Source organism: Rhinolophus ferrumequinum, chromosome X (assembly GCF_004115265.2).
Source record: "Rhinolophus ferrumequinum isolate MPI-CBG mRhiFer1 chromosome X, mRhiFer1_v1.p, whole genome shotgun sequence".
Classification (NCBI taxonomy): Eukaryota; Metazoa; Chordata; class Mammalia; order Chiroptera; family Rhinolophidae; genus Rhinolophus; species Rhinolophus ferrumequinum.
In genome coordinates, this window is record NC_046284.1 from 74,613,146 (window position 1) to 74,685,234 (window position 72,089).

General features: G+C 37.5%; 1 protein-coding gene across 1 annotated transcript; it reads right to left on the bottom strand.

Annotated features, from left to right (window-relative positions):
* Positions 1-1,774: 1,774 nt before the first annotated feature.
* LOC117014344 (putative P2Y purinoceptor 10) lies at positions 1,775-30,067 on the bottom strand. Its single transcript, XM_033092117.1, is given in 4 exon segments — positions 1,775-1,807; positions 1,809-2,101; positions 2,104-2,729; positions 29,886-30,067. Coding segments are annotated over 4 exon segments (1,134 nt in total).
* Positions 30,068-72,089: the final 42,022 nt, after the last annotated feature.

Below are 72,089 nucleotides of genomic sequence, written 5' to 3' on the forward strand. Positions count from 1 at the left end.
ATACTTCCACCTAAAATGGTGTTTTAAATATTTAGGTACTTAAAGAGCTACTCAATCATTTCTATAGTATACAATTGTCTAAAATACAGATCCCTAGAAGACTTCAGAGAACTTAGGTTTTACTGTGTTTTTTTAACCCCCTGTGGTAAATGTTATACATTTTTCTTTTGTTGGCAATCACTATTTATAAAAATAAATTAACTCGAATAAATCATTTTGTGAATTTTCAATCATACAAAGATAAGGAAATAAATATTTATGCCATCATGCACTCTTAATAATGGGGATGTGTTTTGAGAAATGCATCATTAAGCAATTTCATAGTTGTACAAACATCATAGAGTGCACTTACACAAACCTAGATGATATAGCCCATTACACACTTAAGCTATATGGCATAGTGTATTGCTCCTAGGCTATAAGTCTATACAGCATGTTACAACACAACTACAACACAGAACAACACAAGATTAAATAAAGCACAAAAGAAAATGATGCAATCAAGAGACGCAGTAAACATGAGATGTATAAGCCTGCTGCTGGTGTTAGACAGCAAACTGTTTTACAATAAACTTTTTTTTAATAAATATAAAGATTACATTCTAAAAAATAATAAAGATATAGTATAGTAAATACATAAACCAGTAACATAGTCACTTATTATCATTATCAAACATTATGTACTGTACAGAATTGTATGCACTATACTTTTATATGACTGACAGCATAGTAGGTTTGTTTACACCAGCATCACCACAAAAATGTGAGTAATGCGTTTCACTATGATGTTATAATGGCTATGACATCACGAGGAGATAAGAATATTTTGACTTTCTTATCTTATGGGACCACCATCATATATGTGGTTTAGCACTGACTGAAACATTATTCGGTGCATATTGTATTTTTATAAAACTAACCAGTGCTTTTTAAAATACAGTTTTAATAAAATCTAATATATGAAAATTTAAGCTTCAAATTTTCCAACGTGTATGATTTGTATTACAAAATTATTTAAACACTGAAAATTATAAAATAGCAATTTTTCATTTTACATTTATGATACATTCAATCCACCAATGTTCTCCTTACATACATCTTTACCTGTGAGAAATGAGATCCACCTGAAAAACTATATGCATGTGTATGAGTCTTCATTAACTCATTGTTTAAATCTATCAAGCAAAATTTTGACTGAGGTTGTATATAGACAAATTAATATAGTCAGACCATGGCATGCTTGATTTTAATAAACAAGTATAGCAAAATATTTTCTGAATGAGTGCCAATATATAAAAGCATGCATCATATGCTTTTCTCATAACTCCTATTAATATTAATAAACTTTTCCTCTTTAGTCTACTTTCTTCAAGTAGTGTATATTTTCTAAATAAAACTAGGATAATATTGCTCTACTGTACATTTTGAAATTTTGGAAAATTCACCTATGTCCACCTGTTTCCAATTTACTTTTTTTTTTTTTTTTTTTTTTTTTGCAAAAGAGGGTGAAAAGACTGGAACCATTGCTGAGGAACAGGTGCGCAATTCATTCCGTTGGTAATCACTTTCTGTAAAGAAAAACTTTTCCTTGTGTTCCCCATAGAACAATATGTTTCCATTTGGACAGAAAATATAGGCATGTATAGTTCCTTCAGAAGGATCATTTTGTGAATGAGGGAAGGGGGCCATATTTTATTAAGGCACTCAACAACACCATTTTTTAAGAAAAGCCTTCAAGGCAACATAGCTAAACTGATAGAGCATATAGATTGTTCTAGCTAATTGTTTGATTACATTGTCTTGGAATCATTCAAAAATTCAAGAGAAATAGTTTGAAGATCCTCCTTCCTGCAATGAATTTCCAAAACACTATCCTCACATCTCACACATGAGTGAACATGTTGCTTCACCATCATAAATAGTGGGAAGTTGAGGTGGTAGAGGGTAAAACACACAATGAACACCACTGCACATATCAGGACCATCCATAAAGCCTTTTTTCTCTCTTTGGTATTCTGAGGGGGAACTTGAAGTTCCCGTAAAGACTTTCTCGTTTTCCATGTGCAATAAGTAATAATTATAACAGGTAATACAAACCCCCAAGTTCAGCTACAGTTATCATGCCAGAGGAGGAAGCCATGCTGATGTGTGGAACACCTAAATCGGCAAAGCAGGATTCAGTGTTGTTGGCTAAGCCAGCACTTCTCAGAATTGGAAGTGGCAAACAAGCAGTGCCCACAATGACCCAGATGGCAGCACTGATGTCCACATCATACCTATGCTTCCAGTCTCTGGCCCTGAAGGGTTTGAGGAGAAAGAAGCATCTCTGAAGGCTGATGAATGTCAGGAAGCAAATGCTGGCATACATGTTGAGATACTTCAGGTAGAAGCACAGCAGGTAAAGGGTCCTCTGGAAAGGCCAATGGTGGCTGATGTAATAGTAAATCCGGAGGGGTAAAGACAGCACATGGGCAAGGTCAGCCATGGAGAGGTTGATCATAAAAATGATGGCTTTATTTTTCTTGTTAATGAAGCGGCACAGAACCCACAAGGTTGCACTGTTGGCCAGAAGACTAGGGACGAATATAAGGATGTAGGTGGTTGCATAGAGAGAGTACTGAAATGGCATTTGAAGATCAGTGCACTTTGTTCTTATACTGTTTGTGCTGTTACTTCCCTTCTTGAAGACATAGGTTCCTTCCTTAAGGAAAGTATGAGAGTGATGATTTCTGCAGAAAATAGAGTAAAAATAGCATCAAGGGCATGTCAATCCATATTTGGGTAAATAAATATATTTACTTCCTACCAAAAAGTATTCAAGTGTGAACTTTCATAAATTCAAAAGTTCTTTTCTGTGTAAATTGAAAATATCATGCCAATCTACCAATGGATAACAGTATTCTGGAAGATATTTTCAGGAATCAAAAAGATCACTATTTTAGCAATAAACACAGTCAGGTATTTCCTTTAGTAGTCAGAGAGAGTAATCAAACTTGCAGAGATAACCAACAAGCAAGAACTCACTAGAAAATAGCCCCCAAACATACATTCCAACACTCTTGAGAGTTTCCACATTTCTGCTTTTCAGTTGTCTCCATATGTATTTTAAGTTTGGAATCTAGCCGATTTTCCTATTCTCAACCCTGGGAGAGGGAAATTTTTAATCCCTTTTCAATTACAACCTTATAAGGGTTTATCTGAGGTGAGGCTATGAACATTTGGGAATGAAACATTGAATAAGAGCCTCGGGAAGGGCTAGCAGGTCACCAGGTCTTGGAAGCATAGGGGCTTGGAAAAGATGGTGCAACTTAGATAACATTTGTCGCCTTCAGAATTTTGCTAAGGGCAAAATTAGTCCTATTTATATGTCGTGGCACTTTCCAGAAATTTCTATAACTTTAAGAATCTGTGTTTAAAGTGTTGGAGAGGCTGTGGAGAAAAAGGAACCCTCATACACTGTTGGTGGGAATGCAGATTGGTGCAGCCACTATAGAAGACAGTGTAGAGGTTCCTCAAAAAATTAAGAATAGAATTACCATATGACCCAGCAATCCCTCTCCTGGGTATCTACCCAAAAATCTGAAAACACTTATCCGTAAAGATATGTTCATTGCAGCTTTATTTTTGATGGCCAAGACGTGGAAACAACCAAAGTGTCCTTCCATAGATGATTGGATAAAGAAGTTGTGGAATATATGTACACAATGGAATACTATTCTACTATCAGAAAAGGTGAACTAGTGTCATTTGTGACAGCGTGGATGGATCTTGAGATTATTATGCTGAGTGAAGTAAGTCAGGCAGAAAAAGTTGAGAACCATATGATTTCACTGATATGTGGTATATAAAACTGAAAACAACAGAAGAACATGACAAACAAATGAAGAAACAAAAACTCGTCGACACAGACAATAGATTAGTGGTTACCAGAGGGTAAGGGGAAAGGAGGGTGATAGTTGAGGGTAAAGGGGATCCAATATGTGGTGATAGAAAACTGACTCTGGGTGGTGAATACACAATGTGATATATAGATAATGTATTACAGAATTGTACACCTGAAATCTATGTAACTTCATTAACAATCGTCACCCCAATGGACTAATTTTAAAAATCTGTGTTTATTTAGAGAATTATAATAGTTTCAGACATTCACATTTATTGAGACTATTCTTGAAACTATTTCAAGAAACTACTAGAGTATGTGAAGAACTAGAGGGTATCTGGTGGTAGATACAGCAAAAGGGGTTATCTCTACTTCAGTTCTCAGGGCAAGCTCAGTGAAAAGTTATTAATGGGAATGATCACATTTTAAAAATATTTTTAAAAGTATAGTTGGCATACAATATTGCATTAGTTTCAGGTGTACAACATAGTGATTAGTCATTTATGCACCTTTAGAAGTGATCACCCTGGTAAGTTTAGTACACATCAGATATCATATATGGTTATTACAATATTATTGACTGTATTCCCTATGCTGTATTTTACATCTCTGTGACTATTTTTATAACTGGCAATTTGTATTTCTTAATCCTTTTCATCTTTTTTGCCCACCCCCCTCCAATCTCTCTCCCACCTGGTGATCATCAGTTTGTTTTCTGTATCTATGAGTTTCTGTTTTCTTTGTTGATTAGTTTGTTTTTTAGATTCCATATATAAGTAAAATCATATGGTATTTTTCTTTCTCTGTCTGACTTATTTCACCTAACATAACAGCCTCTAGGTCCATCTATGTTGTAAATGGTAAGATTTCATTCATTTTTTATGGCTGAGTAATATTCCATTTTATATAAATACCACATGTTCTTTATCCACTCATATATCTGTGGACACCTAGGCTGCTTCCATACCTTGGCTATTGTAAATAATGTTAAAATGAACATAAAGGTGAATATATCCTTTTTTAATTAGTGCATTTGTTTTCTTTGAATAAATACCCAGAAATAGAATTGCTGGGTCATATGGTAGTTCTATTTTTAATATTTTGAGGCATCTCCTTACTGTTTCCAATATTGGCTGCACCAACATACAATCCCACAAAAAGTGCATGAAGCTTCCCTCATCTCCATATTCTTACCAACATTTGCTATTTGTTGACTTTTTGGTTCATACCCATTTTGACAGCTGTGAGGTGATATCTCCTTGTGGTTTTGATTTACATTTCCATGATGATTAGTAATGTTGAGCATCTTTGCATATGTCTGTTGGCCATCTGTATGTTTTTTTTTGGGGGGGAAAATATCTATTTTTAATAATCATAATAGAAAGTTCTTACCTCTAGTGACTGGAAATTTGTATCCCTGTTGACTTCCGGTCAAGATGGCAAAGTGGGTAAACACTGTGCTTGCCCCCTCCCATGACTACATTAAAATTACAACTAAATTATTGAACAACTACCCTTGAGAACCACATGAAGACTAGCTGAACAGAACTGTTATAACTAAGGACGTAAAGAAGAAGCCACACAGAGACTTGTAGGAGGGGCAGAGATGCAAAATGAGTTGGTCTCACACTTGTGTATGATGGTTAAAAATTAGGAAGGATATCTTGGCTGCAGAGGTCCCACCTGAGGAGCAAGAGTTTCTAGCCCCACACTAGGACCCCCAGCCTGGAGAACCAGTGCTGAGAACAGGAGTCTCCATGACATCTGGCTGTAAAATCAGTGGGCATTCTGTCCAGATGAGATGGAGGGTTGTTGTAGACCCAAGCATCCTCATAAATGGCCTGAGCACAGGCACACTGGCTCACAAACACTCAACCTAAGCTCCAGCAAATGGACATAGCTCAAAAAGTGCCAGGGACATATAAGGAGAAAGTGAATTGTCTGATTCAGGGCAAAGGCTAGAGGGACAGCTCTCTCTCAAGACATAAAGTGCAAGCAGGTGCCATTGTTCCTTTGTAGAGCCCTCCCACTACACAGCCTATAGGCACAGGCAGGTGCCAAGTCTGAGTCTGCGTTAAACTGGCTAACATTGTTCTCACCCTACCTTGGTGATTCTCTGAGACCCCACTCTTCCCAATTTACATGCAGTGCCTGAACCTCTTTCAGAGGCAAATCCACAAAAACAGCTGGCCTGGGCCTGAACTGTGGAATTTCCTAAAATCTCTCAAAGTGCTGCAAACCCCAAACAAGCAGCAGCTGGCCTTGGTATGCCCTGTGACTTCTGCTAAACCACCCCAAGAACAGCACTAGTGAAAGTAGGCCTCAGTTTACAGCATAACCACTCCCTGGTGCCTCCATGTCCAGTGCAGGCAGCTACCAATTTCAGATCACTTTGTAGCTCTTACCAGGTTGCCCCAGGACAAACACAAGCAGCTGCTGACCTTGGCCTGCAATGGAGCCCTTTCCAAGAGCCCCAGAATCAACAGACCTGGCTAAATTCAGGCCACAACAGACCACCACACAATTAGCACCACAAGCAACACATCCAAATGGTGGACTTAGCAGGCACCAGGACCCCACTCAAGTGAATCCCGTTCCATGGGGTCACACCCCGCACAATAGTGTGTCCACTGTAGTCAAGACCAATCCTCACTGCCAGTCAGCCTGAAGGTCAATACTACCCACTGACTTGCCAACAGCAATCAATGCTCAACTACAGCAGGAGAGCACAAACATCCCACACAAGACATACTCCTGGAGCACCTGGCCCAGGTGAACATGAAGACTGTGCCACTGGCCCTCACAGGATACCTACTATGTAAGGCCACTATGCCAAGACTGGAAGACATAGCAGATTTACTGAATATATGGAAACAATCACAGGGAGGCAGCCAAAATAGGACCATGAAATATATCCCAAATGAAAGAACAGGAGAAATCTCTAGAAAAAGAACTAAACGAAAGGAAATAAAGCAGTCTACCAGATGCAGAGTTCAAAACACTGGTTATAAGGATGCTCAATTAACTTAGGCGCAGAATAGATGATCTCAGTGAGAATTTGAACAAAAAGGTAGTAAATATAAAAAGATAGATAGGCAGCATAAAAAATAACTAGTCAGAAATGAAGAGTACAATAACTTAAATGAGTAATACATTAGAGGGAATGAACAGCAGATTAGATGAAGCAGAGTATTGAATCAGCAATTTGGAAAACAACATAGCAGAAAATACCCGATTGGAATAGCAAAATATAAAAAATAAGCAAAGATATTAATAATTTAAGGGACATCTGGGACAACATGAAACATAACCACATTAGCATTATACAAGTACCAGAATGAGAAGAGAGAGAGCAAGGAATTGAAAAGTTATTTGAAGACATAATGAGTAAAAACTTCTCTACCTTGGTGAAGGAAATAGGCATACAAGTCCAGGAAGTTCAGAGAGTCCCAAACAAGGTAAACTCAAAGAGGTCCACATGAAGACATGTTATAATTAAAATGCCAAAGGTTAAAAGAGAGAGAGAGAGAGAGAGAGAGAGAGAGAGAGAGAGAGAGAGAGAGAGAGAGAGAGAGAGAGACTTAAAAGCAGCATGAGAAAAGCTGTTGGTTACCTACAAGGGAGCTCCCAGAAAATGGTCATCTGATTTCTGAACGGAAACTTTGCAGGCCAGAAGGGACTGGCATGAAATATTCAAAGTGATGAAAAGCAAGGATCTACAACCAAGATTGCTCTACCCAAAAAAGCTATCATTTAGAATCTAAAGAGACATAAAGAACTTCCCAGATAATAAAAAGCTGAAGGAGTTTATCACTACTAAACCACTATTACAAGATACGTTACAGAGACTTCTTTAAGAAGAAAAAATAATAAAAAATATGAATAAGAAAATATCGCAAAGTAGAATTCTACCTCACAAAGGCAAACACATAATAAAAGCAGTGAATCAACCAACACTAAAGCTAGTACAAAGGTTAAAAAGCAAAAGTAGGAAGATTATGTATAATTACAACAGTAAATTAATGGATACACACAAACACACATACAAAAGAATTAAAAAATAATGACAAAATATGTGGAGTGGGTGAGTAAAAATGGTAGTGACTTTAAAATATGTTCCAATTTAAGTGACCATCAATTTAAAATACAGTGCTATGAAACATATTTTGGTATATATGAAGCACATGGAAACCACAAACCAAAAATTTACAAAATATATACAAGAAATAAAGAGAAAATAATCCAAATTCAACACTACAGAAAGTCATCATCATACAAGAGAAAAAGCAAGAAAATAAAAAAGGAACAGAAAAACTACAAGAATAATCAGAAAACAAAATGGAAATAACTACATACGAGATGTGATCAAAATATATGGTGAATGCTGCTGCTGAGTGCCATGCAACAGAAAGGCACGGATCTTCAATATGAGAAGAGGCATGTCGAATCTTAGTAAAGTATGTGACAAGTTTCAGCTTGTTCAGTGCAGTCAGTCAGGTGTGAGCTATGGTTGAGAGAAAGTGTGTTTTAAAGTGTGCCAAATATCATGGATCATGAATAATGCCTTAACATGAAATTTTGTTTCAAACTGCAAAAGAGTGTGAAAGGAACACATGAAATGTTAAAAACTAGTTTATGGTGATTCTGCAGTCACCATGAAGATGGTTTACAAGTGGTTCCAGTGATTTCGTAATGGTTGTGAATCAATTGTAAATGAGGAGAGATCGGGATGTCCTTCAACATCAAAAACCTAAGAGAATGTTGAAAAAGTAAGTGAAATGATTCAATCAAACAGGCGATTGACTATTAGAGAACTTTCTGAGGATCTGAACGTCTCTTATGGTTCCCTTCAAAGCATTTTAACAACAGATTTGAATATGACGGAGTAAGTGCAAAATTTGTTCCATGCATTTTCACTGTCAAACAAAAGCAACAGCATTTTCGTTGGAGTTGCACAATTGTGCCGCTTCAGATTCCGGCTTTTTAAGACATGTCATCTTGGGAGATAAAACTTGGGTCTATGGTTATGATCCTGAGACCAAGGTTCAGAGTTCTCAATGGAAATCACCCAGTTCTCCTTGTGTGGGGAAAAAAAAAAAAAAAAAAAAAGCGCATCAATCAAGATTGTAACATCAAGGTGATGTTAATTGTGGTTTTTGACCTTGATGCAATTGTGTGAGCTGAGTTTTTACCCAAGAACCCTACAGTGAACTGTTAATATTATAAGTGCTTATTAGAGCATTTAAGAAATGATGTGCATAAAAAACGGCCTGAGAAATGGGCAAACGGTTTTATCCTCCATCATGACAATACTCCGCATCACACATTGCTTCTGGTATGGCAATATCTGTCAAAAACATTATGGTGTGTCCTCATCCCCCTTATTCACTGGATCTGACACTGTGTGACTTGTGGCTCTTCCCCAAAGTCAAAATGACCGTGAAAGATAAACATTTTAAATTGATTCAGAACATTGAGGCAGCCACAACAGTGCAACTGAAAACACTCACGAAAGAGGACTTCCAGAATTGCTTCAGAAAGTGGCAAGAATGATGGGATAAATGTGTTTGAAGCAAGGGGGAGTATTCTGAGGGGGATTAATGGCAATGTGTCTTTTACTGTAATTTTTTTTAATTTAAATATTCACTGTATTGTTTGATCACACCTTGTATATACAATGGAATATTACTTGGCCTTAAAAAAGAATGAAACCTCACCATTTGTGACAACATGGATAGGCCTAGAGGGTATTATGCTAGGTGAAATAAACCAGACAGAGAAAGACGAATATCATATACTCTCACTTATATGTGGAATCTAAAAAACAAAATAAATGAACAACAACAAAAAACCCTAAAATCACACTCATTAATAAACTGATGCTTGCCAGATGAAAGAGAGTTTGGGGGGCTGGTTAAAAAGGTAAAGGGATTAAGAAGTACAACTTGGCAGTTCCAAATAATCATGCAGTTATAAAGTACAGTTTAGGGAACATAGTCAATAATAATGTAATAACTATGTATGGTGTCAGATGGGTGCAAGACTTATTGGGCAGGACACTTTGTAAGTTATATAAATATCTAATCACTATGCTGTACACCTGAAACTAATATAATATTGAATGTCAACTGTAATTGAAAAAAAAGAATATTTGTATTCCTGTCATTTCAAATTAGTTCTACCTACCAAAGCCAAATAAAATCTACTGCCTGTTACAAATGAAACTCTTCAAATATCTGAAGACAGCAATCCTGTCCTCTCTCAAATCTTCCCTTATCCATGTTAGACATTCATTTCTAATATGACATGGTCTTTGTACTTGGTTTTCTTTTGAATCAGAACATTATTGCTTTTGGCAAAAAGCACTCACACTTTAGCTTATTTTAACCTTGAAAATGATAGTTTTACTACCCAAATGCTTGAAATTTTTAAGAAATTTAAGCATATGTCTGATTGTAAAAACAAATGGACAAATGGGATTTAATGTTTCCTTGTACTTTTAGTTGCTTGCAAAGGCAGTTGTTTCATATTTTATGGAATTAAAGAGAAAGGGAGACAGACTTAACATTAACTATTGAAAGCAACATATGGTCTAAGACAGTGCCTACTCAACTTGAAACATAACCAATTAAATTTTAAAACTTCAATCAACCCACACACAGTTCATACAATGCCAAACAGCCTGTTTTATGTTTTTGCACTGACTACATGGGACTTTCAAGTAGACTGTATTTACTGACAGTTCATTACAGTCAATCAATCAGCTCATTAAGTAAACAGCTACTTCAAATGTGTTTTGTTTTCACTGAGTTGACTATTTTGCTGAGTTAATCAATTCATCCAGCAAACTGTAAATAGAGCCAACAGTATCTTTTTTTGTGGTTTGTTTATTTATCCACTGAACTAACTAAAGTAATTGATCTTATGTTCTGTACAGTCAGTCTAAATAAAAAAAACATATACTTGAACCTGAATTATTTTATTTTATTTTTATTTATTTTTATTTTTTTGGGGGGGGAAGGGGAACAGGACTTTATTGGGGAACACTGTGTACTTCCAGGCCTTTTTTCCAAGTCAAGTTGTTGTCCTCTCAATCTTAGTTGTGGAGAGTGCCATTCAGCTTCAAGTTGTTGTCCTTTGAGTCTTAGTTGTGGAGGGCGCAGCTCAGCTCCAGGTACAGTTGCTGTTGCTAGTTGCAGGGGGCGCAGCCCACCATCCCTTGCGGGAGTCGAACCGGCAACCTTGTGGTTGAGAAGACACGCTCCAACCAACTGAGCCATCCAGGAGTTCAGCAGCAGCTCAGCTCAAGGTGCCGTGTTCAATCTTAGTTGCAGGGGGTGGAGCCCACCATACCTTGTGGGACTCGAGGAGTTCAACCGGCAACCTTGTGGTTGAGAGCCCACTGGCCCATGTGGGAATCAAACTGGCAGCCTTCGGAGTCAGGAGCATGGAGCTCTAACTGCCTGAGCCACCGGGCCGGCCCCTGAATTATTTTTTAAATAAAGATTAGGGAACAGTTAATATACATGAAGTCTTCTCTGATCATTTTTGGTTTAGTTATAATAATAAACAATCACTGAATGACTATTTTGGGTAAGGTGCTATACTAAATACTTCATACACACTCTCTCCAGCAATCCTCCACAACAATCCTATGCAATAATAAAATATTACCACTATTTTACAGATACACAGATCACTCCTATGGCCTCATAGCATCTATCCATAGTTCTGATCATTTTCTTTAGGGAGAGTGCACTTAACACACCTTTCATGCTGCGGTTACTTTTTTCCCATGGAGTCTATTTTGTTGTTCTAAATAGGTTGCAATCTCATACACATAAAAATCTCATTCTTACGTATTCTTTTCCTCCACAGTAGTGTCTTAAACATAATTGCTATCCACTAAGTGTTTGTTGAGTGAATAAGTGAATGCATGATGAATGGATGAATCAGGGAAGAAAAGCACCACTGAGAGGAAACTAATGAGTGTCTGGGGAATTAGAATTTAGCTGTGATGTTTGATTTGACCACCAGGTGTCATAAGTATACCAATGTTCAACTATCTTTTGATATTTAGTAACACATAATTTGTTTTTAAATTCAATTAAGGGAGAAATACTAAGGGAGAGAAGCATCAACAACCTCCTGTGTAACACCAGAAGAAGAATCCTTTAAAGGACATTTTAGAGAGCTTTTTTTCAGCCTCCATACTTCCTCATATAGTTCTCTGAAAATAGTTTGGTTTCTAAATTTATTATTGATTTCTAGAATATCTAGAATTTCTAGAACTATTAAAGGTCATCAAGACCTTCTGATCTTGCCATTTTTTATAGATGAGGAAACCAAAGCCAAAAATATGGAGATTAAATTTTCCAAATTCACACAGAACTTTAGTAGCAAGGCTGAATCAGAATCTCTTGCCTCCTACTACGAAGCAATTTTTATTTTTCCAAGAACTTCTAATATAAAACCCATATTTTTGTAATTACATAATAGCAATACGAACTTTCAGAAATAAACCTATGCCAGATTTTAGAACACTAACGTTGACAGTGAACTGTTACAGCAAGAAGGATTAGTTGTTTTCAAATATTCCAGGACAAATACAGTGTTTTCAAAAACAGAAAGGGTATTTCTAGCCTCTAATTATAAGATTTTTGTAAATAGTCTGCTTAAAAGTCTTAAATTAAGTTTGTTTTAAGCTTTCACTATTTCTTCACACAAGAATGAAGTTTTACATTAGAAAACAGAGATAAGCAAACACAAATCTAAATATATACATATCTATCACTAATATTTCTATTGCTAATCTTTTGGTGTATAACTTTCTACTTTTTTAATATGACTACAGACTTATAAATGAATACATGTATAGATATTTTATCTAAACTTGACTTATATACACATACATTTTTATAATCTTAATTTGTATTCAATTATAATTGTTATGAATATAGTGTCTTGTCAATGAATAGGTAGCTAATCATTTTAATGTATACTTAGAATTCCACCAGAATCATGTACCATAATTTAAATAACTAGTAGACATGGAGTTGGTTCTCATTTTTTCACTATTAGAAGCAATGCTTTGATAAACATTCTTGTACACCCAACTTAGTACATTTGAGCAACTATTTCTATTGAATAAATTTCAAAAAGCAGAATTGCTAGGAGTTAGCTGTGTAATGCCAGATTATCCTCCAGGAAGGCATCCTTTATGAAAGTCAAAGGTGATACTCTTTCCCATAACATCACATTGTCAGACCTATTGGTTTTCCAAATATATCAAATTATTTTTAACTAGAAGAAGAAGTATGGTGTACAAAATTCTGACTCACTCTTTAAGGCCTAGCTAAAAGTATCTTCCTCTACCTAGTCACAAATCAATTAAGACAGAATTTATTATTTATAACTTAACACAGTGGTTCTCAAACTTGAGCATGTTTTAGAAACATCTGGGGGGCTGCCCACCCACAGAGTTTCTGATTAAGTAGGTCGGGGTTAAGACCCAATAATTTGCATTCCTAATAAATTCCCATGTGATCCAGAGACCACATGTTGAAGAACACTTCCATAAAGCACGGTTTATACCAGAAAGGATTGTTTGTTATCTGAGAAACCATGTATTATCTCCTCAAAAATATTGTGAATCATTTAATTAATGTTATAGACTGGATGTTAGAATATTTATGTGCACCACAAATTCATATGTTGAAACCTAATCCCTAGTGTGACGGTATTTAGACATATGGCCTTTGGGAGGTGATTAGGTCATTAGGGGATTAGTGTCCTTATAAAAATGAGACCCCAGAGAGCTCCACCAGTGAGCAGACCACTGTCTATGGACTTCTCAGCCTCCAGAACTGTGAGAAATAAATGTTGTTTATGCAATCCAGTCAATGGTATTTTTTTTGTTATAAGAGCCCAAACAGACTAAAAAAAATTAATCATATGTTCTTTTCCATCCTGGATGAGGAAGCTCACACAGAAGTTTGTGACCTAACTTTCATAGCTGTGTAGCATAATCTGACCTATTTAACTGCACTATTCATTCTGTATTGACCACGTGGAAGAAAAGTGATAATAAAACAAAAGAAAAATGAGGACAAAAATATTGCACTGAGTTTAGGTTTTAGAAAACAGTAAGGATTTCTGTGTTTTTTTTTTTTTTTAAATCTGCAGTTGTCTTAATGCTATAACAAAAGATTAAGCTTGTAATACTGTCTTTGCCACAATGAATCTTTGAGAAAAGCCTAATAAACTTATTCCTGAGGCATTCATATCCAACTGATTCAATTTAAAAATCTCTGGAAAGCCACGTGCAAAAGAAACTAGATAGCTACCTGTCACCATATATCAAGATCAACTCAAAATGAATCAAAGACCTAAACATAAGACCTGAAACAATAATTGCACAGAAGGAAGCATAGGTGTTAAACTAATGGACCTTGGGTTCAGAGAGGATTTCATGACTTTGACCTCAAAGGCAAGGGAAGTAAAAGCAAAAATAAATGAATGGGATTACTTAAACTAAAAGGCATCTGCACAGCAAAAAGATCTTAAATAAAACAAAGAGGAAACCAACCAAATGGGAGAAGATATTTGCAAATAACACCTCTGATAAGGGGCTAATATATCTAACAGGTATCAAATAAAATAAAAAAACTCATACAATTCAACAACAAAAAAGCAAACAATGCAATTAAAAAATGGAGAAAGGATGTAAACAGACACTTCTCCCAAGAAAACAACAACTGGCCAGCAGATATAAGAAAAAAATACTCAACTTTACTAGCTATTAGGGAAATGCAAATCAAAACCACTATGAGATACCATCTAACACTTGTTGGAATGGCTATTATCAATGAGACAAGTAATAACGAGTGTTGGAGTGGCTGTGGAGAAAAAGGAATCCTCATACACTGCTGATGGGAATGTAAATTGGTACAGGCACAATGGAAAACAGTACAGATGTTTCTCAGAAAATTAAGAATAGAATTACATACAGCCCACAATCTCTCCTGTGGATATATACCCCCGAAATATGAAAGTATTTATGGATAAAGATATACATACCCCTATGTTCACTGAAGCACTATTCATGGTGGCCAAGATATGGAAACAGCCCAAGTGTCCTTCGATAGATGATTGGATAAAGAAGATGTGGTATATATACACAATGGAATATTACTCAGACATAAGAAAAGATGAAATATTGTCATTTGCAACAACATGGATGGATCTTGGGATTATCATGCTAAGGAAAATAAGTCAGACAAAAAATGTCAAGAACCATATGATTTCACTCATGAGATATAAAACTGAAAGCAACAAACAAACAAACAAAAAATCATAGACACAGACAACAGTTTACTGGTTACCAGAGTGTAAGGGTGGATAAGAGGTGGTAGAAGAGGGTAGAGGGGGTTAAATATTTGATGATGGAAGGAGAACTGACTCTGGATGGTGAACACACAATGCAACATATACATGATGTATTACACGAATGTACACTTGAAACATAATTTTACTAACCACCAATGAATTTAATAAAAATGTAGGAATAAAAAATAAAACTATTATAATTGAATTTAAAAATCATTAACAATTTTCAGAATAACCACTGTTTTATGGCTTATATAAACAATGTTTCTAAAATCAAAAACTCCTAAACAATAAAACACGTATTATAGAAAACTATGTCATTTCAGAATTCCTATCTTTGTCTCTTTCAGTGTCAGAAACTTGAAAACCATAAGTTCAATCAAAGCAAACATTCATTTGTCTTAAGAATTTTCATTAGTTTATAAATTCTAGCCAGTAAGAACTTTGTTAGGACTGATTTCACTTTTAAAGAGAAAAATATATTTCTGATGTTGTTTTTCACGAAATTGGAGAGGTTTATAAACTTTCTCCCACACCTACTTATTTAAAATTCTTTTTCATCTGATTCCAATAGGTTTTTAATTCAGATTTCTGGATTTTTTTTCCCCCTTAACAGTCAGTACAGTGTAGTGATTCAAACTACAGATTTTGGAGTCAGACAGACCTGAGTTTGAATCCAAGTTCCTCTGCTTATCAGTTGCATTTCCTAATTTATCTGATCCACAGTTTCCTCCACTGTAAAATGTATACCATTTTTGTGTACATTCAAAGAAATAAGATAATATGTGCAATGCATGTGTTTGGTACATAGTAATATTAAAACACATGTTATTATTTTATTAATTTTGTGTGTTTCTTCTGAGTTGTGAAATATAAATACATTTCAAAGCTCTGCTCAACTTCCACGTACCCCAGGAAGCTACCCCTGACTTCTCTAGTCCTTATTTTTTAATTAAATTTATTGGGGCAACATTGGTTAGTAAAATTATGTAGGATTCAAGGGCACATTTCTATAATACTTCATCTACATATTGCATTGTGTGTTTGCTACCCAGAGTCAGTTCTCCTTCCATCACCCGTGTATTTGACCCCATTTACCCTCTTCTAGAACCCCCCTCCCCCCTTACCCTCTGGTAACCACTAAACTGTTGTCTGTGTCTATAGGTTTTTGTTTCTTTGTCTTGTTACTTTGTTGCTTTCAGGTTTATATCCCACATATGAGTAAAGTCATACGGTTCTTGACTTTCTTTGTCTGGCTTATTTCACTTAAAATAATAATCTCAGGATCCATCCTTGTTGCTACAAATGACAGTATTTCATCTTTTCTTATGGCTGAGTAGTGTAGCATTTTGTACAGTTACCATGTCTTTACCCAATCATCTATTGAAGGACACTTCACTTGTTTCCATGTCTTGGCCACTATGAATAATGCTGCAATGAACATCGGAGTCTATACATCATTATGCATAAATGTTTTTACATTTTGGGGGTAGACACCCAAAACAGGGATTGCTGGGTCATTGACTTCCACTTTCTTTGCATTTCTGAAGTGTCTAGCAACTTATACCACATCTATATTTAATAAAATTAAATTTTCTGAGCATTTACTACATGTCCAGTACTTTACATACATTCTATCATTTAATCCTCATGAGAATCCTACAAGAAATGTAAATACTTTCTTTTTATTAAGTACTTTGTAAAATTAGTTTCTCGTGTGCAAAGCAACATAATAGTTAGACATTTACAACCCTCACAAAATGAGAACATCCCTCCCCCAAGCTACTACCAGTCTGACATCTTATATAACCGTTACAATACCATTGACTATCTTCCTTATGCTATACTCCACTTCCTGTGGGGGAGGAAATGCATATATATATATATATATATATATTTGACATACAATGTTATTCTACTTCAGCTTCAGGTGTATGGAGCATTGGAAAGGCATCTACACAGTCTATGAAGTGACCCTTGGATAACTCCAGTACCCATCTGGAACCTTACATAATCTTTACAACATTGTGTATATATTTTCATTATGCCCATTTGACCACTAAGAAATGGTAAAACTTGGACGTCATCAAAATGGCGGCATGAGGTTAGCCTCTGTAAAGCTCCCTGGAATTTACAACTAATCGAACAATAATGACTCCACAAAGGACTCCGTGCACAGCAGACAGGCAAGATGAAGAGGCCCACTACTAAATTCACCTAAAGGTGGGCGAATCGCACGAGCGGGGGAGGAGGGAAGGGAGAAACGCCGAGACAGAGCTGCGCGGGCGTAGGACGCAGACCTAGCTCAGTGCTCCGAGCTCACTGCATCCCGGAACTACCGCAGCTGTGGGAGAGGGAAGAACTCGGATAGCTACGCCTCTGCTTATGGCCCACAGGGATGAGGGGGCAGCATATAACACGGCTGAACCCAACGCTCACGGCTGAGACCTCGGAGAAAAGACTGAGGGAAGAAGCCTGAACACGGTGGTTTAAGCCTTCACTGCCAAGCAGAGAACAGAAGCCTTAGGCACTGAGACTACCTGCCCCCTACCTACCATCCCAGAGCTCACCCCGCACCCCCTGCTCAGTGCTAGAAGTAGAAAAGTAGAACTGTCAGATCAAAAGGACAGAATATTTGCTGTTCTGAGAACTGTGGACCGCAGACAAAGATTCACAGCCCAACTAGTTACGGTAAAGGGGAGGGAGCTGTGGAAGCAGGACTGGCTGTGGTGGTGGTCGCCGCCATTGCTCTGGGCCACCTCTCACAACACACCCTGCCCCAGGCCCCACCTATCTGGGCGGATCCCTGCAGGAGTAAATAGAACTGATGAAACATACAGGCTCTGAATCTGGTGCAGGAAGAGCTTTGGAACTTCAAAAGCTCTCCGCATACCCACACAGACACTGCGCCCTGTGACCCAGGCAAGCTATTAACAGGGGAGAAACCCGTCTCCCATGGAATCCCCCCATGGTGTGAGAAGCTGGAATAGTGCAGAGAAAATATAGCACTAACGTGTAAGAGAGAAACAAAAGGCTGCAGTTGGAGAGAAAATAAACCATTCTACCAACAAGTACTGGAAAACAAAAGAAAGACCTCTTCCTATCAACCTGTTGCAGAAGCCACTCCTGTAGTTCTCTAGGAAGAGAAATAATAAATCAGTAATTGCCATGAATAACCAAGGCAACAAGGCAGCTCAGAAAGAAAGTGAAAAGTCTCCAGAAAGGAACTTAAAGATATGGAAATATGTGACTTAAAGGACAGAGAATTCAAGATTGCAGTTCTGAAAAAACTCAACGAGATGCAAGAAAACACAGAAAGGCAGTTTAATGAACACAGAAACAATCAAAACAAAACATCAGCATTTCACTAAAGAGATTGAAATTTTAAAAAACAACCAAATAGAATTTATGGAGATTAAGTACTCAGTAGAAGAAATTAAGAATGAAATAACCAGCTTAGGTAGTAGAGTTGACAAGATGGAGGAAAGAATCAGTGATATCGAAGACAGAAACCTGGAAATTACACGTATGGAAGAAGAAAGAGACTTGAGACTTAAAAGAAATGAAAGAACACTACAAGAACATTTTCACTCCATCAGAAAGAGCAATATAAGAATAATGGGCATACCAGCAGGAGAAGAAAGAGAGAAGGGAATAGAGAATATATTCAAACAAATTGTCGATGAGAACTTCCCAAACTTGTGGACATAACTGGATCCTTGAATCCAAGAAGCAAATAGAACACCTAATTACCTCAATCCCAACAGGCCTTCTCCAAGGCACACTGTATTGAAGCTGTCTAAAATCAATGACAAAGAAAGAATCCTCAAAGCAGCCAGGGCAAAGACAATGGTAACCTACAAAAGAAAGTCCATTAGATTATCAGCAGATTTTTCAGCAGAAACTCTACAAGCCAGGAGGGAGTGGAACCAAATATTCAAACTATCGAAAGAGAGAAATTATGAGCCAAGAATAATATATCCAGCAAAGGTATACTTTAGATATGAAGGAGGAATGAAGGCCTTTCCAGACACGGAGAAGCTTAGGGAATTTTCTAATATATGACCTGCACTACAAGAAATACTAAAGGAGGCTATTCGACAACCATCAACAGGGACAATTTGTGGCAACCAAAACATAAAAAGGGGGAGAGTAAATGCCTGAACTGGAATATGGGGATGGAGAAAGTAAGCGTGCTGAAGAAAACGGAATACTCTAAATATCAAACTTTCTTTTACATAAACTTAAGGATAACCACTCAAAAAAAAAATCCAGAACTGAAATATATACGGTAATAAAAGAAGACACAGAGGGAAACATCATAGAATACCACCACACAGAAATAATAGACAACAACAAAAAGGCAAAGAAACAATGGAGACACAGACTTACCAGAAAACTAAAGATAGAATGACAGGAAACCCTCATATACCAATAATCACCCTAAATGTAAATGGACTGAACTCACCAATAAAAAGGCACAGAGTAGCAGATTGGATCAAAAAACTAAACCCAACCATATGCTGTCTCCAAGAGACACATATCAGCTACAAGGACAAGTATAGACTCAAAGTGAAAGGGTGGAAATTGACACTCCAAGCAAATGGGACCCAGAGAAAATCAGGTGTAGCCATACTGATATCAGATGAAACAGAGTTCAGGGTGAAAAGGATAACAAGAGACAAAGATGGACATTTCATAATGGTAAAGGGGTCTATACAACACGAAGACACAACAGTCATCAATATTTAGGGAGCACAGAAATACACCAAGCAACTACTAACAGAACTAAAGGGAGAAATTGACCAAAACACAATTATACTAGGGGACTTAAATATATCATTGATAGCTATGGATAGATCATCCAAACAGAAAATAAATAACGAAATAGCAGCCCTAAATGACACATTAGATGAAATGGACATAATTGACATATACAGAGCACTACATCCTCAAACAGCAGACTATACATTCTTTTCTAATGTACATGGAACATTCTCAGGGATAGACCATATATTGGGACATAAAATCAGCCTCAGCAAATTTAAGAAGATTGAAATCATACCAAGCATTTTCTCTGATCACAAGGCTTTGAAATTGGATATCAACTGCAAAGAGAAAGCAGGAAAATCTACAAATACATGGAGATTAAACAACATACTTTTAAAGAACTACTGGGTCAAAGAAGAAATTAGAGGAGAGATCAAAAGACACACAGAAACAACTGACAATGAAAATACATCCTACCAAAATTTTGGGGATGCAGCAAAAGCAGTTTTAAGAGGGAAATTTATATCATTACAGGCCTATCTCAAGAAACAAGAAATATCCCAAATAAATAACCTCATGTTACACCTTAAAGAACTAGAAAAAGAAGAATAAGTGAAACCCAAGGTCAGCAGAAAAAAGGAAAGAACAACAGTCAGAGCAGAACCTAATGAAATAGAGAACAAAAAGACAATAGAAATAATTAATGTGACAAAGAGCTGGTTTTTTTAAAAGATTAACAAAATTGACAAACACTTAGCTAGGCTCACTAACATAAAAAGAGAGAAGACACTAATTAACAAAATCAGAAATGAAAAAGGGGAAGTTATCAGGTACACCACAGAAATACAAAGGATCATCCAAGAATAGTATGAAGGACTATATGCCACCAAATTCAATAACCTAGAAGAAATGGACAAGTTCTTAGAAACATATAGCTTTCCTAGGCTGAAACACGAAGAACTGGAAAATCTAAACAGACTGATCACCAGTAACAAAATTGAATCAGTCATCCAAAACCTACCCAACAGCAAAAGTCCGGGACCAGATGGCTTCACTAGTGAATTGTATCAAACCTTCGAAGAGGATCTAATATCAATCCTGCTCAAAATCTTCCAAAAAATTGAAGAAGAGACAGTACTCCCTACCTCATTTGATGAGGCCAACATTACCCTGATACCAACACCTGGTAAGGACAACACAAAAAAAGAAAACTACAGACCAATATCTCTGATGAATACAGATGCAAAAATCCTAAACAAAATTCTAGCAAATCGAATAAAACAATGCATTAAAAAGATTATTCATCACGACCAAGTGGGATTCATCCCCGGAAAACTAGGATGGTTCAACATCCGCAAACCGTCAATGTGATACATCACATAAACAAAATAAAGGACAAAAATCATATGATTATATCAATTGATGCAGAAAAAGCATTTGACAAGATGCAACATCCATTTATGTTTAAAACACTTAATAAAATAAGTATAGAAGAAAAATAACTTAACATAATAAAGGCCATATATGACAAGCCCTCAGCTAATCTCATAATTAATGGTGAAAAACTGAAGCCCTTTGCCCTATATTAAGGAACACAACAGGGCTGTCCTCTATCATCTCTGCTTTTCAACAATAGTGTTGGAAATCCTTGCCAGAGCAATCAGGCAAGAGAAAGAAATAAATAGCATCCACATTGGGAATGAAGAAGTTAAATTATCACTCTTTGCAGATGACATGATGCTATATATAGAAAACCCTAAAGACTCCACCAAAAAGTTTTTAGAAACAATCAATGAATACAGTAAAGTTGCTGGCTACACAATCAAAGTACAGAAGTCCATTGCATTGCTATATACTAACAATGAAATCTCAGAAAAAGAAATACAAAGAACATTTCCTTTTGCAATTGCAGCAAAAAGAATAAAATACCTAGGAATAAACTTAACCAAATGTGAAGGACCTATATGCTGAAAACTATAAGACGTTTTTGAAAGAAATTGAAGAAGACACAAAGAAATGGAAAGACATTCCGTGCTCATGGATTGGAAGAATCAACATAGTTAAAATGGCCATATTTCCCAAAGCAATATACAGATTTAATGCAATCCCCATCACAATCCCAATGGCATTTTTTAAACAAATAGAACAAAAGATCATCAGATTTGTTTGGAACCACAAAAGACCCCGAATAGCCAAAGCAATCTTAAGAAAAAAGAACAATACTAGAGGTATCACACTCCCTGATTTTAGCTTGTAATACAGGGCTACAATAATCCAAACAGCATGGTATTGGCAGCAAAACAGACACATAGACCAATGGAATAGAATTGAGAACCCAGAAATAAAACCACATAAATATGGATAGATAATTTTTGACAAAGAACCTAAAAACATACAATGGAGGAAAGACAGCCTCTTCAATAAATGGTGCTGGCAGAATTGGATAGCCACGTGCAAAAGAATGAAACTGGACTGCTATCTGTCATCATGTACCAAAATTAATTCAAAATGGATCAGAGACTTAAGCATAAGACCTGACACAATAAACTGCATAGAAGAAAACATAGGTACTAAACTTATGGACCTTGCGTTCAAAGAGCATTTTATGAATTTGACTCCAAAGGCAATGGAAGTAAAAGCTAAAATAAACGAATGGGACTATATGAAACTTAAATGCTTCTGCACAACAAAAGAAACCATCGACAAAATAAAGAGGCAACCAACTGAATGGGAGAAGATTTTTGCAAATAGTGCCTCCGATAAGGGGCTAACATCCAAAATATACAAGGAACTCATGAAACTCAACAATAATAATAAAAAAAAAACAACCCAATTGAAAAATGGGCAGAGGACCTGAAGAGACATTTCTCCAAAGAGGACATACAAATGGCAAGTCGACATATGAAAAAATGCTCAACATCACTAATCATCAGAGAAATGCAAATGAAAACCACAATGAGATATCACCTCACCCCAGTCAGAATGGTTATCATCAACAAGACAAATAGTAACAAGTGTTGGAGATGCTGTGGAGAAAAAGGAACCCTCATACACTGTTGGTGGGAATGCAGACTGGTGTAGCCATTATGGAAGGTAGTGTGGAGGTTCCTCAAAAAACTGACTCTGAGGAATCTAAAGAAAAGAGTAAGTGAATGAACTAATCAGAAACAGTTTTGGAGACAAAGAGGAAAAACTGAGGATTGCTAGATGGGCGGGAGGGGTGGGATGTGGGGGGGAGGGTGAGGGGATTGGAGGGTAGTCGGTGACCACAGGATGGCCACAGGTTTGAAAATTAATCTGGGGAACGTAATTTGGTGGTTACCAGAGGGTAAGGGGGTTAGCGGGTGGGGGATGAGGGTGAGGGGGATCAAATGTATGGTGATGGAAGGGGAGCTGACTCTGGGTGGTGAACACACAGTGTGATTTATGGATGATGTGATACAGAATTGCACACCTGAAATCTATGTAATTTTACTAACCATTGTCACCCCAATAAATTAAAAAAAAAAATTACGAATAGAATTACCATATGACCCAGCAATCCCTTTCCTGGGTATCTACACAAAAAATCTGAAAACATTTATAAATAAAGACACGTGTGCTCCAATGTTCATTGCAGCTATGTTTACGGTGGCCATGACATGGAAACAACCAAAATGTCCTTCGATAGATGATTGGATAAAGAAGTTGTGGTATACATACACAATGGAATACTGTTTGGCGGTAAGAAAGGAAGATATAGGAACATTTGTGACAACACGGATGGATCTTGAGAGTATAATGCTAAGCGAAATAAGTCAGACAGAAAAAGCAGAGAACCATATGATTTCACTGATATGTGGTATATAAACCCAAAACAACAAAAGAACAAGACAAATGAGAAACCAAAACTCATAGACACAAACAATAGTTTAGTGGTTACCAGAGGGTAAGGAGGGTGGGAGGTTAGAGATGAGGGTAAGGGGGATCAAATATATGGTGATGGAAGAACTGACTCTTTGTGGTGAACACACAATGGGATTTATAGATGATGTAATACAGAATTGTACACCTGTAATCTATGTAATTTTACTAACAATTGTCACCCCAATAAAGTTAAAAAAAAAAGAAATGGTCAAACTTTTTAATGTATATATTCTTACCATACGTTATTTGCTATTGTCTCTATGGTGTGAATCACGAGTATAAGTTCCTTGACAAACCTCTTCTTTTATCTCCTCTGAAACACAGACTACGCCAGAAGTGGACATAAAAACCGTACTCTGGAAATCCTACTGCTAGCATCCAAGGCTTGGTCACTGGCCTCTACATGATTTTCCCAGTTTTCCTTCACAGTAATATAGTTAGACTGTATTGTCTAGGAATGTCTAGGGACTCTGACCTTAAATTCCTTTACAAGTAGAGAGCTCCCTTCATTTCATTTAAAGCTTTCAGCCCTTCCTGAAATACTAGCTCTGCAAATAGCTTTTAGGTAGATGGTAATCCCTCTAGACTAGAGATCACATCCTCTTTTCTCCAACTGCAGGACAATGAATATTTCCCACCTCTGACTGGCAACACTTGCTAGAGACAGCTGCTGATTTCAGATAATGAAAGGCTTGGGAACAGAATAGTCTCACCATGATTGTGTTCTTTTTGCTGTGTCTGAGTTTCATGTTTCTTACTGGGCACTGAGCAAAGGTGGTTGCAGAACACTACTTCTTCAAAAAGATTAGCAACAAGAACTATAATAAGTTGCCCACTTATGTATGGCTCCAGTGATGAAGTGTTCTACTCACAGAAATTTTAAAAAATCATTTGAATCTTCACATTGATGACTCATTTGGTGAGGCACAAGCACAAATTGTGAAGTAACTTGCCTGAGGATAAAGAACCCCATTTATTATATAAACTTTGAAATGTAGCTAGACATCAAACTGTCAATCTAATAATCTTTCCATTTCATCTGGCTGACTCCCTGATAAGAGAAGAAAGTGCTATATGAAACACCCCAAAGACAGGTGTACTGATGGAGAGGAAATCTTGGAGCATATGAGTCGTGGTTTGATGTGAAGGAGAGATGGGCATCAATAGGAAATTTTTACTATACTAAATTAGCCTTCCCTATCCTTCTCCATCTATAACAGTCATTCTTTGGAGTACACAATGGACTTGGGACGCTTTCCCTAGTTATTTCATCTCATGTACCTTTAAGTGCAAATCTTTATCATGGTCAGTCTCACTTTAAATATAATGGATATTAATTAACTAATGTAACATTTTTCATGTTTTCAATATATTAGGCATTGTTTTAAATACTGATGATAAGATGGTATACAGACAGACATGGTCTCTGCCTTTATGAAGCTTGCAGTCCATCCCATTTTCCACATCTAATGAAATAATACTCATCCATCGAAGTTATATTTGTCATACCTTCTTAATGAAGGCTTCTCTGAATGCCATTCCACTAGTACTGTCCTTTCATAGCCCTCCTGCTACAGTCTTTCTAGCAATAGAATCAATAATGTAATGAACCAATTGACATTGAATTGTTAGTGATTAGTTATATTTTAAAATAGTTTTCCTTGCAAGGATATTTGTACTTAGCGGGAAAATTATTTTAAATAGCTTAGCGTAATTGAAAGAGTTGAATGGTGGAATTTCAAACAGTAGAGCTCCAATTGAAGGGCACTTTGGAGTCAGGGAATTTTCTGCAACTCTGAAATAATAACTATTGGCTAATAACCTATTTAGTACATGTGTAAATCCAGACCTACTATAAGGCTTACTATTCCTTGATGATAGTAATACAAAGGCCTATGTTATCTGTATCCAGTCTTATTATTTCTTTCTTCCCATTTACACTCAAGGCTTGTAATATTTGCAAATGAGTCTCAGGGAAGGAAAGCAGTGACTAACTTTCTGTTAAAAACCCAGTGCTCCATACAGAATCCAATAGCCCTATGTTAGCTTTATGTTCTTCATTTACTTATTGTTACATGACTACATAGAAATAAAGTGCTTTTTTTTCTCACTCCATGTCCACTGCCCTGTGTGTCTCAGGCCACAAGAGTGACAAAATGTCATCTAATAAGGAACAGAATGGGTGACATTCCATTAGTAATTTACCATAGTGGTGAAGAGCATAAATTTTAGTGTTTGTGAGTACCTATCCTATAGTAAGTACTTAATTGATATCAATTATAAGGCCAAAGGAAAAGGTCATGATGTGTGCAAAAGTTAAAGGAAACGAAGAAGGAAAACAAAGGGATTAAGGTGAAAACAGATTGGTCTCTGTTGCTGGAGTACTTCTCAGTCCTGGGAAATGCAGAAGTTATATAAGACTTTTGCATTTAGTTAACAACAAGGCACTGCCATGTGTTAAGTTTTCCTTTGTTACATTTTATTAAGCACTTCTTGAGTTAAACTTGACAAAGAATCATAGCTCTGGAAGAGAACCTAGGGAACACTTAGTTTACCAGTTTTGTGCTAAAAATGAGTAATCTTAAGCACTGAAAAGTAAAGGACATTGTCCAAAGACATGTAGAGAATTCCAGACAAAGCCCGGTCTTGAATCCAGATCTTAGTGAATTCACTCTATTAATTGTACACTTTTCACTGTATCACACAATTTCACATATAATCATATTTAGATTTGAATGTTGCTATAGCTATTTAACATTTTTCATATGTTCATGTACATTCTTCTCCAAATCTGAGTGCTGCACATGGGGCACAGTGTATGTATTCAGTAAAGACTTGTGAATATGTTGATTATATTTGAGGATAGATATATGTTACACAAGAAATGTTACCCAGGAGGCCACTGCAAGAGTACCATCATCCTTACCTGGAAGTCTATTTCAGAATATGTAAGAGCACATTCACCATTCAAAAATCCCTTAGGAGAAGTAAAATTTCTGAATGCATAGATAATAATTTATTATACAACTTAACATGACAGGCATGCAAAGTTATAAAGATCCTGAGTTGCCACCTAGAGGGAATATACCAAGCTTTTCCCTGAATATGTGTTGCATTCTGTATATTTATGAATCAGGAAAAGTATTCTCTGTTCCTAAAATTTTCTTTTCCTACTTTTTTATATGACTAGTAATTTTCCTTTAGGCCTTAACATAAAATTACCCTCTTGGAAACCCTGACTTCTCTCAAGCACTGCCTTAGGTACTTCTCTGAGCTTCTACAAGACCCTGCACTTCCCTTATTGACTGGATCACCCACTAGATATTATACTCTGGGGCATAGATTGGATTTCCCTTGATCAAGTAAATGAAAAGTTTTCTAGTAAGCATTAGATACTAAACATACTTGTTGATTAAATGAATTAAGAAAGTGATAGAATTTCAAGTACAAGATTAAAAACTAATAGTGTTAGGAATTGGCAGTCAGCATCCCCATTTATCCCCCACCCAAAAAACACCAGATAGGCCTACGTGTAAGATGCCTCTAAAAAGTTCCAATTCCAGATGAGATGGAGTAAATTCACACCACCCCATTCTTCCTGGTAATTATGGCTGAAATCCCTGGAGAAAATACATAAAATAAATGTCAGAAGACTGAAATCTGGACAAAATAAGAAAGACTAGCTATAGATCTTAAGACTCAAGGAACTACATGACATTGGCTTTAGTTTGTGTGTGTGTGTGTGTGTGTGTGTGTGTGTGTGTGTGTGTGTGTGTTGCTTCCTATATATCCTGGACTGGGCACTAAATAAGGACTCAAAGGGAAATAAAAAGATTCCAAGAAAAAGGCTGAGTTTCCCAAATTTTGTGCAAGACATATAGCTATGAATTCAAGAACTGAGTTTATACTAAACAGGATAAATGCAAATAAATACACATGTAGGTATATCATAATCAATCTTCTGAAAAGTAAAGACTAAAATAAAATCTCCAAAGGAGCCAGAGAGAAGCAATACATTATGTACAGAGGAACAATTGTTCAAGTGACAGGAGATTACTAATCTGAAACCATAGAGGCCAGAAAAAATATCCTGTGGGAACACCCAGATAAGTAAAACTAAGTTGACATGCTCTAAAACAATTGCTAAAGAAAATTATTCAAACACAAAGGAAATGATAACAGAAAAAAAAAAAATTGAACATCAAGAATGAAGAAAGAAAAACCTAAAGAATAATGTATCCATAAAAATTATCTTTCAAAAAAGGAATAATTAAGACAATCCTAAATAAACAAAAAATAATAAAGTCATTAGTAGTAGTATGCACCAACAATAAATAGTAAAAGGAGTCCTTTATGATGACTGAAAGGAAATAAGACAGTAACTGGAAGCCAAAACAAGAAGTAAAGCTCACCATTTCAGGTAGCGACATAAATAAATATAAAAAAGAGCATAAACATATATTTGTAGCACTTTTTTTCTACTCTCTGATTTAAAGGAAATTTGTATGAAACATTAATTACAAGCAATTATAAAACTGTGTTAATGGATTTATAGTGTGTAAAAATATAACGTATGACAGTAATAGAACTAAAGAGGAAGAAACAAATGGGGCTATCTTGAAACAGGATTTCAGTATACTATTGAAATTAAGTTGATATTAATCTTATTTTATTGATTAATATTAATATTGAATAATATTAATATTGTTTTAATGTAAGTTGTTAGTTGAAATCCACAAGGAAACCACTAAGAAAATAACTCGAAAACTAAAATAAAAGAAACAACAAAAGAATTAAAAAGGTACACAAAACAATGTTGATGTAAAAAAAATGAAGATAGAAATGAATGATGACAGGAGAGTATCATAATGTCATAAGATATTAAAAAACAAATAGCAAAATAGCAGATCTATAATGACATTATCTATAATTACATTAAAATAAATGGATTAAACACTCCAATAACAAAACAGATTGGTAGAATAGATTAAAATAAACAACTATATGCTTACTACAAAGACATACATTATGTTCAAACACACACTAGGTTGAAAGTACAAAGATGTTAAAAGACATACTATGCATACAGGTACTAAAATAGAGTTGGAAGGGCTAAACTATATCAGAAAAAAATACGTTTTAGGCATAAATTGCTATTGGAGACAAAAAGGATATTATTATAAAGGTGTAATTCAATTAAGAACACATAGCAACAGAATTGTACACCTGAAATCTATGTAATTTTACTAATAATTGTCACCCGATAAATTAAAAAAAAAGAACACATAGCAGTTAAAAATGTATATACACTTAAAATACAGCCCTAAAATATATGAAGTTAAAATAGATGGAAATGAAAAAAGAAATAGACATTTCAACAATAACAGTTGGAAACTTCAATACTCTATTTTAAATAATAGATAAAACAACTTGTTAGAAGATCAACAAGGATAGATAAGATTTGAGCAACACTATAAACCAAGTGTAAACCTGACAGGCTTATTATAATAGAATATATACTCTACCCGTAATAGAATACTCTACCCAATAACAGCAGAATATACATTCTTCTCAAGTAAACATGGACCACTCTCCAAGACAGAACATATATTAAGCCACATAACACTTGAAAACTTTAAAAGTATTAATGTCATACAGAGTATGTTTTCTGCCTACAATGAAATGAAATTAAAAATAGATACAGGAAAGAAGGTCAACAAAGTGGTAGCACGGGAATTTTTAGAATTTGCCTCCCTCTAGAAACATCAATTTGAACAAATATTCATGCACACACCAAAAACCAACCAACAAACAAAAAAACACTTTCACAAGAGTTAGGGATTCCAGGTACAAGATTACAGCACCTGAGTAAAGCACAAAAATAAGAAAAGACTCATTGAGGTGAGTAGGAAAGATAGATTCTCATTGTTTTCATCACCCTTCTACCAAGCCTGGGCAGCTCAGCACTGATAGAGACAAACACCCTATGGGAGAAGGAGAATAAAGTGGGTGCCTAACTTCACCATGGACATCAGAGTCAGCATGCCACTGTACCAAGTCCACTACAGCAGCCTTCGGTAGTTCTCTGAGGGCTCCCACAAAACCAGGTCCCCAGCTCATCCTGGTGTCTGCTGACTTCGGAAGTTTCAGGCAACTCCTGCAACTCCAAGCAGTGTCTTGGCACTAAGCTCCCAGTGGACTCCTGAAAATCCAGGTTTCCAGCTTACCATAAAACCTACTAGTTCCAGTGACTCCAAGCACATTTCATAGCACCAGGGTCCTAGCAGGTTGCCGTGAACCCAGAATCCTGGTTCTTCCCAGTACTTGCTGACTTCAGTGACCCGAAGTGTTTCCCACAGGACCAGGTGGCTTCCATGGCTCCAATCTCCCACTGGGCTTTGGCAAACCCAGGCCCCTGATTCACCCTGGTGCCTGCTGTTTTCTGCAGTCTCACACAGCTCATGTGGCTGCAAGTTCCTAACAGAATACTGTGAGCCCATGGTTCTGGGTTATCCTGGTACCAGCCAACAACTGGGGAACCACACTCCCAAGAGGCTCCCATGAAACCAGCTTACCACTAAATCCCAGGGCCAGCTAGCTCCCATGACCCAAGGTGGATCCTGTGGCCCAGGATCCCAATAAGCCTCCATAAACACATTCCAGTACTGGGCTTGCCCCTGCACTCAGACAATGGGCCCACCTTAGTGGTCTCCAGAGTGTAATTGACCTTTGTGTACCCAGGATCCAAGATCACTTGCACAGACACAAGGCTCAAGCCCACCACCGTAGACTTGAGAGCCAGGCCTGACTCACTGAGCCCAGGCTCCAGGACCACTACCCAGACTCAGTCACCAGACTTGTTCCTGTGTAATCAAACACCAAGCCTGACTGTTGACCTAGGCATGAGACTTGCAGGCTCAAGAATGCCAGTAGCAAGGACACCGATGGACACACCCGGACAGCACGACCAGAATCTCTGAGAGGGCTGTAGAGTTTGTGAAGAGTTATGTCTGCCAAAGCCAGTCTATAAAAAATGAAAGATGTGCCAACATCCTGAAATGAACAGACACCAATGCAAAATCACAAAGATCATGAATAATCAAGGAAACATGACTGCACAAAAAGAATCTAATACAACATCAATGATTGCCACTCTCTAAAAAAAATTCAGAATAATCCTCTTAGCGAAATTCAGTAAACTACAAGAAAGCATAAATATACTAAATGAAACTTTAAAAAATGCACCAACCAATAATAGAAACCATTTTAAAAAAGCAGAAATACAACATTTGAAGAACGCATTGACTGAACTGCAGAATTCAATAGGGAGCTTCAATATCTCATGTGATCAACCAGAAGAAAGAATTTGTGATCTAGAAGACATGACAGTTGAAATCATCCTGAGAAGGGAGCAAAAAGAATAAAAAGAGTGAAGAAAATCTTTGTGAATTATGGGATATCATTAAAACCAACAATGCATGCATAATTGTCATCACAGAAGGAGAAAAGAAATAAAAAGAGAAGAAAGCTTATTTTTAAAATGATGGTTGAGAACTTCACATATCTGGGGAGAGATCTGAACATTGAGTTCAGGAAGTTAATAGGTTACTCCAAAAGATCTTCTCTAAGACACATATAGTAAAATTGTATAAAATCAAAGACAATGAGAAAAATTTAGAAACAGCAAAAAAATAAAATTCTCTATATATAAGAGAACCCCTTTAAGACAGAAACCATGCTGGAAGAGAAAACTGCCAATCAAGAATACCCACCAAAGTTATTTTTCAGGAATGAAGAAGAGATGAAGAATTTCCAAAACAAATAAAACCTGAGGGAGTTCATCACCACTAGACTTTCCTTACAAGAAATGCTGAAAGTAGTTATTCAAGCTGATGTAAAAGGATGATAACTAGGAACATGAAAGCATAAAATTATAAAACATACTGGTAAAAGTAAATATACAGTCAAATTTAGAATACTATTGTAATATGGTAGTTTGTTAATCACTTAACTCTAGTATAAATTTTAAAAACAGAAGTATTAAAAATAACTATAGATACAATAATGTGTTAATGGATACATGATATAAAAAGAGGTAAATTATGACATCAAAAATAAAAGTGATGGAAGTAAAAGGATATAGTTTTTATATGCAATCCAAGTTTATTTATTATCAGCTTAAAATATATTTTTACATCTATAAGGTGTTTTATGTAAGCCTCATAACCACAAAGCAAAAATGTACAGTAGATGCACAAAAAAATAAAGAGAAGGGAATCAAAGCATACCTCTATTGAAAATAATTCACTAAGAAGGACAGAAAAAGAGGAAGAAAGGAACACAAGAACTAGAAAACAACCAGAAAACAATTAACATGATGTCATTTGTAAGTCCATACTTACTTATAATTACTTTAAATATAAATGGATTAAATTCTTTAGTCAAGAGGCATAGACTAGTTTACGGGATTACAAAATAATACCCAACTATACGCTTCCTAAAAGAAACTCACTTCAGAATTAGGACACACCTAGGCTTAAAGTGAAGGGAAAGAAAAAGATACTGCACGCAAATGGAAAACAAAAGAAAGCAGGGGTAGTTACAATTATATAAGACAATACATACATTAAGTCAAAAACTATAACGAGACAAAGAGGATCATATATAATGAAGAGGACTTAATAATTGTAAATATACAAGAACCCAACATTGGAACAACTAAATATATTAAGCAAACACTAACAGATCTGAAGAAAGAAATAGAAAACAATACAATAATAGTAGAAGACTTCATTACTCCACTTCAAAAATGAATGGAACATTCAGACAGAAAACCAATGAGGAAATGCTGGTCTTGAACTATACCTTAGACCAAATGATCCTAAGAGAAATATAGAGAGCATTCCACTCAACAGCAACAGAAAACATATTATGCTTAGGTGTATATGGAACATTCTCCAGATTAGATTATATGTTAGGTCACAAAACAAGCCTTAGCAAAAGTCAGAAGTTTGAAATCATACCAAGTATCATTTATGAACATAAAGGTATGAAACTAAAGTCAACAATAGGAGGAAAACTGAACAATTTACAAATGTGTGGAAGTTAAATAACACAGTCCTGATCAACCAATGGGTAAAATAATATTTTTTTCCTTTTTGTTTATTCACATTTGTGAATATATACAAAAATGGAAACACAACATCCCAAAACATGTAAAATGCTGCATAAGCAGTAAAAAAAAGTTTATAGTGATGAACTCCTACATTAAAAAAGAAAAAGGAGCAATAGGAAAATGTTCAAGATAGCACAATAGGTAAATGGAATGCCTACCACCTCCTGGGATCACATTAAAATTACAACTAAACTATAGGACAATCAACCTCAAGAATTATCTGAAGACTAGCTGAACAGAACCCATAACTGAGGACATAAAGAAGATGCCACATCAAGACTGGTAGGAGGGGTAGAGACTTGAAATGGACTGACCCCAAATACATAGGTAGTGATTGAGCACTGGGAGGGACACATTGGCAGCAGAGGTCCCCCTGAAGAGTAAGGGGTTACAGCCCCACATTGAGCTCCCAGCTTAGGGGGTCCTGTCCTGGGAAGAGGTGTCCCCACAACATCTGGTAGTGAAAATCAGTGAGGACTCTATCCATCCTGGTGAGACATAAGGCGGCTGCATACCCAGGTGCCCTCTTAAAGGTCCTGCACACAGACTCACTTGCTTGCAAACATTCACCAGGTCTCTGGTGGAGGTGCAGCAAATCGAGAAGCTCCAGAGACATACAGGGAAAGACAGTTGTGTGGCTTTAGGATGAGGACTAGAGGGACAGCTGTCATTATCCCCGTGTGGAGCCTGCCTGTGTAGTCTACAAGAGGGCACCATATTTCCTGTCTTGGGCCCTCCTCCAAAGGACAAAATATGAAATCCCATTTGTCTGGTAAAATCCATATGCGCACTACCTTGGAGACTCCCTGGGTGCTGCATTGCTAGGGACACTCTTGGCTCCTGGAAAATCAGCCCTGCCCTGCAAGCTGCAGAAGCCTTTTACAGCAGTAGTAGGTCTGTGGCAGCCTGGGGAACTTCCAGTGGGAGGAGCTCAGGTGGTCAGTCACAGTTTGTGCTGCAACCACTCTTGGGTAGCTCTCAGGGACCTGCAGGCCAGAGGAGAGTGGTGGCTAGCCACAGTGTTCATTGGGTGTTTTGCGGGGTAACCACAGACTCAGCATTGGCACAATAACTGAATATGCATTAACTTTGTAAAAAACACCAGCACCACTTCATAACTCCCTAAAACCCTGGCCTGCCCAGCTAGCATGGCATTGACGGGGCACTCTTGACTCATGTATGGCTGGCCCTTCCACACAAGCTGCTGGAGGCTTGTACAGCAGCAGAGAGCCCGTGGTGGCCTGTAAACCATGCGGATGTAGGCAGTTAGCCCCAGTTCACATTGCAGCTTTTCATGGGTGGCTGTAGGTGTTTTGCAGGTCCAATGCAAGTGACAGCTGGCCATGCAATTCTGGAGATGTTTTGTGGGCTGGCCACAGGCTCAACACTGGCACAGGAACTGAATCTGCATTAACTTTGTGAAAACCACCAGCCATACCCCTTGACTCCCTGTGACGCTGTCCCACTTAAATCTGGAGGCCTCACCAGGGGCACTGTCAACACCAAGTGAACCAGCCCAGCCTGTGCATCTAAAAAGGCTTTTTCAGTGGCTGAGCCTTACAAGCAGCCAGCAGGTGGCAATAGGTGTTGGGGGACCTTGGACCTTTTGCTAAGCTTACCCAGGACCAATACTGGTGATAGGCAGCCTCAGTTCATGGTGAGGAAACCCACACATGCCTCCAGGTCCAGCACAAGCAACAACCAACTGGATATAGCTTTGTAGCTCCTACCAGTAGCTCTAAACCAGTTACAAGCAAGGCTGAAATTGGCCTGCATGGGAGCCCTTCTCAAGAGGCACCAGAAACAACACACCCAAAGGCCAGCCTCAGACAACACTGAGCATTACTAGATCAACACTATAAGTGGTACCACCAAATGGTGGTCTCAACAGGCAAAAGAGCCCACTGGAGCAAATCCCCTCTGAGGAATCAGCTCCAACACAGCAGGTCATTTGCTGTGGGCATAGCTAATTCTCACAACCAGTCAGCCTGAGTGTGAATCCCACACACTGACGAGTCGAAAGCAATAAAGCATCAACTACAACAGTAGAACACACACACAAGGCACACTCCTGGGACACAAGCACAGGTGATCGGGGTGATGGCACAATTTGACCACAAAGGATATCAACTGTATAAGGCCATCCAACAAAGAGAAACATAGGACATCTATCTAATACATAGAAGCAAACAGAGAGAGGCAGCCAGAATGAGGAAACAAAGAAATGTGTCCCCAATAAAAGAACAGGAGAAAAGTTGAGAAAAAGGACTAAATGAAATGGAAGCAACCAACCTACACAGACAGAGTTTAAACCACTGATTATAAGAATGCTTCAGGAACTTAGTGGGAACCTCAACAAAGAGCATAAAGAAGCATAAAGAAGGACATAGAAACCATTAAAAAGATCCAGTCAGAAATAAAAAAATACAATAACTGAAGTGAAGAATACACTAGAAAGAATCAAAAGCACGTTAGAAAAAGCAGATGACAGAATCAGCGATTTAGAAGACAAGGGAGCAGAAAACACCCAATCAGAACAACAAAAAGGAAAAAGAATTTTAAAAATTGAAAATAGTTTAAGGGACCACTGGGACAACATCAAGGGTAATAGCATTCACATCATAGGAGTTCCAGAAGGAAAAGAGAGGGAGCAAGGGAGCAAGAAATTCTTTGAAGAAATAATGACTGAAAAGTTCCCTAACCTGGTGAAGGAAATAGACATACAAGCCTAGGAAGTACAGAGTCCCAAACAAGATGAACCCAAAGAGGTGCACACCAAGACACATTATAATTAAAATGGCAAGGAGAGAATCCCAAAAGCAGTGAGAGAAAGGCAACTAATTACTTACAAGGGAGCTCCCATAAGATTGTCAGCTGATTTCTCAACAGAAACGTTGCAGGCCAGAAGGTAGTGGCAAGAAATATTCAAAGTTATGAAAAACAGGGGCCTACAACCAAGACTACTTTACTGAGTAAGGCTATCATTTAAGATTGGAGAGATAAAGAGCTTCCCAGACAAGAAAAAAGCTAAAGGAATTCATTACTACTAAACCAGTATTACAAGAAATGTTAAGGGGACTTCTTTAAGAAGAGGAAGGGGGAAACAAACAAACAAAAATAAAAAAAAATATGAATAATAAAATGATAATAACTATGTACCAATCAATAATCACTTTAAATGTTAATGGATTAAATGCTCCAATGAAAAGACATAGGGTAGCTGAATGGATAAGAAAATAAGACTCATACATTTGCTGTCTAGAACAGACCCACCTCAGATTGAAAGACACACATAGACAGAAAATAAAGGAATAAAAAAAAAAAAAGATATTTTACATAAATGGAAACAAACAAAAATGCAGGCGTAGCAATACTTATATCAGACATAATAGACTTTAAAACAAAAACTATACTAAGAGACAAAGAAGGACATTACATAATGATAAAGGTATGAATCCAACAAAAGGACATAATTCTAGGAAACATCTTTGTACCCAAAATATGAGCACATAAATATATAAAACAAATATTGACCAAAATAAAGGGAGAGATGGACAGTAACACAATCATACTAGGGGCTTTAACACCCTATTGACACCAATGAACAGATTTTCCAGACAGAAAATTAAAAAGGAAAAAACAGCCTTCAATGACACACTGGACCAGATAGATTTAATTCCTATGTTTAAAAGCAATTCTCCTCAAAGCAGCAGAATATACCTTCTTTTTAAGTGCATATGGGACATTTTTCAAGATAGACCACGTTAGGCCACGAAAGAAGTCCCAATAAATTTAAGAAGATAGAAGTCTTATCAATCAAGTGTTTTCTCTGACCACAATGGTATGAAACTAGAAATCATTTACAACAAAAAAATCTGAAAATCACACAAAGACATAGAGGCTAAATAATATGCTAGTAAATAATGAATGGGTCAACAATGAGATCAAGGAAGAAATCAAAAGAAACCTTGAGACAATCAAAATGAAAACAAAATGACCCCAAATCAATGGGACACATTGAAAGTAGTCCTAAGAGGAAAATTCATAGCAATGCAGGCCTCTCTCAAACAACAAGAAAAATCTCAAATACACATTCTAAGTTTACACCTAAGGGAACTGGAAAAGAACAGCAAACGAAGCCCAATGTTAGTATAAGGAAGGAAATAATAAAGATCAGAGCAGAAATAAAAGAACTACAGACAAAAACAAAGTCATACTAAGAACGATTAAACCAATAATTGCTCTTTGACAAGAAAGAAAATTGACAAACTAACCAGAGTCATTAATAAAAAAAAAGAGAGGACCCAAAGAAATGAAATCAGAAATGAAATACAAGTGACAATAGTCACCACAGAAATACGAAACATTTTTTTTAAAAGTACTATGAGCAAATATACACCTACAAATTGGACCACCTGGAAGTACTGATAAATTCCTAGAAACATACAGTCTTCCAAGGCTTATTCAAGAAAAAATGAAATCTGAACCAACCACTTACTAATAATGAAATCGAATCAGTAATCAACAAGCTCCCAACAAACAAAGTCCTGGACCAGAGAGCTTCAAGGGTGAATTTTACCAAACATTCAAAAAAAAAAAAAATTAACACCTATACTTCTCAAACTATTGCAAAAAAATCAAGAGGATGGAAGACCCCCAAAACCTATTTTATGAGGCCAACAATACCCTGGTCCCCAAACTAGAGAAAGATGTTACAAAATTAAAAAAAAAAAATTATAGGCCAATATCTCTAATGAACATCTGAGGTTTGGCAATTATGTTCGTGAAGTTGCCACCATGCGCTTACATTGGCAGCACTGTACAAACAGCTCGGTAAGGTTTCATAACCTTGGTATATCAGTGTCTCACAGCTGTGTTCATGTCGACATGTGGTGGTGTCTTGCTGAGTGGTGCTCATTATTATTGTTGTGTATTTTTGTGTGCCATCGTGAGAATGTCTGAACTAGAATTAGAGCAACAAACAAACATTGAATTTCTTGTTAAACTTGGCAAAAGTGAAAGTGAAATCAGAGACATGTTAGTCCAAGTTTATGGGGTAGTGCCATGAAGAAAATGGCAGTGTATAAATGGATTAAATGTTTTGCTGAGGGGAGAGAACGCATCACTGATGAAGAGATGTCAGGGTGGCTAGTAACCAGCAGAAATGACAAAAACATTGCAAAAATTCATCGAATAGTGTGTCCAAATTATCGGCTGTGAGAATCATACCAGACCAAGTAAATATTGATAGAGAAACAGGAAAATCTTAATTGAAAATCTTAGCATGAGAAAGATGTGTGCAAAAATGGTCCCAAAGGAGCTCACTGATGAACAGAAGCAAAGGAGAGTCGAAGTTTGCCAAGATCTTTTGGAGAGGTAAGACGATGTTTCCAGCCATGTTATCACTGGTGATGAAACATGGGTGTACCAATACAACCCTGAAACACAGTTTCAAAGTGCACAATGGAAGTCAGCAAATTTTCCAGGATCAAAAATTTCCATCAGTCAAAACCAAGAGTTAAAATAATGCTAACATTTTTGATATTAGAGGGATTATTCATTATGTATTTGTACCAACTGGACAGACAGTTAACCAAGCTTACTATTTGGAAGTGCTGAAAAGACTGCGTGAAAATGTTAGACTAAAACGATCTGAACTTTCACCAACAATTCATGGCTCTTGCATCACAATAATGCACCAGTTCACATGACACAGACTGTGAGGGAGTTTTTAGCCAGTAAACAAATAACTGTATTGAAACACCCTCCTTATTCAACTAATCTGGCCCCCAATGACTTCTTCCTTTACCCAAAGATAAAGAAAATATTGAAAGGACGACATTTTGATGACATTCAGGACATCAAGTATAAAACGCTGACAGTTCTGATGGCCATTCCAGAAAAAGAGTTCCAAAATTGCTTTGAAGGGTGGACTAGGGGCTGACATCAGTGCATCGCTTCCCAAGAAGAGTACTTCGAAGGTGACTGTAGTAATATTCAACAATGAGGTATGTAGCCTTTTTTCTAGGATGAGTTCACAAACTTAATTACCAGATGTCATAGATGCAAAAATCCTCAACAAAATATCAGCAAACTGAATTCAGAAATAGATTAAAAGGATCGTACACCATGATCAAGTGGGATTTATTCCCATGATGCAAGGTTGACACAATATTCACAAATCAATTAACAAGATACTCCACATAAACAAAAGATTTAAAATCATATGATGATATCAACAGATGCAAAAAAATTCCAGCTTCCATTTATGATCAAAACTCTCAGTAATGTGGGAATAGAGGGAACATAACTGAACATTATAAAGGTCATCTATGACAAATCCACAGTTAACCTCAAACTCAGTGGGGAAAGTTAAAAGTGTTCTCCTTAAGATCAGGAACAAGACAAGGATGCCCACTTTCCCCACTTTTAATCAACATAGTATTGGAAGTCTTAGCCACAGCAATCAGAGAATATAAATAAAAGGCATTCAAATTAGAAAGAAAGAAGTCAAATTGTCATTATTGCAAATGACATGATACTTTATAGAGAGAACTTGAAAGATTCCACAAAGAAACTTAGAGCTAATAAATAAATTCAGTAAAGTAGCAGGATACAAAATTAATATTCAGAAATCATTTGCATTTTATGCATTAATAATGAACTGTCAGAAGAGAAATTAAGAAATTATCCCTTTTACAATTGCTTAAAAACAAAATCTAGAGAAGATGACAGAATAGGTGGGCACTGTGCCAACTGCCTCCCAGGATCACACCAAAATTACAAATAGTTTATACCACATTCAACCTTGGGGTTCATCTGAACACTAACTGAACAGAACCATTAAACTAAGGATTTAAAGAACAGGGCGCACCAAGACTGGTAGGAGGGGCGAAGACGAGAGGCAGGCTGACTCCAGGCCCATAGAGAGAGGGTGAATGCTGGGAGGGACACCTCAGTGGCAGAGGCTTCCTCTGTTGGGGGAGGGACCCTCGGCCCCACTCCAGGCTCCCCAACCCAGAGTTTTTCTGCTGAGATGGGGAGTTCCACAATGGCTGGCAGTAGAAATCAGTGAGGACTCTCTTTGCTCAACTAGGTGGGGCAGAGGGCAGCTTGGAGGCCCAGTAGCCCTCCTGTGGAGCCTCCACACAGGCTTGCTCACTGGTGAACACTCACCAGCTCCCTGGCGGAGGGAGTGGCACTGAAAGAGGGGGGGTGCCCAGGAGCCTGAGTGGAAGGACAGAACTGAGTTCCTGTAGTGTGGGAGCTGGAGTTTTGGGGGCCATTGTTTCCCCTGTGCAGAGTTTGCACATGAGTGGATTACCGGAGGGCACCATTTATTCAGGGTTAAGCCCTCCCACGGAGGGTCAGGTTCAAGTCCGCATTGGTCTGGTGGAATTGGCGCAGGCATGCACATGTGTATGCGCATGCTGCCTTGGGTCTCCACTCTCCACACTGCTTGTGCAGGGTTGCCAGGGAAGCACTTGACTCTCGGTGCTCTCCTGCTCCACAGGTTGCTGATTGAGACAGGCAGAGAGTGCGAGTTTTTCTGAGAGTGTTGGGCTGGTTGCTGCATGGTGGTGTGATCTGGCCAAGGCATTCCTGTAGCCTTGTGCAGGCCGGTTGCTGGTGCAGGAGCAAACCCACGCTGCTCTGACTTTATGGGGGCCACTGACCACAGGCCACGGTGACCTGGGGGCCTACCTCGCCCACCTACAGCTGCGTTGCTGGGGGCACCCTGGGCCCTTAGGGCCCTGCCCCACCTCCATAGGCCATGGAGGGTTTTTGCAGCAGCAGACTGCCAGTAGCAACCTGTGGGGATTTTTGGTGGTGAGCATAGCCCCAGAGCCCACTTCAGCTAAATGCAGGCAACTTACAGGAATCTGCCAGCCTAAGAGGGAGCCTGGCAAGCCTGAGAGGGAGGTCGACACATGACCTGCTGGGCCCCTGCCCTTCACACAGCTTGTACTGAGTCGCCCAGAGACTCTCTATTGCTGAGCAAGTGGCCTGCACAATAAAGAGTTGGAGAACTTTTTTTTTTCCCTTTTCCTTTTCTTTCCTTTAGCCCTTCTCTTTTGTCTTCCCCCTTTTTATTATTTTTTCCTTATTCTTTGTTATCCTGTTTTTCTTTTTCTATTTCATCTTTTTCTTCCTTTTTTTCTTTATCTTTTCCCTGTTTTCTTTTTTGTTGTTGTTTCTCTATTGGTTGTCTGTTTTTTCTTTGTTGTTATTATTGTTTTGGTTACTGATTTTATGACTTGTTCTGCTGTTTTTGTTTCTTTTATATATTTTTGTTTCTCCTGTCTGTTCGTTGTTTGTCACATATTTGTGGGGGTGTATTTGTTTTTTGAGGATGTTGGTTTGCCTTGCTTTGTTTTTGTTTTGCTAAGTGGGTGTGGGCCCAGCACTGGTCCAGGAGCTAAGACTACAATGAATTTGTAGAAACCACTGACCACAGCCTTTAGCCACCTGGAACATGACCTCACCTACCTACAGCTGCATTTCCAGGGGCACTCTGGGTGCCTGGGTGACTGGCCTCACCCCCACAAAATGTGGAAAAGGTTTTTGTCTTAATTTATTGGGGTGACAATTGTTAGTAAAATTACATAGATTTCAGATGTACAATTCTGTATTACATCATCTATAAATCCCATTGTGTGTTCACCACCCAGAGTCAGTTCTCCTTCCATCACCATATATTTGATCCCCCTTACCCTCATCTCCCACTTGCCCTCTGGTAACCACTAAAATATTGTCTGTGTCTATGATTTTTTGTTTCTCATTTGTTTGTCTTGTTCTTTTGCTGTTTTTGGTTTATATACCACATATCAGTGAAATCATATGGTTCTCTGCTTTTTCTGTCTGACTTATTTCACTTAGCATTATGCTCTCAAGATCCATTCATGTTGTCACAAATGTTCCTATATCATCTTTTCTTACTGCTGAATAGTATTCCATTGTGTATATATACCACAACATCTTTATCCATTCATCTATCGAAAGACATTTTGGTTGTTTCCACGTCTTGGCCACCGTAAACAAAGCAGCAATGAACATGGGAGCACACGTGTCTTTATGTATAGATGTTTTCAGATTTTTTGGGTAGATACCCAGGAGAGGGATTGCTGGGTAATATGGTAATTCTATTTGTAATTTTTTGAGGAACCTCCACACTGCATTCCATAACAGCTGCACCAGTCTGCATTCCCACCAACAGTGTATGAGGGTTCCTTTTTCTCCACAGCCTCTCCAACACTTGTTACTATTTGTCTTGTTGATGATAACCATTCTGACTGTGGTAAGGTGATATCTCATTGTGGTTTTCATTTGCATTTCTCTGTTTTCATATGTCTATTTGCCATTTGTATGTCCTCTTTGGAGAAATGTCTCTTCAGTTCACCTGCCCATTTTTCAATTGGGTTGTTTGTTTTTTTGTTGTCGAGTTTCATGAGTTCCTTGTATATTTTGAATATTAGCCCCTTATCAGTGGCACTGTTTGCAAAAATCTTCTTCCATTCAGTTGGTTGCCCTCTTTATTTGTCGGTGGTTTCTTTTGCTGTGTAGAAGCTTTTAAGTTTCATATAGTGCCATTCGATTATTTTTGCTTTTACTTCCATTGCCTTTGGAGTCAAATTCATAAAATGCTCTTTGATTTCAAGGTCCCTAAGTTTAGTACCTATGTTTTCTTCTATGCAGTTTATTGTGTCAGGTCTTATGCTTAAGTCTTTGATCCATTTTGAATTACTTTTGGTACATGATAACAGATAGCAGTCCAGTTTCATTCTTTTGCATGTGGCTTTCCAATTCTCCCAGCACCATTTATTGAGGAGGCTGTCTTTCCTCCATTGTATGTTTTTAGGTTCTTTGTCAAAAATTATCTGTCCATATTTATGTAGTTTTATTTCTGGCTTCTCAATTCTATTCCATTGGTCTGTGTGTCTGTTTTTCTACCAATACCATGCTGTTTGGATTATTGTAGCCCTGTAGTACAAGCTAAAGTCAGGAAGTGTGATACCTCCAGTATTGTTCTTTTTTCTTAAAATTTCTTTGGCTATTCGGCGTCTTTTTTGGTTCCAAACAAATCTGATGATTTTTTGTTCTATTTCTTTAAAAAATACCATTGGGATTTTGATGGGGATTGCATTAAATCTGTATATTGCTTTGGGTAATATGGCCATTTTAACTAGGTTGATTCTTCCAATCCATGAGCACGGAATGTCTTTCCATTTCTTTGTGTCTTCTTCAATTTCTTTCAAAAATGTCTTATAGTTTTCAGCATATAGGTCCTTCACAGCCTTGGTTAAATTGATTCCTAGGTACTTTATTCTTTTTGCTGCAATTGCAAAAGGAATTGTTTTTTCTATTTCTTTTTCTGAGATTTCATTGTTAGTATATAGGAATGCAATGGACTTTTGTACGTTGATTTTGTAGCCAGCAATTTTACTATATTCGTTGATTGTTTCTAATAGCTTTTTGGTGGAGTCTTTAGGGTTTTCTATATATAGCATCATGTCATCTACAAAGAGTGATAATTTAACTTCTTCATTCCCAATTTGGATGCCTTTTATTGCTTTCTCTTGCCTGATTGCTCTGACAAGGACTTCCAACACTATGTTGAAAAGCAGAGGTGATAGGGGACAGCCCTGTCGTGTTCCTGAACATAGAGCAAAGGGCTTCAGTTTTTCACCATTAATTATGAGATTAGCTGAGGGTTTGTCATATATAGCCTTTATTATGTTAAGGTAATTTCCTTCTATACCTATGTGATTAAGTGTTTTAATCATAAATGGATGTTGTATCTTGTCAAATGCTTTTTCTGCAATAAGTGATATAATCATATGATTTTTGTGCTTTATTTTGTTTATGTGATGTATCACATTGGTGGACTTGCGGATGTTGAATCATCCTTATGCCCCTGGGATGATCCCCACTTGGTCATGATGAATAATCTTTTTAATGCATTGTTGTATTCTATTTGCTAGAATTTTGTTTAGGATTTTTGCATCTGTATTCATCAGAGATATTGGTCTGTAGTTTTCTTTCTTTGTGTTGTCCTCACCAGGTTTTGGTATCAGGGTAATGATAGCCTCATCACATGAGTTAGGGAGTACAGTCTCTTCTTCAAATTTTTGGAAGAGTTTGAGCAGGATTGGTATTAGATCCTCTTTGAACGTTTGGTACAATTCACTAGTGAAGCCATCTGGTCCCGGACTTTCGATTTTGGGAAGGTTATGGATAACTGATTCAATTTCATTACCGGTGATCGGTCTGTTTATATTTTCTATGTCGTCATGGTTTATTCTAGGAAGGCTATATGTTTCTAAGAACTTGTCCATTTCTTCTAGGTTATTGAATTTGGTGGCATATAGTCCTTCATCGTATTCTTGGATAATTCTTTGTATTTCTGTGGTGTCCGTGATAACTTCCCCTTTTTCGTTCCTGATTTTGTTAATTAGTGTCTTCTCTCTTTTTATGTTAGTGAGCCTAGCTAAGTGTTTGTCAATTTTGTTAATCTTTTAAAAAAACCAGCTCTTTGTCACATTAATTATTTCTATTGTCTTTTTGTTCTCTATTTCATTTAGTTCTGCTCTGATTTTTGTTATTTCCTTTCTTCTGCTGACCTTGGGTATCACTTGTTCTTCTTTTTCTAGTTCTTTAACGTGTAACATGAGGTTATTTATTTGGGATTTTTCTTGTTTCTTGAGATATGGCTGTAATGATATAAATTTCCCTTTTAAAACTACTCTCGCTGTATCCCAAAAACGTTGTTAGGATATATTTTCATTGTCATTTGTTTCTATGTAGCTTTTGATCTCTCCTCTACTTCTTTGACCTGGTCGTTCTTTAAAAGTATGTTGATAAATCTCCATGTATTTGTGTTTTTTCCTGCTTTCTCTTTGCAGTTGATATCCAATTTCAAAGCCTTGTGATCAGAGAATATGCTTGGTATGATTTCAATCTTCTTAAATTTGCTGAGGCTGGTTTTATGTCCCAATATATGGTCTATCCTTGAGAATGTTCCATGTACACTAGAAAAAAAATATACACTCTGATGTTTTACAATGAAGTGCTCTATATATGTCAATTATGTCCATTTCATCTAATGTGTTATTTAGGGCTGCTATTTTGTTATTTCTTTTCTGTTTAGATGATCTATACATAGCTGCCAATGATGTATTTATGTCCCCTAGTATACTTGTGTTTTGGTCAATTTCTCCCTTTAGTTCTGTTAGTAGTTGCTTGGTATATTTCAGTGCTCCCTGATTGGGGGCATAAATATTCATGACTCTTTTGTTTTCTTGTTGTATAGTCCCCTTTACCATTATGAAATGTCCACCTTTGTCTCTTGTTACCATTTTCACCCTGAGGTCTGTTTCATCTGATATCAGTATGGCTACACCTGATTTTCTCTGGGTACCATTTGCTTCAAGTGTCAATTTCCACCCTTTCACTTTGAGTCTATGCTTTTCCTTGTAGCTGAGATGTGTCTCTTGGAGACAGCATATGGTTCGGTGTAGTTTTTTGATCCAATCTGCTACTCTGTGCCTTTTTATTGGTGACTTCAGTCCATTTACATTTAGGGTGATTATTGATATGTGAGGATTTCCTGTCTTTCTATCTTTAGTTTTCTGATAAGACTGTATCTCCATTGTTTCTTTGCCTTTTTGTTGTTCTCTATTATTTCTGTGGTGTGGTATTCTATTATATTTCCCTCTGTTTCTTCTTTTATTGCCGTATATATTTCAGTTCTGGATATTTTTTAGTGTTTACCCTTAATTTTATGTAAAAGAAAGTTTGATATTTAGAGTATTCCATTTTCTTCAGCACACTTACTTTCTCTATTCCCATATTCAGGTTCAGGCCTTTACTGTCCCCCTTTTTATGTTTTGGTTGCCACAAATTGTCCCTGTTGATAGTGGTCCAATAGCCTTCTTTAGTATTTCTTGTAGTGCATGTCGTGTATTAGAAATTTCCCTCAGCTTCTCCATGTCTGGAAAAGCCTTCATCCCTCCTTCATATCTAAAGGATATCTTTGCTGAATATATTATTCTTGGCTCATAATTTTCCTCTTTCAATACTTTGAATATTTGGTTCTTCTCCCTCCTGGCGTGTAGAGTTTCTGCTGAAAAAAATCTCCTGATAATCTAATGGGCTTTCCTTTGTAGGTTACCGTCTTCTTTTCCCTGGCTGCCTTGAGGATTCTTTCTTTGTCATTGATTTTAGACAGCTTCAATACAATGTGCCTTGGAGAAGGCCTGTTGGGATTGAGGTAAGTTGGTGTTCTATTTTGTCCTTGGATTCGAGGATCCAGTTCTGTCCACAAGTTTGGGAAGTTCTCATCAACAATTTGTTTGAATATATTCTCTGTTCCCTTCTCTCTTTCTTCTCCTTCTGGTATACCCATTATTCTTATATTTCTCTTTCTGATGGAGTCAGAAAACTCTTGTAGAGTTCTTTCATTTCTTTTAAGTCTCAAGTCTCTTCTACCATTTGTGTAATTTCCAGGTTTGTATCTTCGATGTCACTGATTCTTTCCTCCATCTTGTCAACTCTACTACCTAAGCTGGTTATTTCATTCTTAATTTCTTCTATTGACTTCTTAATCTTCAGAAATTCTATTTGTTTTTTAAAACTTCAATCTGTTTTGTAAAATGCTCATGCTGTTCTTTGATTGTGTTTCTGGGTTCATTAAACTGCCTTTCTGTGTTTCCTTTCATCTCGTTGAGTTTTTTCAGAACTGCAATCTTGAATTCTTTGTCATTTAAGTCACATATTTCCATATCTTTAAGTTCCTTTTCTGAAGACTTTTCACTTTCTTTCTGAGCTTTCTTGTTGCCTTAGTTATTCATGACAATTACTGATTTATTATTTCTTCCTAGATATATACAGGAGTGGCTTCTGCAACAGGTTGATAAGAAGAGGTCTTTCTTTTGTTTTCCAGTACTTGTTGGTACAATGTTTTATTTTCTCTGCAACTGCAGCCTTTTTTTCTCTCTCACATATTAGTGGTATGTTTTCTCTGCACTATTCCAGCTTCTCACGCAATGGGGGGATTCCCTGGGAGACGGGCTTCTCCTCTGTTAATAGTTCGCCTCGGTCACAGGGTGCAGTGTCCGTGTGGGTATGCGGAGAGCTTTTGAAGTTCCAAAGCTCTTCCTGCACCAGATTCAGAGCCTGTATGTTTCAGCAGTTCTGTTTACTCCTGCAGGGATCCTCCAAGAGAGTTGGGTCCAGGGGCGGGGTGTGTTGTGAGAGTTGGCCCAGAGAGATGGCGGCGACCACCACCGCAGCCGGTCCTGCTTCCACAGCACCCTGCCCTTTGCTGCAACTAGTTGGGCTGCGAATCTGTGTCTGCGGTTCACAGTTCTCAGAACAGCAAATATTCTGTTTTTTTGATGTGACACTGCTACTCTTCTGCTTCTGGCACCGGGCAGATGGGGGCAGGGCGACCTCTGGGGGCGTAGGGAGGGGGCGGCTAGTCTCAGTGCCTAAGGCTTCCGTTCTCTGCTTGGCAGTGAGGGCTTAAACAACCGTTTTCAGACTTTTCCCTCAGCGTTTGCTCCGAGTTCTCTGCCATGAGCGTTGGGTTCAGCCGTGTTATATGCTGCCCCCTCAGCCCTGTGGGCCATAAGCGGAGCCCTAGCAGTCCGATTTCTTCCCTCTCCCGCAGCTGCATTAGTTCTGGGATGCAGTGAGCTCAGAGCACTGAGCTAGGTCTGTGTCCTGCGCCCCCGGGGCTCTGTCTCTGCACTTCTCCCTTCCCTCCTCCCCTGCTCACACAATTTGCCCACCTTTAGGTGAATTCAGTAGTGGGCCTCTTCGTCTTGCCTGTCTGCTGTGCAGGGAGTTCTTTGTGGAGTTATAGTTGTTCGAGTAGTTGTGAATTACTGGCGAGATTTACAGAGGCTCACCTCACGCCACCATTTTGATGAACCCTCCCTGTGATTATTTTGTAACTACCAATTTTTAGTTCTTATTCCCTTCAGCTTAGTCACCCAGCCCCCGAACCCCCTCCTATCTCGTAACCATTAGTTTGCTCTGTGTAGCTATAAGTGTGTTTCTGTTTTGTTCACTTATTTTGTTCTTTAGATTCCACAAATAAGTGAGATCATACAGTATTTGTTTTTCTCTGTTTGAGTTATTTCACTTAGCATAATACACTCTAAGTACATTCATGTTGTCACAAAAGTTAAGATTTTATTATTTTATGGCCGACAAATATTCCATTGTAAGTATGTACCACAATTCCTTTTTTTTAATTAAAGTTTATTGGGGTGACAATTGTTAGTAAAGTTACATAGATTTCATGTGTACAATTCTGTATTATATCATCTATAAATCACATTGTGTGTTCTTAACCCAGTCATCTACAGATGGGCATTTCAGTTGTTTCCAAGTCTTGGCTATTGTGAATAGAGTTGCAGTAAACATAGAGGTGCATATATATTTTTTGAATTAGTGTCTTGGATTTCTCAGGATAGATACCTTAGAGTGGAATTCCTGGGTCGTAAGGTAGTTCCATTTCCAGTTTTTTAGATACTTCCATTATGATTTCCATAGCGGCTACACAAATGCGCAATCCCACCAAAAGTGCAAAAGGATTCCCTTTTCTCTACAACCTCGCCAGCACTTGTTGTTTTTTGATTTATTGATGACAGCCATTCTGACCAGAGTCAGATGGTATCCTATTGTGGTTTTTATTTGCATTTCTCTAATGATTACTGAGGTTGAGCATTTTTTCATATGTCTGTTGACCATCTGTATGTCCTCTTTAGAGAAATGTCTCTTCATATCCTCTGCCTATTTATTTTTTAAGTTGTTAGTTTTTGTTGTTTTTTATTTCAATAAGTTTTATTGGGGAATATTGGGGAGACACTGTGTTTCTCCAGAGTCCCTCAGCTCCTAGTAGTTGTCCTTCAATCTACTTGTGGAGGGCGCAGCTCAGCTCCAAGTCCAGTCGCTGTTTTCCATCTTAGTTGCAGGGGGCATAGCCCACCATCCCATGCGGGGATTGAACCAGCAAACTTGTTCTTGAGAGCTTGTGATTTAACCAACTGAACCATCCTGCCTGCCACCCCTCCAGAAGCTCAGTGGCAGCTCATTATCCTCAATCTAGCTGTGGAGGACACAGCTCACTGGCCAATGTGTCAATCGAACTAGCAACCCTGTTGTTCAGAGCTCGCACACTCTAACTAACTGAGCCACCTGGCTGCCCCCTTTGCCCATTTTTTAATTGTGTTGTTTGTGTTTTTTTAGTGTTGAGTTGAATAAGTTTTTATACATTTTGGATATTAACCCCGTATCAGATGTATTATGGACAAATATTTTCTCCCATTCAGTAGGCTGCCTTTTTGTTTTATTGATGGTTTCCTTTGCTGTGAAAAAAACTTTTTTAGTTTGATGTAATCCCATATGTTTATTTTTTCCTTTATGTCCCTTGGCCAAGGGGATATATCACTAAAAATATTATTCAGGGTAATGCCTGCAAATTTACTCCCTATATTTTCTTCTAGGAGTTTTATTGTTTTGGGTCTTACATTTAAGTCTCTAATCCATTTTGAATTTATTCTCATATATGGTGTAAGGAGGTGGTCTAATTTCATTTTTTTTTGCATGTGTCAGTCCTGTTTTCCCAGCACCATTTATTAAATACACTGACTTTATCCCAATGTAAATTCATGCTTCCATTGGCATAGATTAAATGACCATATAGGAATGGATTTATTTCTGGGCTCTCTATTCCGTTCCATTGATCTATGTGTCTGTTTTTATGCCACTACCATGCTGTTTTGATTACTAAAGCCTTGTAGTATGATTTGATGTTGGGTAGCATGATACCTCCACTTTGTACTTTTTTCTCGTGATTACCATAGCTATTCAGGGTCTTCTATGGTTCCATATAAATTTTAGGATTATATGTTCTATTTTTGAGAAAAATATCATAGGTAGCTTGATAGGAATTGCTTTGAATCTATATATTGCCTTAGGTAGTATTGACATTTTAACTATATTAATCCTTTCTACCCATGAACATGGTATGTATTTCCATTTATTTGTATCTTCTTTGATTTCTCTCTTCAGTGTCTTGTAATTTTTTGAGTACAGGTCTTATACTTCTTTGGTTAAATTTATTCCTAAGTATTCTATAGTTTTTAAGCAATTGTAAATGGGATTGTTTTCCTGATTTATCCTCTGATAGTTCATTATTGGTGTATACAAATGCAACTGCTTTCTGAATATTATTTTTGTATCCTGATACTTGACTAAATTCATTTATCACTTCTAACAGTTATTTAGGTGGAGTCTCTGGGGTTCTTTCTATATAGTATCATGTCATCTGCATATGACAATTTTACTTCCTCCTTACCAATTTGGATGCCTTGTCTTTCTTACTTTTTTTTCTCTGATTGCCGTGGCTAGAACTTCTTGAACTATGTTGAATAAAAGTGGTGATAGTGGACAACCTTGTCTTGTTTCTGATCTTAAGGGAAAAGGTTTTAGCCTTTTCCATTGAGTATGATGTCAGCTGTGGGTTTATCATATATGGCCTTTATTATGTTGAGATATGATCCTTCTATTCCCACCTTGCTAAGAGTTTTTAATCATAAATGGCTGTTGGATTTTGTCAAATGCTTGTTCTGCATTTATTGATATGACCATATGATTTTTATTTTTTATTTTGTTAATGTGGTGTACCACATTAATTGATTTGCAGATATTGAACCAACCTTGCATACCAGGAATGAATCCCACTTGATTGTGGTGTATGATCTTTTTAATGTATTGCTGAATCCAGTTTACTAGTATTTTGTTGAGGATTTTTGCGTCTATGTTCATTACGAATATTGGCCTGTAGTTTTCTTTTTTTGTAATTTCTTTGTCTGGTTTTGGGATCAGAGTAATAGTGGCCTTGTAAAGTGTGCTTGGGAGCCTTCCCTCCTTCTGGATTTTTTGGAATAGTTTGAGGAGAATAAGTGTTCATTCTGTTTTGAATGTTTTGTAAAATTCACCTGGGATGCCATCTGGTCCAGGACTTTTGTTTGTTGGGAGCTGGTTGATTACTGATTCAATTTCTTTGGTCTGTTCAGAGTTTCTGTTTCTTCTTGATTCAGTCTTGGAAAATTGTATGCTTCTAGAAATTTATCCATTTCTTCCAGATTGTTTAATTTGTTTGCATATAGTTGCTCGTAGGATTTTCTTAAATTTTTCTGTATTTCTGTGGTATCTGTTGTTACTTCTTCTCTTTCATTTCTGATTTTTTTAATTTGGGTCCTCTTTCTCTTGGTGAGTCTGGCTCAAGGTTTGTCAGTTTTGTTTATGTTTTCAAAAAACTAGCTCTTGGTTTCATTTTCTTTCGTATTTTTTTTTCTCCTCTCATTTATTACTGCTCTGATCTTTCTTATTTCCTTCCTTGTACTCCTTTAGGGATTATTTCACTGTTCTTTTAACAGTTCCCTTAGGTTTAGTAAAGATAGACTGTTGATTTGAGATTTTTCTTGTTTCTTTAAGTAGGCCTGCATTGCTATGGATTTCCCTCTTCGGACTCCTTTTGCTGCGTCCCATAGATTTTGATTGTGTTTTATTTTTTTTTAAATTTATTTTTAATTTATTGGGGTGACAATTGTTAGTAAAATTACATAGATTTCAGGTGTGCAATTCTGTATCACATCATCCATAAATCACATTGTGTGTTCACCACCCAGAGTCAGCTCCCCTTCCATCACCATACACCTGATCCCCCTCACCCTCATCCCCCACCCCCCAACCCCTTTACCTTCTGGTAACCACCAAATTACGTTCCCCAGATTAATTTTCAAGCCCGTGGCCATCCTATGGTCACCGATTGCCCTCCAATCCCCTCCCCCTCCCCCCACCCCCCACCCCTCCCGCCCATCTAGCAACCCTCAGTTTTTCCTCATTGTCTCCCAAACTGTTTTTTTTGTTTATCTCGAGGTATCTTTTGATTTCTTCTTTCATCTCATTGTTGACCCACTTGCTATATAGTAACATTTTATTCAGCCTCCATGTATTTGGACATTTTCCAGATTTCTTCTTATAATTAATTTCTAGTTTCATAGCACTGTGGTCAGGGAAGACACTTGAGATGATTTCAATCTTCTTAAATTTATTGAGAGTTGTTTTGTGTCCTAGCATGTGGTCTACCTTGGAAAATGTTTCATGTGCACTTAAGAAGAATGTATATTCTACTGCTTTGGGGTGAAATGCTCTAAAAATAATACTTAAATCCAACTGGTCTAAAGTGTAATTTAAAGCCACTGTTTTCATGTTGATTTTCTGTCTCGAGGATCTGTCAATTGTTGACAAGGAAGTGTGGAAATCCCCTACTATTACAGTTATTGTTGATCTCTGACTTTATGTGGGTGATAGTCTGTTTTATATATTTAGGAACTGCTATATTGGGTGCATAGATGTTTCCTAGGGTTATGCCCTCATATTGGATCAGTCCCTTTATTATTATGTAGTGCCCTTCTTTGTCTTTTTTTTAATTATTAGTTTCAGGTGCAAAAAGACAAAGTAATACTTAGACGTTTATTATTTATATCCCTCACACTGTGGACACCCCTCTCCGTATCCACTATCTCTCTGACATCACACCGAGCCATCCCATTTCCACTGTCTCACTCCCAATGCTGTACTCCGCATCTTGTAAGTGTATACATACAGATACATACATATACATACATACATATATATATATATATAATATTATAGTTGGCATTCATTATTGTTCAGCTTCAGGTGTACAGTGCAGTGGTCAGGCATCTACATCTTCCCTGAGGTGGTCTCCCAAATGGGACACGTGTCCATCAGATACCCTACAAAAACTTTACAACATTATTGATTATGTTCCCCAAATTAATTTTCAAAACCCCGTGGCCATCTTGTGGTTACTGACTATTTTCTAATCCCCTCAACTTCCCCCTTACCCCCCACCCCCCCGCCCATCTAGCATCCCTCAGTTTTTCCTCTTTGTCTCCAAAATTTTTTCTGATTAGTTCATTCACTTGTTCTTTTCTTTAGATTCCGCATATAAGTGAGATCATATGGTACTTATCTTTCTCTGTCTGACTTATTTCACTTAACATAATGTTCTCTAGGTCCATCCATTTTGTTGCAAATGGTTACATTTCTTTCTTCTTTATGGCTGCGTAATATTCCATTGTATAAATGTACCACAGTTTCTTAATCCAGTCATCTACCGAAGGGCATTTCGGTTGTTTGCATGTCTTGGCTATTGTGTATAATGCTGCAATAAACATAGGAGTGCATAAAGATTTTTGAATTGGAGTTTTGGATTTCTCTGGATAGATACCTAAGAGTGGAATTCCTGGATCATAGGGTAGTTCCATTTTCAGATTTTTGAGATACCTCCATACTGTTTTCCATAGTGGCTGCACCAATCTGCAATCCCACCAACAGTGCACAAGTGTTCCCTTTTCTATACATCCGCGCCAGCACTTGTTGTTTGTTGATTTATTGATGATAGCCATTTTGACTGGGGTGAAGTGGGATCTCATGTGGTTTTTATTTGCATTTCTCTGATGGTTAGTGAGGTTGAGCATTTCTTCATATGTCTGTTTGCCATCTGTATGTCCTTTTTAGAAAAATGTCTGTTCAAGTCCTCTGCCCATTTTTTAATTGGGTTGTTTGTTTTTTTGGAGTTGAGTTGAGTGAGTCTTTTATAGATTTGTGATATTAATCCCTTATCAGATATATCATTGGCAAATATCTTTTCCCATTCAGTAAGATCCCTTTTTGTTTTATTGATGGTTTCCTTTGCTGTGAAAAAACTTTTTAGTTTGATATAATCCCACATGTTTATTTTTTCTCTTATTTCCCTCGCGCGAGGGGATATATCAATAAAAATCTTACTCCGGGTAATGTCTGTGAAGTTTCTTCCTATATTTTCTTCCAGGTATTTTATGGTTTCAGATCTTACATTTAAGTCTTTAAGCCATTTTGAATTTATTTTTGTATACAGTGTAAGGAGGTGGTCAAGCTTCATTTTCTTGCATGTGTCTGTCCAGGTTTCCCAGCACCATTTATTGAATAGACTGTCTTTACCCCATCGTACATTCTTGCTTCCATTGTCGTAGATTAAATGGCCATATAGGCATGGATTTATTTCTGGACTCTCTATTGTGTTCCATTGATCTATGTGTCTGTTTTTATGCCAGTACCATGCTGTTTTGATTACTGTAGCCATGTAGTATAATTTGAAGTCAGGTATTATTATACCTCCCACTTTGTTCTTATTTCTCAAGATTGCTGAGGCTATACGGGGTCTTTTATGGTCCCATATAAATTTTAGGATTATGTGTTCTATTTCTCTGAAAAACGTCGTTGGTAGTTTGATAGGAATTGCGTTGAATATATATATATTGCCTTAGGCAGTATGGACATTTTAACTATATTAATTCTTCCTATCCATGAACATGATATGTGTTTCCATCTATTTATATCTTCCTTCATTCCTTTCTTCAGTGTCTTATAATGTTCTGAGTACAGATCTTTTACTTCTTTGGTTAAATTTACTCCCAGGTATTTTATAGTCTTTGGAGCAGTTGTAGATGGGATTGTTTTTTTAATTTCTCCTTCTGATGTTTTATTATTGATATATACAAATGCAACTGATTTCTGAATATTAATTTTGTATCCTGCTACTTTACTAAATTCATCTATCAGCTTTAATAGCTTCTTGGTGGAGTCTTTAGGGTTCTCTATATATAGTGTCATATCATCTCCATGTAATGATAATTTTACTTCCTCCTTACCAATTTGGATGCCTTTTATTTCTTTTTCTTGTCTGATTGCTGTGGCTAGAACTTCCAGCACTATGTTGAATAGAAGTGGAGAAAGTGGGCAACCTTGCCTTCTACCTGATCTTAGAGGGAATGGTTTTAGCTTTTCCCCGTTGAGTACGATGTTAGCTGTGGGTTTGTCCTAAATGACCTTTATATTATTGAGATATGATCCCTCTATTCCCACTTTCTTAAGGGTTTTTATCATAAATGGCTCCTGGATTTTATCAAATGTTTATTCTGCAAATATTGATATGATCATATGATTTTTATTTTTCATTTTGTTAATGTGGTCTATCACATTAGTTGATTTGTGGATGTTGAACCTCCCTTGCATACCAGGGATGAATCCCACTTGATCATGGTGTATGATCTTTTTAACGTATTGCTGAATTCTGTTCGCTAATATTTTGTTGAGGACTTTTGCATCTATGTTCATTAGAGATATCGGCCTGTAGTTTTCTTTCTTTGTGGTGTCTTTGTCTGATTTTGGGATCAGGGTGATAGTGGCTTCGTAAAAAGGGTTTGGGAGTCTTCCCTCCTTCTAGATTTTTGGAACAGCTTGAGGAAAATAAGTGATAACTCTTTTTTGAAGGTTTTGTAAAATTCACCTGTAAAGCCATCTGGTCCAGGGCTTTTGTTTGTTGGGAGATTGTTGACTACTGATTCAATTTCCGTGGTGGTAATCAGTCTATTCAGGTTTACTGTTTCTTCTTGAGTTAGCCTTCGAAGTTTGTACACCTCTAGAAAATTGTCCAATTGTTCCAGATTGTCAAATTTGTTGGCATATAGCTGCTCATAGTAATTTCTTAAAAGTTTTTGCATTTCTGCAGTGTCAGTTGTCACTTCTCCTCTTTCATTTCTGATTTTATTAATTTGGGTCGTCTCTCTTTTTTTTTTAATGAGTCTGGCTAAAGGTTTGTCGATTTTGTTTATCTTCTCTAAGAACCAACTCTTGGATTCATTGATCTTTTGTATTGTTTTTCTGGTTTCTATTTCATTTATTTCTGCTCTGATCTTTATTATCTCCCTCCTTGTTGTCCTTTTGGGCTTATTTTGCTCTTCTTTTTCCAGATCCCTTAAGTGTGAAGATAAACTGTTGATTAGAGATGTTTCTTGTTTCTTTAGGTAGGCCTCCAAAGCTATGAATTTCCCTCTTAAGACTGCTTTCGCGGCATCCCATAGATTTTGGGTCGTCGTGTTTTCATTTTTGTTTGTCTCGAGATATCTTTTGATTTCTTCCTTGATTTCCTGCTTGACACATTCATTATTTAGTAATAAGTTATTCAGCCTCCATGAATTGGTGTGCCTTCCAGTTTTTTTCCTGTAGTTCATTTCTAATTTCATAGCACTGTGATCAGAGAAGACAATTGGTATGATTTCTATTTTCTTAAATTTATCAAGACTTGTTTTGTGGCCTAACATATGGTCTATCTTGGAAAATGTTCCATGTGCGCTTGAGAAGAACATGTATTTTGCAGCATTGGGGTGAAATGCTCTGAAAATATGGATTAAATCCAAGTGGTCCAATGTATCATTTAAGGCTTTCGTTTCCATATTGATTTTCTGTCTTGAAGACCTGTCCCTGTTGTCAGAGGTGTGTTGAAGTCCCCTACTATGATAGTGTTACTGTTGATCTCTGTCTTTATGTCACTCTGTACCTGTTTTATATATTTAGGTGCTCCTATATTGGGTGCATATATGTTTACTAGGGTTATGTCCTCTTGTCAGATCGATCCCTTTATTATTATATAGTGCCCATCTTTATCTTTTAATATGTTCTTCATTTTAAAGTCTATTTTGTCAGATATAAGTATTGCAACTCCAGCTTTTTTCTCATTTCCATTTGCATGAAATATCTTACTCCAACCCTTCACTTTCAGCCTGTGTGTGTCTTTTGTTCTGAGGTGAGTCTCTTGTATACAGCATATACAAGGGTCTTGCTTTCTTATCCAGTCAGCCACCCTATGTCTCTTGATTGGAGCATTTAATCCATTTACATTTAAAGTGATTATTGATAGGTACATAGTTATTGCCATTTTTTAATTTGTAGTTAGATTGTTTTGATCTTTCTTCTATTTACAGAAGTCCTTTTAGTATTTCTTGCAATTCTGGCTTGGTGGTAATAAATTCCTTTAGCTTATTTTTTTCTGGGAAGCTCTTTATCTCTCCATCAACTTTCAATGATAGCCTTGCTGGATAAAGCAATCTAGGTTGTAGGCCTTTGTTTTCCATCACTTTGAGTATCTCCTGCCACTCCCTCCTGGCCTTCAATGTTTCTGTAGAAAAATCATTTGATAGTCTTATGGGAGTTCCCTTGTATGTAACCCTCTGTCTTTCTCTTGCTGCTTTTAGGATTCTCTCTTTGTCTTTAAGCTTTGCCGTTTTAATTATACTGTGTCTTGGTGTGGACCTCTTTGGGTTTATCCTGGTTGGAACTCTCTGCACTTCCTGGGCTTTTATTTCGGTTTCCTTCATCAGGTTGGGGAAGTTTTCAGACATTATTACTTCAAATATGTTCTCAATCCCTTGCTTCCTCTCTCCACCTTCTGAAATTCCTATGATGCTCATGTTGTTGTACTTGATGTTATCCCAGAAGTCTCTTAAACCATCCTCATTGTTTTTTATTCTTTTTCTTTCTGTTGTTCCGTTTGGGTGATCTCTGCTAACTTGTCTTCTAAGTCGCTGATTCGATCCTCTGCTTCATCTAACCTGCTGGTAATTCCTTCAAGTGAGTTCTTAATTTCGGTAAGTGTGTTCTTTAGTTCTAACTGGTTTTTCGTTATGATTTCTACATCCTTCTTTATGTCTTCTCTAAGCTCCTTAAACGTTCTTATCAACAGTGTTCCGAACTCTGTCTCTGAAAGTTTGGTTACCTCTGCTCATTTGGTTCCAGTTGTGGAGGTTTCTTCTGTTCTTTTATTTGGGACGTGTATCTTTGTTTCCCCATTCTGGCTGACTCTCTGTGTTTGCTTTGATGTATTAGGTAGATCCCCTAGAGTTCTTAGTTCTTGCCAGGTTATCTTACGTAGTATGTGTCCTTTATATTTGACTTGCACTGCTTTGTTCTTCTCCTCTGCGTGTGCTCCAAAGGTGACTCTTGTATTGAGTATATTGTCCTGTTCAAGAAGATCTTTAATTGCTTTTTGCTTGTGAGTAGGTGAGGATAACTCCTAGGCTGACTCGTTGTGAGACTTGGCTCTGCCCCCCGCAGGGCATTCTGCTGCGTGAGGGTTGACCACTTAAATGTGGTTTGGCCTCTATGGGCTCTAGTGCCCGCAAAGAATTCCCTCTGGGTGTGTGACTTGTAGGTCAAACCCTTTAGTACTCTGGTTTGGTCTGGAGTTGGCCTCTGGACATGTTGAATTTTGTGCCTCTTAAGCTGGGCCCTGGTAGGGCAATTTCAGAACAAAGCAAATCACCAAGCACAACAACAACAACAACAACAACAACAAAGAAAAAATCAAATACATTCTCATGTAAAAACACCCGATAAACCCCCACTGGACACAGGCAAAGATGTCAAAGATATAAAGACAAAGCAAAACAAAACAAAACAAAGCAAAACGAGAAGCAGCGCCAGTCTTGGCTTAACCCTACCAAGTAATCTCCAGGTTGTCCTCTGCTCTACCAAAGAGCCACCTGCTTATTGTGCACGCAGAGCCAGTCACCTGGTGACCAGAGTGACTTTGGGACTGTAGATTTAAATGCGTAGGCCTGAGGGGTCTGGATGATAGTTTTTACAAAGTCAGTGCAGTTTCTGCCCTTGCCTGCACATATGCACACTGAGAGTAGCACCACCAGCCCCGTGTCCAGTACTCCTGAGTCTTAGTGCACTTCCTCAGTGTGTGTGTGTATCAGGGGGTGGGGCGGGCGGGAGATTTCTGGGCTGCTGATAGCCCAGAGCTGAATCTGTGGCTTACTGCTGATCCCTGGGAGTGCCTCCACAGTTGCACTTGCCCAGCCCTAGGCAGGCCAGAAAGGGTGGGGGCTGGGGATGGAGGGGTCTTTTCTCTCCCAGCCCAGCCACGTCACACTCTTCCCACAGGCCAGAAAACCTGGTGGCTAGGGGTGGAGAAGTCTCTTCTCTCCTAGTCCAGCCAAAATCACACTCTTCCCAGCCTCTTCCCTGGATCAGAGCTGCCTGTCAGTCTTCCCAGAGCCTGAGCACTACGGCTCCTCTGTAATCTGACACTACTCCTCAGTTCAGGGGCCAGTTTAAGTCTCTGGAAGGGGGGGTAGGATTGGAATTGCGAGGGTGGGGCGCCCAGGTATCTAGTCTGTGTTCTTTGTCCGCCCTAGGGCCCACTAGCTGCCCCCCCGGCGGGAGAGATCAGCTGTGGGACGCAGGGAAAGAGCCCACCTCCTGGCTTTTGTGTTCTCTGTTCCACCCTGGGATCCCGTGCTTCTTTGGAACTCTGGGGTGCCACCACGGTTTTCGCCACCACTGGATTCCGCCGTGTTTTCACTCCGCTACCTTCCTTCTTCCCCTGCTTGCCCAATTAGCGCACCTTCAAGTAATCCTTCCATGAGTCTCTTAGCTGTTCTGCGTGATGAGCAAAGAGTCCCTTCTTTGTCTTTTATTGTAGTCTTCACTTTAAAGTCTATTTTGTCAACAAAAAAAAGGTTTGCTACCCCAATTTTTTTTCATATCCATTTACATGAAATATCTTATTCCATCCCTTTCCTTTCAGTCTGTGTGTGTTTTTTGATCTGAGACGAGTCTCTTGTAAACAGCATATGCATGGGTCCTATTTTCTTATCCACTCATCCACACTATGTCTTTTGATTGGATCATTTAATCCATTTACATTTAAAGTGATTATTGAAAGGTACATAGTTATTGCCATTTTGTTATTTGCATTTCTGGTCTTCATTAGTTAGATTGTCTTCATCTTTCTTTTGCTTACAGAAGCCCTTTTAATATTTCCTGCATTGCTGGCTTGATGATAATGAATTCCTTTAGCCTATTCTTTTGGAGAAGCTCTTTATCTCTCTTTCAGTTTTAAATGATAGTCTTGCTGGGTAGACCGAACTAGGTCGTAAGCCTTTGTTTTTCATCACTTTGAATATTTCCAGCCACTCCTCTCTGGCCTACAGAGTTTCTGTAGAAAAGTCAGTTGATAGTCTTATAGGAGTTCCATTGTACATAACCCAATGTCTTTCTCTTGCTGCTTTTAGGATGCTCTTTGTGTTTAGCCTTAGCCATTTTAACTGTAATGTGTCTTGGTGTGGGCCTGTTTGGGTTCATCTTGGTGGAACTCTCTGCACTTCCTGGGCTTGTATGTCAATTTCCTTCACCAGGTTAGGGAAGTTTTTGGTCATTATTTCTTCAAATATGTTCTCAATCCCTTGCTCTGTCTCTTCTCCTTCTGGTATTCTTATGATGCGAATATTGTTGCACTTGATGTTGTCCCACAGGTCTCTTAAACTATTTTCATTACTTTTTATTATTTATTCTTTTTGTTGTTTAGATTGGGTGATTTCTGCTAACTTGTCTTCTGAATCGCTGATTCGGTCCTCTGCTTTATCTAATCTTCTGGTAACTCCTTCGAGCATATTCTTTTTTTCAGTTATTGTATTCTTTAATCTGACTGGTTATTTTTTATGATTTCTTCATCCTTCTTTATGTTTGCTATCTCTTTGGTGAGCTTCTCACTAAGTTCCTTAAACATTCTTATCATCAGTGTTCTAAACTCTGTCTCTGATAGGTTGGTTGCCTCTATTTCATTCAGTTCCATTTCTGGAGGTTTCTTCTGATCTTTTATTTGGGACATGATTCTTTGCTTCTTCATTCTGGCCGTTGCTCTGTGATTGCTTCGATGTATTAAGTAGATCACCCCTGTCTCTCAGACTTTGCTGGGCGGTCTGATGTAATATGTGTCCATTATATTCGAATTGGACAGTCTCCCTATTCTCCTGTCCCATGTGTTCCAGGGGTGTCACTATTGAAGTTGATCTTAAATTGCTTTTGGCTTATCAGAGGATAAGATTGATCCACAAACTGATTAGCTGGGAGAATTAGCTCTGCTCACAGTGTATGAGCTGCTGTGTGGAAGTTGACCACTCAGAGGAGGTTCAGCCACTGTGGGCTCTTTTGCCTGTACAGCATTTTTTTTGAGAGTGCCACTTGTAGGTTCAACCATGTACCTGGTTGCTGTTGTTTGGTCTGACTCTGGCTTCTAGGTGTACTATTCTGGTTTCTCTTGGGCAGGACTCACACTCAGGGCCATTTCAGCCTTGTCTGTTATAGGCCTGTGGTTACAAGATAGGTGCCTCAAAAATGTATGTGGTTGGCTGCTGCCTGTGCTAGGCCTGGACACATGTGGCAGTGGCCTCTCTTTCATCTGAGGCTGGCTGCCACCAATATTGGACCTGAGGCTGTTAGTAAAAGGCCCAGAGCACCCTAGGCCTGTTGTCACCTGTTAGTTGCCCGTACAGCCCAACTGTTGAAAGAGGCTCCTTAGGAGCATATATCTGGCTGGTTGACCCATTGCTGAAGGAACCCTCAGTGATATGGCACTAGCTGTGCAGGATAAAGTTCAAGTGAGTCAGGAAATGAGACTGGAGGTTTTTAAAACATTAATGCAGATTCAGATCTTATGCCAATACATGGCCTGTGTATAGCATCCCAAGGGCACTGTGGCCCTGTGGCCCCCACCTCAGGATCATAAGTTCCCGAGAACTGCTATTGCGTGGCTGTGGTGCAGGCATGGATTGACTGAACACTACCAAGATATCCTCAGGGTTCTGTGGACCATCTGCTGTTGCAAAGAGCCTTTTCCAGAGACGTCATCAAAAAGACGTCCTGAGGTGAGCCTCTGTAAATCTCCCCTGGAATTTACAACTACTTGAACAACTATAACTCCACAAAGGACTCCCTACACAGCAGACAGGCAAGACGAAAGGGTTCACTACTGAATTCACTTAAAGGGCTGAGAGGACAGGATATAAAACAGCTTAACCCAACACTCACAGCGGAGACCTCAGAGAAAAGACTCAGGGAGGAAGGCTGAAAACGATGATTTAAGCCCCCACTGCCCAGCAGAGAACAGAAGCCTTAGTCACTGAGACTAGCCTCCCCCTTCCTACCCTCCCAAAGCTCGCCCCATCCCCACCTGCCCGGTGCCAGAAGCAGAACAGTAGCAGTCTCAGATCAAAAGAACAGAATATTCGCTGTTACCGAGAACTGTGGACAGCAGATACAGATTTGCAGCCCAACTACTTCCGGCAAAGGGGAGGGAGCTGTGGAAGCAGGACCGGCTGTGGTGGTGGTCGCTGCCATAGCTCTGGGCCACCTCTCACAACTCACCCAGCCCCTGGCCCCACCTATCTGGGCAGATTCTTGCAGAAGTAAACAGAACTGCAGAAACATACGGGTGCAGGAAGAGCTTTGGAACTTCAAAAGCTCTCCACATACCTACACGGACACTGCGCCCTGTGACCCAGGTGAACTATTAACAGAGGAGAAACCAGTCTCCCAGGGAGTCCCCTCATTGTGTGAGAAACTGGAATAGTGCACAGAAAACACAGCACTATCGTGAGAGAAAGAGAAAAAGGCTGCAGTCAGAGAGAAAATAAAACATTCTACCAACAAGTACTGGAAAACAAAAGAAAGACTTCTTCTTATCAACCTGTTGCAGAAGCCACTCCCATAGATGTCTAGGAAGAGAAATAATAAATCAGTAATTCCCATAAATAATGAAGGCAACAAGACAGCTAAGAAAGAAAGTGAAAAGTCTTCAGAAAAGGAACTTAAAGATATGGAAATATGTGATGTAAATGACAGAGAATTCAAGATTGCAGTTCTGAAAAAACTCAACGAGATGCAGGAAAACACAGAAAGGCAGTTTAATGAACTCAGAACGACAATCAAAGAACAACATGAGCATTTTACAAAAGAGATTGAAATTTAAAAAAAAAATAGAATTTCTGAAGATTAAGAACTCGATAGAAGAAATTAACAATGAAATAGCCAGCTGAGATAGTAGAGTTGACCAGATGGAGGAAAGAATCACTGACATAGAAGATGGAAACCTGGAAATTACACGGATAAAGGAAGAAAGAGACTTGAGACTTAAACAAAATGAAAGAACTCTACAAGAACTTTCTGACTTCATCAGAAAGAGCAATATAAGAATAATGAGCATAGCAGAAGGAGAAGAAAGAGAGAAGGGAACAGAGAATATATGCAAACAAATTGTTGATGAGAACTTCCCAAACTTGTGGACAGAATTGGATCCTCGAATCCAAGAAGCAAATAGAACACCTAATTACCTTAATCCCAACAGGCTTTCTCCAAGGTACATTGTATTGAAGCTGTCTAAAATCAACGACAAAGAAAGAATCCTCAAGGCAGCCAGGAAAAAGAAGACGGTAACCTACAAAGGAAAGCCCATTAGATTATCAGGAGATGTTTCAGCAGAAACTCTACAAGCCAGGAGGGAGTGGAACTAAATATTCAAACTATTGAAAGAGAGAAATTATGAGCCAAGAATAATATATCAAGTAAAGATATCCTCTAGATATGAAGGAGGAATAAAGACATTTTCAGACATGCAGAAGCTGAGGGAATTTTCTAATAAACGACCTGCACTACAAGATATACTAAGGAGGCTATTGGACCACCATCATCAGGGACAATTTGTGGCAAACAAAACAAAAGGGAGAGAGTAAAGGCCTGAACTGGAATATGGGAATGGAGAAAGTAAGCGTGCTGAAGAATATGGAATACTCTAAATATCAAACTTTCTTTTAAATTAACTTAAGGTTAACAACTCGAAAAGAAATCCAGAACTGAAATACATGAAGTAATAAAAGAAGAAACAAAGGGAAACATCATAGAATACCACCACACAGAAATAATAGACAACAACAAAAAAGGCAAAAAAACAATGGAGACACAGACTTACCAGAAAACTAAAAATACAAAGACAGGAAACCCTCACATACCAATAATCACCCTAAATGTAAATGGACTGAACTCACCAATAAAAAGGCACAGAGTAGCAGATTGGATCAAAAAACTAAACCCAACCATACGCTGTCTCCAAGAGACACATCTCAGCTGCAAGGACAAGAACAGACTCAAAGTGAAAGGGTGGAAATTGACACTCCAAACAAATGGTATCCAGAGACAATCAGGTGTAGCCATAATGATATCAGATGAAACAGACTTCAGGGTGAAAAAGATAACAAGAGACAAAGATGGACATTTCATAATGGTAAAGGGGAGTATACAACAAAAAGACATAACAGTCATCAATATCTATGCCCCCAATCAGGGAGCCCGAAATGTACCAAGCAACTACTAACAGAACTAAAGGGAGAAATTCACCAAAACACAAGAATACTAGGTGACCTAAATACATCATTGACTGCTATGGATAGATCATCCAAACAGAAAATAAATAACGAAATAGCAGCTCTAAATGACACATTAGATGAAATGGACATAATTGACATTTATGGAGCACTTCATCCTAAAACATCAGACTACACATTTTTTTTTCCTAGTGTACATGGAACATTCTCAAGGATAAACCATATATTGGGACATAAAATCAGCCTCAGCAAATTTAAGGAGATTGAAATCATACCAAGCATATTTTCTGATGACAAGGGTTTGAAAATGGATATCAACTGCAAAAAGAAAGCAGGGGAAAAAAACAAATACATGGAGATTAAACAACATATTTTTAAAGAACGACCCTTTCAAAGAAGAAATTAGAGGAGAGGTCAAAAGATACATAGAAACAAATGACAATGAAAATACATCCTACAAAAAAGTTTGGGATGTAGCGAAAGCAGTATTAAGAGGGAAATTTATATCATTACAGGCCTATCTCAAGAAACAAGAAAAATCCCAAATAAATCACCTCATGTTACACCTTAAAGAAATAGAAAAAGAAGAACAAATGAAACCCAAGGTCAGCTGAAAAAAGGAAATAACAAAAATCAGAGCAGAACTAAATGAAATAGAGAACAAAAAGACAACAGAAAAGACTAATGTCACAAAGAGCTGGTTCTTTGAAAAGATTAACAAAATTGAGAAACCCTTGGCTAGACTCACTAAGATAAAAAGGGAGAAGACACTAATTAACAAAATCAGAAATGAAAAAGGGGAAGTTATCATGGACACCACAGAAATACAAAGGATCATCCAAGAATACTATGAAGGACTATATGCCACGAAATTCTATAACCTAGAAGAAATGGACAAGTTCTTAGAAACATATAGCCTTCCAAGGCTGAACCATGAAGAAGCAGAAAATCTAAACAGAGGGATCACCAGTAACAAAATTGAATCAGTCATCCAAAACCTTCCCAAAAGCAAAAGTACGGGACCAGATGGCTTCACTAGTGAATTGTACCAAACCTTCAAAGAGGATCTAATACCAATGCTGCTGAAACTCTTCCAAAATATTGAAGAAGACATAGTACTCCCAACTCATTTGATGAGGCCAACATTACCCTGATACCAAAACCTGGTAAGGACAGCACAAAAAAAGAAAACTACAGACCAATTTCTCTTATAAATACAGATGCAAAAATCCTAAACAAAATTCTAGCAAATCAAATACAACAATGCATTAAAAAAATTATTCATCGCGACCAAGTGGGGTTAATATCTGGGACACTAGGATTGTCCAACAGCCGCAAATTCAACAATGTGATACATCACATAAACAAAATAAAGGACAAAAATCATATGATTATATCAATTGATGCAGAAAAAGCATTTGACGAGATACAACATCCATTTCTGATTAAAACACTTAATCACATAGGTATAGAAGGAAAATACCTTAACATAATAAAGGCCATATATGACAAACCCTCAGCTAATCTCATAATTAATGGTGAAAAACTGAAGCCCTTTGTTCGACATTCAGGAACACGACAGGGCTGTCCCCTATCACCTCTGCTTTTCAACATAGTATTGGAAGTCCTTCCCAGAACAATCAGACAAGAGAAAGAAATAAAAGGCATCCAAATTGGGAATGAAGAAGTTAAATTATCACTCTTTGCAGATGACATGATGCTATATATAGAAAACCCTAAAGACTCCACCAAAAAGCTATTAGAAACAATCAACGAATACAGTCAAGTTGCTGGCTACAGAATCAACGTACACAAGTCCATTGTATTCCTATATACTAACAATGAAATTTCTGAAAAAGAAATACAAAACACAATTCCTTTTGCAATTGCAGCAAAAAGAATAAAATACCTAGGAATAAACTTAACCAAGGATGTGAAGGACCTATATGCTGAAAACTATAAGACATTTTTGAAAGAAATTGAAGAAGACACAAAGAAATGGAAAGACATTCCGTGCTCATGGATTGGAAGAATCGACATAGTTAAAATGGCCATATTACCCAAAGCAATATACAGATTTAATGCCATCCCCATCAAAATCCCAATGGCATTTTTTAAAGAAATGGAACAAAATATGATCAGATTTGTTTGGAACCAAAAAAGACCCCGAATAACCAAAGCAATCTTAAGAGAGAAAAAAAAAGCAATACTGGAGTTATCACACTTCCTGACTTTAGTTTGTAGTACAGGGCTACAATAATCAAAACAGCATGGTATTGGCTGAAAAACAGACACAGACCAATGGAATGGAATTGAGAACCCAGAAATAAAACCACAAAAATATGGACAGATAATTTTTGACGAATAAGCTAAAAACATACAACGGAGGAAATACAGCCTCTTCAATAAATGGTGCTGGGAGAATTGGAAAGCCACGTGTAAAAGAATGAAACTGGACTGCTATCTGTCACCATGTACCAAAATTAATTCAAAATGGATCAAAGACTTAAGCATAAGACCTGACACAATAAACTGCATAGAAGAAAACATAGGTACTAAACTTATGGACCTTGGGTTCAAAGAGCTTTTTATGAATTTGACTCCAAAGGCAATGGAAGTAAAAGCTAAAATAAACGAATGGGACTATATGAAACTTAAAATCTTCTGTACAGCAAAAAAAAAAAAAAAAAAAAACATTGACAAAATAAAGAGGCAACCAACTGAATGGGAGAAGATTTTTGCAAATGGTGCCTCTTAGATAAGGGCCTAATATCCGAAATATACAAGGAACTCATGAAACTCAACAACTAAAAGCAAACAACCCAATTGAAAAATGGGCAGAGGACCTGAAGAGACATTTCTCCAAAGAGGTCATACAAATGGCAAATAGACATATGAAAAAATGCTCAACATCACTAATCATCAGAGAAATGTAAATAAAAACCACAATGAGATATCACCTCACCCCAGTCAGAATGGCTACCATCAACAAGACAAATAATAACAAGTGTTGGAGAGGCTGTGGATAAAAAGGAACCCTCATACACTGTTGGTGGGAATGCAGACTGGTGCAGCTGTTATGGAAGGCAGTGTGGAGTTTTCCTCAAAAAATTACCAATAGAATTACCATATGACCCAACAATCCCTCTCCTGGGTATCTACCCAAAAAATCTGAAAACATTTATACATAAAGACACATTTGCTCCAATGTTCATTGCAGCTTTATTTACGGTGGCCAAGACATAGAAACAACCAAAATGTCCTTCGATAGATGAATGGATAAAGAAGTTGTAGTATATATACACAATGGAATACTATTCGGTGGTAAGAAAAGATGATATAGGAACATTTGTGAGAATGTGGATGGATCTTGGGAGTATGATGCTAAGTGAAATAAATCAGACAGAAAAAGCAGAGAACCATATGATTGTGCACCTGAAACTAATAAAAAATAGTTAAACAACAAGTTTGTGTAGTATTGGTGGAGAATGAGATACATAGATTAATGAAACAATAGAAAATGAAGAAGTAGATCCACACTGGTATTTTTCCAAAGCACAATGATAGTTTTACTAAGGAGCAAATTTCAATAAAGATAAAAATATTTTGTCAGTAAATGATGTTTGCACAATTAGACATCCATCTATAAACAAATAAAATGTAAACTAATATTGACCTATACCTATAGCATTATATCCTATACAAAAATTGATTCAAAATGGATCATATATCTAATTAAAAAACTTAAAACTTTTAGATGAAATATTCTAGAAAATCTTCATGATCTAGGGCTTGGTAAGGTGTTTTTAGACATGCCACCAAAGGAATGATCCAGAAAATAAACAAAATTGACATATTGGACTTCATCAAAAATTAAAACTTTGCTTCATGCAAGACCTTGTTAAGAGGATAAAAAGACAGATCACAGACTTGGAGAAAATGTTTGCAAACCACATATCCAAAAATGACTTGTATTTATGTAAAGAATTCTCAAAGTCAACAGTGAGAAAACAAATTAGGAAGTGGGCAAAGGACGTAAACAACACAATTCACTGAAGAGTACGTGAAAAGATGTGATTTAAAACTACAATAAGATGCCACAACATACCTATTACAGCATTTAAAATAAAAACAAAAATACTGACAATGGCAAGTACTGGCTAGGATTAAGAAATGGATCTCTCATGATTGCTGTTAGGAATGGTAAATGGTACAACTGTTCTGGAAAATATTTTGGCAGATTTTTTATAAGAGTAATTATTCACTTACTGAATAACCTAGATATTCCACTCTGGTATCAAGGTAAATGCTGAAGAGAAATAAAAATATGTCCAGAGAAAAATGTGTGCATGAATTTTCATAACAGCTTTATTTGTAATATCCAAAAGATGAAAATAACCTAAATGCCCTTCAGTGGGTAAATGAATGTTAAACAAACTGTGGTAATATCCATACAATAAAAATTAGAACAGCAATAATAAAAAACTAGAACAGCAATAAAAATCAACCAACTATTGATACACACCAAAATTACCCAACTATTGCTAACAGAAAAAAACCCAATCTGAAAAGGTTACATTTGTATATCCTCAAAATAACAGAATATAGAGATGGAGAACACAGTAGTTGCCAGAGTGTTAGGGATGGGAGGAATTTGTGATGTAAAGTGTAGATTAAAGATTTTTGTGTGTGTGTGTGGTGGGTGATGGAACAATTCTGAATCTTAATTGTGGTGGTGGTTACACATATATATGCATCTTATTAAAAATAATAGATTTATGCATACACACAAATAAGTGCATGTAAAAATTGTCAGAACCTAAATAAGGTCTGTAGTCTAGTTAATAGTATTATACCAATGTCAGTTTCATGGTTTTGATAATGGTTTTGGTAATATTGTTTTGTAAGATCTTATTGAGGAAAGATGGGTAAAGGGCACACAGGTGTGCTCTATACTATTTTTGTAATTTTTTTGAGTCTAAAAATATTTCAAAACAGAAAGTTAACAAAAAGACTTCCTCCTGAGATGCACTGAAGTACAATTGGGTGGCTCTATGAGGAAACCAGAAATGACTTATCTCATGTATTTCATATATAACACGTTTTGGAGGAAATCATCTTATGATCTACCAAATTGTGACTTCCCGTGCTATTCATTCTCATGAATGTTGATGCACAATTAAGAAATAGGTTTCTACTTGGTTTTGTTTAATATATAAATTTTTCTCTGACTTTGGTGAGTACAATTACAAATCCTTCAGAAGCCTCTCTGGGGGAAAAATTGCTCATTCTACAGCCATTGAACTGAATCTCCCATCAGAACCAACTCTCAGGCAAGACATTCAGAAAATTTGATGGCAATTCCAGAGCAACTCCATAATCTCTGACTTGCCCACAGATATGTAGCAACACTGTTCTAGTCTAAAGACAGAAAATAAAAGTTAATCCCATGATAGGCACTGCTCACTCTCTGGGCTGCTCATAACTATGTTCAAATGTTGTTGGCTAGGTGTGGAACATGTGCATTATACATTTATGGTTAATAAGTAGGCATGATGTATGAAGTCAGCAAACTTCCCTTCACATTGCCCTGTATTGTCTCCCCTTTTCCTCCCCTTGTCCTCTTTTCAATCATCTATGACCTTTTAAAGTGCCAACCTTCCTTGTTTGAGAAAATCTAGCAGCTGGCTGATAAATGGAGCTCATAAATGCATTTACTGAATTGTCATTAGCTTAACTTTTACCACCCTCAAGAACAATAATATTTCAAAAATAGGAATTTAGAGAAGCAGTAACTTCTGGTAATAGATTGCTAATAGTTTCATTTCTGATTGAAGGCAAACACACATTTAAAGCTCAGAGAAACATCAAGTTCAGGGTGCTTTCTCACAGTCTCAAAATAATAGGCTTAAGCTGTTGCCAATTTGTAAATCTAATTCTAGTAGTATGTTATCATTCAATACTCTCAGAAATTATATTCAAGTATTATTTTCCAATCTTGAGCAACAATTTTGACCAAGTGGAAAACTGTCTCAAGCTCTAGTGAATATTTGCTCAGTCTTCTAGGACACTCACATTCACAGCGGCAGAAAGCAAAATCTCAGTGGAGTCAGCCAACAGCAAACCCTCCCTCTCCCTAGGGCTCTACAACTCAGTAAATGCCCACACTCTACTAAGAACCAGCTTTAAGCTAAACTTTGTTATTAGGGGTACATAGATGATTAATTTCCTTCCTCCTCCCACCCAGCCTCAGAAACTGGTTAAATAATCAGCCTCCTCTGTCAACTTGCTAGGTGGGTGGAGGAAGGGGAGTAAATTGGTTAGAAAAAACACAATCCAGAGCTTCCAAGTCTTCTGAGGAGGTCTTTTCTTCATTGTCCTGCCAACACACAATTTCTGGGGAACATCAGTCCAAGGAACACTGCTGATCTCAGCACTTCTGGAGGTTCCCAAAGCACTGCAGCTGCCTCGCCTGCTTGGGTTTCATACACTGTCCCAAGTCTCACACACTTTGGAACTGCTTTGATGGAGGAAAAGCCCCACCTATACTTGTGGTCAGAAAGATTAGGCAGAGCTGCTTTCAATATCCAAAATTATGGTGCCACTTGGCAACCATAACATGCAGTTAGTGCCATCCCGTGAGTCATGCTCATGCAGTCTACAGCTCTTAGTTACATTTTGTTTCTGGGAAATAGATCTAGTAGTACAATAAAGTATTTACCTGATATTTTACCGTAAAAATTTTCATTGAGCCATCTTTTTCTAAAAGGGAATCTAATATCTCCAAGTGTTTAATCTGTGGGAATTTAATATATACAAAATGCACTGATTTGTTCATATCATGAAAAGGTATCAATATGACTAGATCTCACTGGTATCTTGGATGACTTGCACTAACTTCTTTAGGGTGTATATGATTTTTACATATCCTGAATAATCTTACATACTTAGGAATCAAACTCCAAGTGTGAAATTAGCAGACTTTTTAAAACGGCAACAGCTATTTTATTATTTCGAGTAAGGAAAATAGAAGAAATTCCTTCTAACAAAGACAGCACAACACTTGGATCCCCTTCCTAAAATATTTCCCATGTTGTCAAATTAAAAATACGTCCAAGGAAACATCATAAATTGAGAATCTGCCCCTCTGAGATTTGACAGCTGTGCTGGATTCTAGGGCTTGATGAAAATCCTTTTGTGCTATTTGAAGCTTTCTGTCCCACCCCAGAATGCATGCATGGAAAATGTCTCAATCAAGGGAAACATGTCAAGTCTGATAAAAAGATTTAGGCATTTAAATGTATTTACCATTTGAATGCTGCTGACAAATGGGTTGACAAAAAACCCTGGATTTAAAATTTTAAGATTTCCCCCCCTCCACTGCTTACACTAACAAAAATCCATTTAATCAACCACTATCTTAATTTTAACATTATTTTTTAGGAGCAGTGTTTAATTTAAGTCTATGCTCCTGGTTTATGTCAATTACATATTAAATTGTAGAGAAAGGAGCTTTCTATCTAGACAACCACATTTCCTTACACAAAGCGTGCAGCAGTTTCAGTGAACATTTTAACCACTTAAACTTATAAATAGATTATTACCTCACTGTAGTCTCCATTCTTCATAACAATACAACCCTTAAAAAGTAACATATTAGCAGATTCAGGATTACATTTTCAATGGAGGCAGCAGAAATTCACATTGTCAGTTTCAATTCACAGAGATTTTTAGGTTCTATTTTCTAATGTATGAAGAGAAAGCCAAGAACCTTACCCTTTCTACCCAGATATCCTGTAGAGAACTGCAGGCTTGTACA